Here is a 72089-nt window from a genome sequence, read left to right on the forward strand (position 1 = left end):
CAGAAGAGGGTGCTTTCCATTCATGGAATTGAAGTTTTTCTCCATTTCCTCCTGGACCCTCAGAGTGTCAAAATAGATGATTCGAAGAAGAGGAAATTAAGCAAAGCATTAAAGCATTTCTGTTAGTTTAATTAAGAAGATGTGAAATTCATATTCTTGGGGTTATGTTCTCCTCTTCCCTGAAATGGTGCGATAGAGAGAAGGATCTGGCCATTAGTATGAAGGGACAGTATTATCCCTACCCATTAGTTCCTTTGGAAGCAATAAGTCTCTGTAGCCTTCACATTGACATAAATTGATGCACGACATCTTTATCCCTTGCAGATAGAGCTAGAGTCAAATTTTAATAATAAATCCAGCATTTTGATTTCCCTCAATTTTAACAGCAGGAGCTAATTTTAGGTTTTCTTTGTGGGATTGGTGAATACACACAGATTTTACAGCCCAAGGTAAATCACATCTATTTTAAATACAGGTCAGAAATGCAGAGGTTAGACAATATAATTCTGCCAGATTAGAACTGGAAACAGTCAGCTAGACTAAGCCAGGACAGATGAGCTAAGACTGAATCTACCTCAAAGTAATGCACTTGTATCCAGACAATAGCACTGAAGATACAGATCTCTTCAAAGGATAAACCACAACACAGGTTTCCACGCAAAAAACAAATCTTGCTCTTTCTTACTGTTTCTGCTCCCCCTCCCACCCCTCTGCTGCATTTTGCCAAAAGTTCTGAATTCTTTTTGGCCACTCTCAATACATCCCCCAAACACATTTGTAAACTACTAAAATCTTGCAGCTTTCTAGTGGCTACTTTATTACGGTTGAGTCATCCTCTCCTCCACTCTATCAAAAATTACTTCTGGGAGCCTTGATATTTACTGTCTGTGAACAGGCACAAATGACTGCAAAGCAAATTTTATACTACAGCTTTTTCACGTGTTGCGTCAGGAAGCGGAAGTGATACCATCTGACTGCAATAGTAGTGCTAGCAATTCAGCCATGGCCTATTTGAGAAGTGTTTTCTTTTTAATCTAGCAGACCAGGGCATAATGAGAACCAACTTATGAAATCTAAAATTGCATCTATCAGACCAGAAATAGGGGACAGTTTTTTCATAATAGAGACAGTAAACCCCAATGTCTAAGCAATTGTAATCTTCCATGCCTATTCCATAGGGAAAAATGGAGGGTAAAATAATGCTTATTTTGTTTAACTAAATTTTCAAAGCAAGTAGTAGCTTTTGAGGTTTACCACATTTCAGTTTTGTTTGTAGATGAATACCTGTAAATAGAATCTATATTGTGTTTCATGCTGTTTCTTTTGCATTGTTTTGGGGGCTTTTCCTATTCTTTTTCTGTGGAGAAAAGTCACTATATTTCCACTTCAGAATGAGATTCAGGTGAGCAAAGAGCAGTTCGTTATCTTTTGGCAGATAAATGGCTGCACTTTTTTTGAATGCTGAAACCGCAACCATGACTTTACTAACTAAAGCAACAATTTCAAAGCAAAGTTTTCCCAAATTGTGTCTTTATAATTTGTAGTTATTCTGAAATTGCACCTTATAGCGATAATCTTTCATTTGAGGTAGCAATCTTTTCTGGTTTTGTAGGCTCGTGAGTTGCAAGCATTTTTGCTGAAATAATGACAGATGGCAAACAAATGAGGGATAAACTAACCTGCTAAATAATATGACATGAAATTTAGCATTTAAATTCCCATCTGGAATGCCTCTACACTCAAATAGTCTTCCGGGGTTTGGGTATGGATTTACTCAAACTGCTGCATGTTTCTGAGTCTGTAATGTAATTTGCAGTCCTTGGCAATAGGCTGAGGCACACATGACTGCTCAACTGATATCAAAACCTCAGGGACCACAGAAGGTAGCAATTACATATCCTCACAGGGTGCTCATTGCTTGGGGGGTTTAGACATTATTATTGCAGAAAGCTGCACAGCACACTGCTTAATAGCTATTTCCTGAAAGCTATCAGCACTGACATTGTTATATTCTGATTTCAGCTCTCCCTGAAATTTCATGACTTATGATTCCCTTTTCCTTTCCTGTTAGCACTTTAGATGCACTTTAAAATAACACAAATCCTAGTTACTTTTCTCATAAAAATATTATCCTTTATGCCAGTCTAATCAACCTGTATATTGACATATGCACTCTACTTGAAATGGCAAAATGGAAATAAATACTTGACACATCAACAGCTGAGTTTTTCTGGAATATACCAATGCTAACACACACACAAAAATAGATCCCAATTTTTGAGTGAAATACAAAATACTTTTAATTATATTATTAAATCCAAGGCTTTGTTTCTGTAGATTTTAAAATTTTAAATACTATTTTATATTTCAAAATTATATTCATAGTGTGCATGACTTTTCTGTTGGGTAATGTAGTGTATGTTCAAACTTCTTCCTCCTATTTTTTTGTAACTAACTGGTGGCACTCCCTAAGCAATATGATGGCATCAAGACCTGACTATTTGGAAAAAGATCGCAGTACACTGTATTGTTCACACATGTGCACACACAAACACACACACAGAGCATATCTTGCTAACACTTGGCTTGGTCAGGTGCCTTTGTATTGAAAAAACACAGCAGACTAAAATCCTGCTTAGGAAAATGTGTTTAAATACTTGTATTAATTAGTTGGACTTCACAGTGTGTTTACATTTCAGATTTACTGTGGCACATTAGAACAATGCTCAGGAGGTTCATATTATCAAGTTTTGTACTAAAAAAAGTCAAATTTATTTTGTTAAGTCTGTTAGGAACATTGTGCCTACACTAAATTATAAGCCCACAAGGTTCTTCAGGGTCAATTTTTTAGTTTTTGAAATGTAATACAGCAGATGGCTTACTTCCTAAAATTTTACCACTAGTATCACATGATCAGCATTATATGTAGATAGAAAAATGATACTCTATCATGTGCTTTTGATATGGTTATACAAAATACCTAAATAAAGGTATATGTCTATTTCATCATATCTGGAAATTCTTGAAGGTGTGTAGGACTGCCCAGGTGCCAGGCTCTCAGTGTTCCTGCAGCTGTTACTCATGAGAATATTTTCACTTGAGTCATTGATTTGCTAAGGAAAGACTAGGAGCTCATATCTGAGAGCCTGAGTCCAGACTCACACCTTCTCTGTTTTAATGTAGACAATCATGCCTGAAGTGTCAGTGATTTACATAGATACATCCCCTTCTTAATACCAGGACTAAGAAAGGCAGCTCTTGGTTCTGATAACCCTAAACTAGTTAAAAAAAAAAAAAAAGCTATCTGAAATTATTCTGTTTATATTTTTTTCCCCCCCTCATATTTTGCCTTTTTTCCCAACTCCTCTCCCTGAGATGCAGATTCCCACACAGCAGCTGGTGCAGGATACAGCTGTATTGTCTTTAGGACAACAGAGAATTCCCTTGGGCCAAAGCTATCCCATGTTGACCACTGAAGCAAAGACTGGTCTAGGTTTGCTATAAGAGATCTAATTTGTAGATAAATAAACAAGCAGAATATACTGTTTCTGTCTGTAGGAGGCTATTTTATTAAAGAATAAATAAAAGTAAGATGATAGAGACAGCATGCTTGGGGAATATGGAAGACTTGTTCATACTACAGAGCCCAAACAGCAGAGGAACATAACTCCTGCATTGTGAGGGGTCATGGCCATGTGTTGAGCATAAGACTAATGGTCAGCCACCACTGGTAGTTCTGCTGGGGTTCTCACACTAGTCAACCGAGATGCCTTGGACAGACCAGTCAACATGTCTGTGACTCAGTTTTCAGAGCTGTGAAATGGAAATGTAATACTTGGTCATCTACCTCGCAGGGAAACTAGGAACTCCTCAGTTTCTAAGAGTGCTTTAAGATATAGGGACCAGTACAAAGTATTGGTTTTTATAAGTGGGAATTAATACAATTATTACTTTCTACAGTCAGCTCCACTCACTACTGCCTATCTGGTATTTGCTGGTGCAAAACAACCTGCTAAATGGCCACTCTTGGTTATCTCAGACCAGCCTCTGCCATAAGGTTTTTCAGAGCTCCTGTGAGAAATGACTTTGAGTCAGTTCATTTCAGGGTTCAATAGTGTGCTTGAATCCACTCTAAACACACTACATAAAGCCTGCTGAGTCTTGAGAGCCCTTGTTTATTCCCATGAGGGATAATTGTGATTTTTATATCCATTTCAAGAGCTTAATTTGTGAATATCAAAGCAGTGCTAACTACTGTGATTTAGCTTCTCCTCTAGTTAAATCCACTGACTTCAAGGAAATTGTGTCAAGTTACAGCAGATGAACACTGTGCCCTGTTTAATCAGAGACTTTCTGAGAAACTGTTCTTTAAAGGCAAACATCTCTGTATGCAGAGAGACAGTAAAAAGCCTATCCTTAAGTTAAGTTTACTTGGACACTGAATGTCCAAGCACCGAATTTCTCTCTTGCACCTAGGACCTGAATATCTCCTCTTGGTCTCTCTCCCTTTTTGAAGGGGAGGACTATTTTCCTCCTAGAAAAAACGCTGAACAGTAGAAGCAGGGCACTGACATTGACTTGTCACTGAGGTATTTAACAAGTCCCTTCAACTACCTGTTTTGTTTCCTTTCCATTACTGTAACAGGAGAGAATGTGAAGCACAATTAGTTAATCCACAGAGAGTGTCTAGAGACTTCTGACTACAGGATGAATATTGCAAACAGCTACTTAAAATCAATATTATCTAGATTCAAGCAGAAGATAACTCTTGCTGTACTATGAAGACCAAATGAAATGCTATCTGTTTATGTAATGCTGCATTCTGCTCTTTCAGTGGATTTCAGAAGCACTGTTAAAATAAGTCACATTTCCATTTAAATCGCAGATCTAACAAGTCCACCACAGGAATAAAGTTTATATGAATTTACAGTCAGAGGCTTAATGGCTGGTTTCATTATAGGTGCAACTGAAGTCCCATTTACTGTATAAGCAGTGAGGCTGCAAGCCAACATGACCCCCAAAATATGTAAATGAAAATGGAAAGTTAACACTTCCAGAATGGTAGTGTTTCCATCCACTGATTGTCAACAAGATAAAGTGCTTTTTTTTGCCCCCAGAACAACCATGCCTGAAATGGGGTGGGGGACAAATGGAAAGGGACGGGCTTAGCAGTGAGCTCAGTAGGACCAGGGAACTGCTACCTAGCCTAGCGGCAAGAGTCCCCCAGTCAGCCAAGGGAAACAGTGCTTCCCATGAGAGGTGGTGGCTCCAGGCTCTGTGTTCACAGGCCAGCTATAAACACTCTCAGAGCAGAGAAGAATGCAGATGTTCTTCCTTTTCTGGAACCATTTATGTTTTTTGATCTGTAAGTTGCGCTACCAAGGCATTTCAAAGCAACAAAAAGGCGCTCTTTTTGCTGGCATTTAAATGTCTCATGCTAGTTTCCTTGGTTGCCCTCTGCTTGAAGATGATTATTTGTTCTCTCAGTTTATCTTCAACACCATCTGTGATTTTATGGGTGTGCTTCCTCCCAGTTCTCTTTTTTCCAAGATTTTTTTCAAGTTCTAGGCTGTATGGCTCTTCCTTACATGGAAGGCAAACCACATTTTTGTTGATCCCTGTCACCCTTTATGTTATATGTTGCTGGCTGCATTAACAGCAGCAGCAGCAGGACTTCCATGGGCAAACTAGGTTCAGTTTAAATCACTTGAGCTTAGCTCAAGCTAGATAGGTGCATATGGCAAGAATCAGATTAAGGTCTAAAACTAAGTATACCTTGAGCAGCAAGGACAAGGTGTGCAAGACCTTTAAAAGCTGCTTGCTTACAGTGTCCCTTATGTTTCCTTGAGAAACCAACCAGATTAATCCAGCTGTAGTCTACGGAGCAAGCCAGAATATTACAGGAGGAAGCAATCTCATACGATGTGCCATTGGTGCATCTGTGCTGCTGCTAGCAAAGAGCAAAGGGCAGTCCCACCATGCACTGTTACAGGCCATATAAGAACCACCGCTGAAGTGGTTCCTCTTATAGTTTCAGTCCTGACAACAAGCATGACAACATACATTATGGCAATAAGAATGACAAATGCAGCATTAAAGACCTTTCATATCCCCATTCTTCACCCAACAGCCTCAAGAAGCAATCACTTTGAAATAAGCCATATTGGTACCTCAACTTCTTGTCTGTTTAAGGACTAAAATCAATTTAGCCTGGAACTTAAAAGCCTCAAGACTTACGAATTAACTACCTTGCAAGCAGGAGAGGCTTTTATTCCTTGGCCATCAGATCCTTCAGCCTGCATGATGTGTGAAAACAAAGCCTTTCCAGTGTCCCTATAGCTGCTAGCTACTCAGCTCCTGGTAATCCAGTCTTCAGCAAATCTCTTCTGGGCAGGAGCTCTGTGTCTCTCCCCTGTGGTCTTTCACCTTCCTGAAACCTGGTGAGGGTTTTACAGCCTAAATTCCTTCCAGAAAACCTACTCCCTTGCAGTCCAAAGCTTCACTGATTAGCTCCACACATCTGCGTTTGTGCTTATTCCTTCACCTTTTCTTGCTGATGCAGCAGTCTGTAACCACAAGTTAGCTGCCTTGATCTATATATCACTTTGTTATGAGATACTTATTAGAAATGGATCTTAACATGCAGAATGAAATCCCAGCCTGGCCATGGATTTCTGGGAAGTGCTGGGCTAGGAGACATCAGAGGATCTCAGCAATGAGCTGCAGCATGATCTGCACTGAGCTTTCGCTGCCTGCCTTGAGCAATAATAGCACTATTTTCCGCTTCCTGCTTCTGCTTTCAGTACTACAGAAGAATAAATCTCCTCTTCCTCCCTTTTCCACATGGGGTGGAAGGGACAGGCCAGGCATTCTTCCCTAAAGCTCCTCTGACTGCAAGCAGGGAGGTTTCAGTCCTGTTGTAACAATGTTTACTACATTAAAGAAAGATAACACGGTCATTTCTTTAAAAGAGCAATGGTGTTTGAGGCATGTACAGAAGCTATGACATCGAACAGTAAATGAGCATAATTAAAGGATTCTTTCATACATTACTTACAGGTTTACTGCATAACCGTAGTGTGCTTTTAGCCCACAGAAGAGCAATGCTGGATGATGAAGCTTGGGTTGCTTTGTGTCAATGACTGGAAGCAGCATGTGGTATCTGAAGTGCACGTGGTATCAAGCAAGATAACACAATATAAAAATAATAATGCTTTTTCTTCTGTCCCTTCATAAGTTTCTCACTGAAGACTTAAGACCCACTGGTCCATTTTCTTTTTCTTCATTCTCCTTCTATACACAGCTAAGACCTACAGCAACACTTTTTTTTTAATCTTCACTGCACGCAATTTTTAATTGATGACATGTGCAATAGTCTCTAAGGGGCTAATATCCAAAGACATCACCACTCAGGAATGAAAAAGCTGTTAAAGCAGCCAAACCTGTGCTCCTAAGGCACGCTTAATTCCCCATCTCACAGGGCACTGAGAAAGCCATGTCAATGCTCCCAGCAGCATTAACATGGTACCTGCGGGCTGCTTGGGGAAAGTGCATTGCTCACTGCATGTCAGGAGCTGGCCAGGAGCAAACAAACAAACAAAAAAACCAAACAGAAAATCCCCCACACAGCTAAGATGCAGACAGAAACAGCAGGACCTATTCTCCAGACATCAGAGCACAGCAGAGAGCTGTCTTCTGAGGCAGCTCCATTGCTGAGTGGCTTGTTCCTGCCCTGCTCTGCACCAGCCCCAGCCCTCGCTGCTCAGAGGAGCCCCGCAGCACTGTGCTCTGCTGTGCTCGGAGGAGATGCACCCACCGCTGCTCACGCCCCCCCCCCCCCCCCATTTGGGTAGCTTTAGTTGCTTTTTGGACAACATCATTTTCCCCTGCCTAGCTCAGCTGAGGGCCAATTAACAAAGCGCCTTACAAACTGACCCAGACAACAGGGTAATAACCCAGGCTAGCCAGATTTTGCATTTAGTCTCCTGTAGCTGGTATCAGAGTTGAGGATTTCAGGAAGAAAGAGTTCCTTAATTTCTTTCCACAGAAAAGGCATTCTTCATCAGGGTTAAATATTTTTCCTCTCTTTCTTCCCTGCCCCCAAATTGGCGCATCCATCACTTGAATCAATATGAATGCAAAGATTTTGGTGGATTTGTTGTCATGGAAACCACTTCTCTGCTCTGGTATCCCTTACAAGCTTTCCAGACCTTTTCTTGCCTTTAAATTACCATTCTGTCCTACATTCTGAGCACACCGTATTTTAATTCCACATTGTGAACTTCATTTGAAAACAAAATATGCACAATTACAGCAAAACCAACAGCCAAAAGATAAACAGTGCCTGCTGGAAGACAGCAGCAGCTCCGAGTGAATACCAGCCCACAGTCCCAAAATGGCTGCATAGGGAAGCAGGGCGAAAAGCCCGCTCCCTCGGAGGGCTGTCAGTGCGCGAGTTATTACTCCTGCGAGATAGACTTTGCTTCTCTTTCTCTCTGGAGCTGCTTTGTTGTCCAGAGAAAGGCCCATTTTGTGATTAAGGCAGTAGGGCATGAAATTAGGATCCAGACCAGTTAGAGTTACTCACATAAATAAAGTTTGCAGGATGCAATCTCTAGAGTCCCTTATCCTATTTCCAGTTGCACCAAACTGCTAGTCAAGTCACTTAGCTTTTTGCTAGCTAGCTTAACTTGACTTTACAGAATAGGTAGTTAATTAAGTTATGTATGTATCAGATATGCTGAGGGACCAAGATACTGCTGAGGAAACAAAGATCAGATTAAAAGCTCTATATAAATATCAACCTGTCATTACTTGTAGTGCATTCATAAACAGCTGTTGTGTTCCAGTTCCAAGCTAACTGCATGTTTCGTTGGGAGATAATATAAACCCTTTTACATTTTTGTGCCAGTTTAGAAGTTATGCTGTAGGAAATTTTCCTAAAATGCCCAAGAAATTTAGGGACACAGTTCCTGTTTAAGATGAATGCAGTCTGTATTCTTAACTTCTTAGATACTTACAAAAGACATCTAATCTATAGGGAACCGTAGTCTAGAGCAAAGTAATGTAAGAGAGCAAGAAAGAAACAGAAGGCCAGAAGGCCATTTTATAGCAGTAGGGAGAGTCCAGGAGGTGGCAGGAAGACAGTGTGATAGTGGGGGAGAGTTTGATTTTCTATTTCCCTTTTTTTGTTCCTCCCCCTGCTGCCATGCTAAACTATTACTTTGACTCAGTGAAACTTGCTGTTTGCTAGTAGTAGTTTACATCACCAATACTTGTAGTAGGGTCAGGGCTATAAAAAGCATTAACAATGTGAAGGGCTCTTACCTGCTTACAGAGCCTGCAAGTCATTTCAGGGCCACATCCCTGCACTGCTCAGCAAAGGAGGTCTGCTTGGGGTCAAATTAGTTTTGTTAGATCTGGGCAGTCATTTTGTTTGTTCTTTAAGCACCAAATTAAAAATCCAGGTGAAACTTCCAATTGAAATCTTTTGAAGTGAAAAGATCAAAAACAGACATTATGACTTTTCCAGAATTCACTTCCTCTAATCTTTTATCTGTGGTAGGGCTGGGAAAATTAACGATATAATTTTCAAGTAGCTTTAGAACAAGCAAAACCCCAACAAGCAGATCATCCATTTAAAAGACATTACCTCTCAATAGTTCTTGTTCTCTGCCAGATGTGGCCAGGTCACAATAGAGCAGAAGCGCTCCTAGCAGTGAGGAGGAGCTCGGGGAGAGGCAAGTATAACTGTTCCAGACAACACCATCTGCCTAAGAGGTCTGTAGCCGCCAGTGCTCCGGGAGAGCTCAGCAGTCGAGTTCCCCGCACTGCTCTGCTGGGAGCTATCTAAACTGCTGACCTGAGCTTGGCCCCTTCTGACACCATCCCAAACTTGCTTTGTAAAGGAAGTTCTCCTCCTTGCCCCAAACACTCATAATTGCATGATACTACTTGACTGGCAGGTGGCTGAAAGCAGATGTGTTCTGCTAAGGGTTGTGCCTGAAAGACCCTGGTTTGCATTTGTGTTTATTGAGTCCTAAAGTAGCCATTATGCCCCTGAAAATAAAAAACCCTGGACCTTGTTTTGGGTTTGGGTTTATTGGCAATTACCATATTGAACAATATGTGACTTTGGAGGATGCTTTGACACCAGCTCATTATCTTTTAAATAATCTATATCAGAAGTCTAACTAGCTTGTTAATCCCCTGAATTAATCCTTTGGGAGAAAAGAACAAGCTGCAATTAGCAAGTCAGCAAGCTGCAGACATTTCTTTTTATATATTTATAAAAACATGGGTTTAACACATCTTAAGTCAGGAATCCCCTTTTTTATATGAAAGTCATGAGGCATTAGCTTCAAGCACTGTGTTTTCTGCTGGAAACATTACACTATTCATGTCCTCCTGTTTAGTACTTGTTGGCCCTTGTTCAGTGCTTCTAAACTTAGTTGTTTGGTCAGTGCTATTTGGTCCATCTAAGCATCACTGAGAGTGGTTTTGTGTCTTTCACTCTGTAGCAAATATAAACAGGAAAAAATTGCCACTGAAATAGGTAAATAAAGAGAGACATCTGAGCCACATTAACTACCCTGCTTACACTTCTCCTCAGAAATTTGTAGATAAAAACCAAAGAGATGGCCAGAAGCGTTTGTCTACTGATAACCTGCGAAAGCACGGAACATTTTGAAGTGCTTGTGAGAAAATAAAATTCCAAGGGGGGAATGGGTAGAGATAGCAGCAAATGCAAAGGGATAATTCTCCAAATAGAAGACAAAGTCTGTTCCAGTTATTTTTGTAAAGGGTTGATTGCAATTTGCATCCTGCTCAACCAGCATCTGCCATAGGCAGTGCTCAGTAGTCCTTTTCTTCACTTTGTATTTTGCCTATGAATGTTGTTTGATGACATTTTCTTCCCCAAACCTTCCACTGTGATCCACTGTGCTTCTCCTTAGTCCTGAAGGCACCTTGCTACAAGCTAAAAGGTGATTTGCAGCTTTTATTCCAACAATCACACAGTTACGGCCTCACCAGAGGCATCGTGCTGACCCCTCAGAGTGTGCTTGCATGGAATACTTTTGTAGGTTGTATTCCCTAGGGAATGTATTCGGGATGTGCACGCTCTGTGATCCATGATAGCATCCTGCATTATCTACTCTGTGCCAAAATAAAGACAGCAGATTGAGAGTAGAGGAAAAAATTCCTTTGAACCACACTCTTCCCTTCTCCACATTGCATACTGTGTTTACAGAGACATCTGGAGTTCGCAGAGAACGAAGCATTGTTGTAGGACAGCCTGCCAAAAATACCCTCAAATCCTACATGAAGAGGATGTTGTTAAATGGAAACTGCAATAAGTCACCAATACAATCAAAGAAATATACAGTTTGAGCAAAAGTGAAGTTTGCATTTTCCATTCACCATTGACAAGTAATATCATTCCCACAGTGACTTAAGTTGCCAAAAAACTCTTTGCAGGGCAGACAGGGACAGAAAATCATCATCCTGCCAATAGCTCTGCTGTTCCTATGCAGCATTTTGGGTTTCTTGTTTTTGTTTTTTAAACTCCTCTTGCTTTCATAGAGTAATTAGATACAGATGTTGTTTGTTTTTATCCATTTGCCTTTTAGTCTTGCTGAATGTGTTTTCATGAACTTCCATTTGTCAGTCATTTTATCAGCTGTTAATCATCAATTTCAAAGTCAACCTGTAATTTCCCCACATATATGAGGAGCGATAGAGAAAGCTCTTTTGTCCACCTCCACTTTCTCAAAGGCTAAAGAATTCTAGGTAGAGAATAACATTTGAGAACCTCTGCAGATTTATCTTGAGAAGTGCATTCCTGGATATGTATACCACCTTCACGAATTGCTGGCAAGAAAAGAAAACCCTTAACTCTGCTTGGGGTACAATGTGATAAACTTCTGAACTCTATTTATCTGACAGCCTCAGTTTTACTATAATGCCATGGTTTTGAAATAACCTTTAAAGGCATACACCAACATCAGTCTATCTGTCCTAGCAAGTTACTGTTTGGCTTATCTTAGGTTTTTTCACTGTTCAAGAAGGGCAAAGAAATCACAAAGCTTCACTAAACTAGCAACTGAACAATAACAATAGCTGAGCTAAAGCATCACCTTTGCTCTGGAGCAAGGGATATGTCAGTAGAAGGCATGTCATGGAAGAAAGAGGGCAAACAAAAAATCCACCCTCATTTTCCCCAGATAGCACACTAATTCCTTGGTCACTGTTTAAAAAGTTTATGATATGCAGCAACTTTGAGACTATGGATAGAGCCAGATGCTAACCTTAGGAATCCTGGGATCTGGGCCTCTTAGGAGAAGTTCAGCAAACACAAGAGCTTAAGCCTGACTCCACATAGTCAGTATAAATCAACAGGTGCCAGTTCCAACATTGGCCTCTAAATTATAGAGGTGGAGTTGAATTTAGGCAAATACTGCTCACAGGTGGTTATCCAAGGAGCCTTGCTGTGGAATGACTGCTGCACTCTGACTAAAGGCAGTGAGGAAAAGTTAGTGATAACCAGAACATAGTGTAGAACTAATTGCAATCATTTACAGTTAGGTAATAGCTTGACTGTTTTTATTTACTTTAAATGGTAACTGAAAGTGTTAATAATCCAGATATCATACACATTTAAATGAAGTTTGTTGGTGGGAAAACATTGCTACATTTGGAAGAAAGAGTAGGAGATAAAAGAGGGGAAAATATGCAATATTAAAAAGAATGGCTGGTGGTATGACAGCAGGGTTTTTGCTAATGTAAGCAGCATATTGTGTCAAGAGAAGATAGCAGAAATCTGCATGCAAACTTGCAATTCAGCTAGCTACCAGCATATGTAGTCACAAATTCAATTTAACTATGACTAGTAAGCTACTAAGCTTCAGGGAGCTGGTTTTTGGAATGCTAAGTAGCAAAGCAAAGTTTATGGACAGGAAGATTCAAAAGGACAGAACAAATTGCAGCTTGATGGGAAAGGACACTATGGTGTAAATTTTCCATTAGCATTAATGGGACTCACATGTCTAATTCTGCACACACTGAGCCAGTACAGCTGAAGAAAGAAATAGTATTTGTAATTGGGTTTTTCCACTAGGAATAAAAATGCTGAAGTAAAACAAAAGTCAAAAAAGGCAAAGATAGTGTTTAACTTCCCCACAACATAGAAGCAATGTTTATCCAAAGGGACAGAAGACAAAAATGCAGGAAAAATACACACTTCTGGGTTGAAATAAAGAAAAGTCATTATCCCAAACAGTCAGATCTATGGGAAGTCTAGTATACAAAGCAACTCTAGCAGGAGGTGTTCTAAGAGAATTTTAAACTGCATTTCAGGTCAGTTATGTACCAAGAGTATGTACTACTTGTCAACTCTCACATAAACTCAGTTGCAAAGAGGAGTGGAAGAGAAATAGTGGTAAAAGAACTGGCATTCTGCCCTGAGCAAAGGCTTACATGTGCCCTAGAGCAGAGGCACGCATAGGAACTGGAGTAGTCACTAGGTAACACAGCTAACCAACGCTTCCTTGCTGTTCTGGCTGCAGTCGAGGGAAGCACAGAAACGATAGGAGCAAGTCTTGCAGATTTCCTACAAGCCCTAATTCTGGCACAGTTGTATATCAGGGATGGAGACATGCTTGGTTGGCATGTGTTTTTTAGACCTCCTGGAAGTTATATATGCATGTAGAGTCAAACTGATACTATTATTCACAGTATATCTGACTTGCTCTCCTTCACAGAGATGAAAGCCTGAAATTTTGTCTCTACATGTTCCTGTTGGGGAGTGTCCAAGCTAACCTATGTAACCCCACCATGCTTCGTCTGATGGTTCAGACACAAGTATTTAAGGCGTGAATAAGGGGTGAATGTGCCAGTTGGTGTTCCCTTTAGTGTCAGTCATTATTATATGTGACTTTAACTAGCGTTAGCAGCTTAATATGGTTTAGGTTAATGAGCCATTCAGTGAGAGCCAGCTTTCCAGCTTGTTGGGTTGATGAATTAATCACCCCTACTTAAAGCTCCTTGTTTGCATTGGAAAACTGCCTACTCCCAGTGCAGGATCTGGAGAGATAGCTGTAATATGTGTCATCATGGCTTTAAAACATACCCCAGGAGTAGGTATATGTGAATTACTGATACACACCAGCTCGTATCTATCAAACACACAAAATGATGCTTGCCAATCAAGCTAGCTTTCATTCTAGAAAATTTCCCAAATCGCATATAGCAGCACAGTTTCAATTACAATCCAGTACAGTCCTCTTCTCAGTGGCTTTTCCATCTTGTCCCCTGCTTCATGATCTCCATCCCTTTTTCATTTCTTTTCCAGGGGAAACAAACAAAAAATTCTCAAATAATTGAAATAGATCTGATTTTGTTCTCATTTCATATAAGCTTTGAGAAATTAAATACTGGAAGAGTGTAAGGGATGTCACAATGCAGAAATCCCACAGAGGTTAATATGAGCCTGCCACATTAAAGGGAAGGGGAAAGTAGAAAACCATCATGTGTAATCAAGCTTTTGGCAAACAGCTATTGAGTTTGCAGTAAACTGAAAGATGGGAAAAGTTTGAGCTGGACAGAGGAATCTAAGGAGTCAGTAGTAGACACAACTGAAATTGGATTTCATCCTTCCCAGCAGACTTCCATTCTCCCTCCCTCACACTCCCACTTTCTACCAGTCAGTAACCTCCTACACTGATGATCTTCCAGACAGCAAAATGGACCTAGGCACAACCAGTCAGTATACACACACTCAGTAGACTTACGTCGAATGCTTTTGCCAGGAGTGCTTTGGGGAGATCAGCAAATAGCCTGTGCATCCTTGTGCTGCAAAAAGGCTAGAGAGCTGCCTCCCTTCAAGCAGGGCTGCTGAACAGCTCTTCCTTCAAGGCCAAGGATCTCACGCTCTGCAAACTCAGAGGGACAGTAAGCTCTAACTGTGCACAGTTGAATACCTCCACCACACTTCCTTGTCATTGAGAGAAACCTTTTTTCAGTAATCCTGTGTTTTTATACATGATCAAATGTATTCAAGTGCTGAGATTTGCCCCTTTAGACCTGGCCTAAAACAAAAGCACACAGAGCCTGATCAAAGGCTTCTCCTCAGTACTCTCAAGCTGGCCTGGACACACTAGAGGTATCTGCAATGGCAACATTGCTCAGAAGAGTTGCTGCGGTTTATACTGTTGTGGAAAACACCACTATCTCTAAGAGATAGAGAGCCATGAACTAAAAAGTAACAATTTATACTTGTGGCTTCCAATGACATATGCACTAAGCTGAAACTACCTGACCTTTACTAGAAAGATAGAAGTTAACTGTACAGTTCTTACCTGTCTCTTTCCATTATTATAGAAAACACTCAATGTTCAGAGTACCAGGGCACAGCAAGGGCCAGCTGCTCCCTGGGGGACAGGGAGCTGAGGGCAATGACTGGCAGGGCAGGGGCCTCACAGTCCAGGGCCCAGCCCCACAGTACCCAAGCCAGGTGAGCAGGGCAGACCTAGAGATGGCAGCCAGGTTCAACCAAGAGTCCAGATCATCAGGAAAGTTCATGGTGAGGAGGCAGATCTGAAGTCAACCCGCAGGTAGAGATCAACAGGCTCCATAGCCTAGTACAGCTATAACTGAGCTGGAGATTGGTACTCCCACAACACAGGTTTGGCAGAGACTGACTGAAGGCCCAGGGTTAAGTTTAAATGGGGCTCCTTGGCCCAGGGGCAGGAGTGTGGGTGGAGGCCTCAGGTGAGGCTGGTCAGGGGCCATTAAGGCCTATGGGTGCATTCAGGCACCAGACACCGAGAACAGGATTTCTCTTCTTTCTCTGCATGGCTTATGAAAAACTATAATAAATATAAATTCAGATAAAAATCTAAATGTTACTTTATGTTAATGTAGGATGTAATTCCAAGAAAACTTTCTAGTTTGGGAACATTATGTTTGACCATTACAGTATATTTACTTAGGGATAGGCAATAAAAAATGCTATTTTCTGTGGGAGATGAAGGAGGATACAGGATACAAAAGTTCCATCAGAGAATCAGCTAAAGGAAAATGGATGCTTTAAAATTTGTACGTGAAATTGGTGCTTATACCCTAAAGACCCTTAAGGACTGTTAAGCTGTGAAAGGATGGGACCTATTTTTTATTTTATGGTACATTGTTCAGGTTGCTACAAGATGAACTTTAACTGAACTGCTAGAGAGTGTAGAGTGTTTTAAGTTTGAGATACTGTAATATATGCTGAACTTGGGATGGGGTCAGAGATAATAGAGTGGATGCCAACCAGGGCAAGGCTGTTTCTCACGACATGAAACAATCATTCTTATGGTTCCTAGTTTTCAGTACAATTTTCAGCTCTTCCGTAAAAGGCTCTCATGAATAAATTCAGACTCTGATGAACTATCCCATGAAATGCAGAGATAGAGGGCAGGATTTTGGATTGAGTAAGTGATTTTTGTTCTGTGAGAGCAGGCTGCACATTTACTGGAAAAAGCCACAGGAATTGCGTAGGCAATTTCATCAGTCACCATACTAAAGGTGTTAGGTTATTATTGTCATGGCTTTGAGGCTTAGTAGTGTTTTAAGGTTGTTTTTTTTTTCATGTGCTCTGGGTACCATAGAAATCACAGGAAATAGATGAAAGAATTGACCCTGGGAGAAACAATGTATCCATTGTGGAAGCTCAGTTTTGACTTCATCCAGACCAAAGACATTTTTCATTCATATATGTGGCAAAGAGACTGGGAGATGCTACATTATCTTCCAAGGGCTATTTATACAAATGATGGGATTGATCTGACTAAATGTAGGTATCTCCATATGAACTAGTTATCTAGGATCCCTTTATAGTCAGTGGAAATTTAGTCTAAATAATCAACAGAATCTAGGAGGCAATTCATGTCATTCTGATTCATGTCTAAAATAGGTAAGATGAAAACATGCCCTGAAAAAGGCCATTTATTCCCTGCGAAGAAAGCCTGGGTGACTAACTCATATAGAAACATTTATGTTGGAGAATTAAGTGAGATGCATCTTACCCAAACAGTCTAGCTGAGAGAATCGACTAGTGAATTTCTTTCAGTAAATGAAAAGGGTCTAATGTGATTTGACCTAATGGCACAGCTGGTGCCAAGTCAAACTGTACTGGCAATAGGTATCAATACTAGCTGCAGAAGCAACAGTGAGACCAGTATCATAAGACAGAAGTCTTTTGCTGCTAAAAAGGGAAGTACTATGAATCGCATGAGATGAATTTTCAGGTCTTTAACACAGCATGTGTAGGTGTGGAAACAAAAGTGACAGGATTAGAAGATCTGAGTTCACAATCTCTGAGACAGAGTCACATGGGGCAGAGGAGGAGAATCATAATTGTTCAGTTAGGTAAGTCTTGAAGCAAATTCTCTCAATTTTCTTGTTGAGGGAAAAAGTAGATAATGGGGCATTTGTCTTACAGCAGCTCTTCCCTGAAATGAAATAAGCCATGACTATATGGCTATAAGCAACTGCAAGAGGTGCTGCATCTAAATGCTGAAGATTTTTCTGTGGTGGTAAAATATCAGATTTTAGTTGGCTTAAATGCTCTATGAAACAAAAGCTCCTGGACTATTACAGTACTTACAAGTCTAATAAACATTTTAAAATATTTACACTGTGAAAGACAATACTTCCTTCAGAAATCAAAGGCATATTGACTGTAATCTTAGATAGTAAGATGCAAACAGGAGAAAGTGGGGAAGAATGTCTTAAAAGTTCTTCAGGACTGATGATGATCTATCTGGACGTTTCATGTTTTCCAGGTGAATAACAGGCCGTCAGGGAAGAAACATGTTTTTAGTGAAGGAGAAAGTATATATATAAAGTATTACAGTTTTCCTCAGAAAATGCATTTTGGACCATATTAACAAACAGAATACTTATTAGAAGCATACAAATATCCCTAAATACAACCTTTGAATATCATCATTGTTAATCATGTATTTTTCTGTTCCCTATATTTCCCTCCTATCTTCGGATAATTTGTAAAAGCTTTTTGTGTGTAGAACGACTGTATCTAGAAATGACCATCATGACTTAATGTTCCTTGCAGAGAACATGTTTAATTCTGGGAGAACCCTATTGTTACTGGTCTTAACTGGGAATGAACAGTTTGCTCTGCTCCACTATCCAAGGAGATGCTTGAAATCAATGTACAGCATCAAAGTGTGATTAGAGTGATCAAGTTTACAAAGTAGTAGCAATATAACCCCCAAATCCCTGTGGCATTAACTGTAAACAAAATAAGGATGTGAAGACATTCAGTTACATGCAGTACTGAAGGATGGGACATGAAATAAAAGGAACTGCATTTTGTTCAATAAACCTTCCATACACTTGGTTATATTTTTGCTTTGGCATTGTGAAGCTTCAGCACACTGAGAACTCAATATAGAAAAATGATGCTCCCCACACTCTCCAGCTGCCCACAGAAATCTTCACTCATTCTCAGAAGAAGACTTCACAAAGCCCATGAAGGATGCTATTGCATGTCAAAATGCTCAATCTAGAACAAATGTAGGGGAAAATGTTCTAACTTGGAGGAGTGCTGTCAAGCTGTGGGACACAGATAAATCAGCTGCCAAACACAGCAAACATTTCTTAGTGGAGAGCAATCCCACAACCCTTTTAAACAATATCAGTGGCTTCAGAGAGCTGCTCGCTTTGTTCTTTTAACACAGTGCAAGGAAAGATATTTGCATGCTCTGTTGTTGATGTTAGCAAGTTCCACAAGATGTTTGTAGATTTTTTTTTAACTATATATGCATATATGTGCACGCACACACATGTGCGCACACACATATGCACACACAATCTGTGTTTTACACACATGCCCAGATGTTGTCACACACACAGACACAGACACAAACACGGGTCTAGCCAGGAGCTGCTCTTTCTGCTACTATTACTGTAGCTCAAGGGCCTAAATTAGCACTGAGCCGGAATGGGCTATAACTGCTTCTGGCAGCAAGAATGAGACAGATCTTGAAAGCTCAAGGCACAAGTATAACTCTTCTTTTTGAGACACTTTATGTCAGTCAGTGCAAAAATCACTGTAAATTATGGGAGAAATAAAAAGATTCCTCTGTGCCTATTATTTTCTCAGGATTACTTGTGTTTAACACACAGTTTGTGCCACATAATGATGGGAAGATATGTTTCTTGCTTATTTTTCTATCTTTTCTCCTTATTTGTTTAGCCAAAGGCAAAACAAAAACAGAGCTCAAGATATCATCCTGAGGGCTGTCTCTACCCCCGTGGAGTGCCCTACCGAAGCGCCTGTCTAAGTGAGACTCTCTGTGCTACCCTGAGTTATTGCCTGTTTCTGATCCCTTTGAGTTTGTTTACCTTATTGTTTCCGTGCAGAACCACTACCTTATATATTTCACTCTGCTCTCATATGACCCATACATACTGGCATGAGGATGTAGGAATTCAGATGGCAAAAAAACTCCAAAACTCTTTAAATGGAGAAAAAACTGAATTCCCTTTTCCTTCAGTTTCAATATCTGAGTAATTCACCATGGTTTTGAAGTGGAACTAAAACCAAAATCCTCACTATGTCTAGGACCCACTTCTTTAAAGGGTTGTATATGAATAGATCCCTACACATTTTTTGTAGGGATGGATGCAGCACCACTCTAACTGAAGCAGGGGGTAGTGTCCCGGGCTATTTATCTTGATCCAAGGAGCAGTATTAGTCCATTCCTGCCCTTTAGCCTCTGTCTTCTACTTCCTTTCACAGTGCTGACACCACTCAAAACTCACTGCAGCACCGCAGCTTCTCTGAGCAGTCAGAGACAAGCCATAACACCTTGCCACCATAACACCTCTGAAGCTCCGAATGTCTTGTTGTCATATAGAAGAGAGCGGATTTCAGGAGGAAGGGAGGCATCTTATGTGCCCCTTCTCTAAGGCACAGTGTACCTGCACAAGCCAACGACTGAAGTACAGGGGCTTTGAGCTACTTGCATGAAGGATGCTGTGGCAATCATTTATTCTGTTCACATCACAAATTAAATCAGAGGTCATTTTAGTTATTTAGAATATAAACACACAAAATCTGATTGGAATGTAGTTTTTTTAAGTCTTGTTTAAAGAACAGAGAGATTTTAATATTCTTCCCATGGCTGAGAGACAAAATCTTATTTATAAAGCAGAATTTTCCAGTCAGAAAATATGTGTGTTTACATGCGGATGCACACATGCCTGCACACATTTTTATATATTTATACATACATATGCATACACATTCATGCAAACATTTGCTAGAAGCGTCAAAAATGGATTTAATCATGCAAAATTCTGAACATCCACTAGAATTATTGAGTGCCTGTAACTTCCGTTGTCTTCAAGAGGGGAATAAAGATATTCAGCAGCTGCATGTAGGATGCAGCCTACTGTCACTACTGCATAAAGCAGTAAAGAAATGCGCCGATATACAGCTCTCTCAGTTTCTGCTTAAAGTGGTGAGAAAATCAAATCTAGACCGAAAGGGCTAGAGGCAAAAGGATGAGATGAAATGCGACTGACAGAGAGACAGTGTCCACTAATGCTCAGTCAAGTGAAAAGGCAAGAGAACACAGGTATAGTAAAACCTATCCATTTTTGTTTTAATTGGGAGGGGACATAGCAGGCAGTTGTGGTGCTCTAGGCAGCCCCTGCAAGGCAAAGCCTATAAATGTTAACTCTGTTCTATTCTGAACCAAAACATGCAAAACATATACAGGGCTCTTTGTAGCTAACACTGTGCCACAGAAAATTGGACTGTGATTTCCAGTGACATTAGGATGAAATGAGGTTGTCAAATCAAATCAAAATGAAGCAGCAGGGAAATATTCTCCTGCTCTCTGGTGCTGAGGTAGTTTTTTTAGTCAAAATCTGGTGCCTTTGCTTCTCATTGCTGTTTTCTCTGTTGCCCCATTGTTTGTGGTCTTTAGTATTACAAATACCAACTATTTCTAAAAGTGTGGCAGGCAAGGCTCTCTCCCTTTTTCTGCTTTATGCTCTGAAAAGGGATGAAAGTCCCAGAAAGGAGCTTGAACCTAAGATACTGTTGTTATAATCTCAACTGTACAGCTTGCCTTCCTTCAGCACTGCTTCCGTTTGCCCATCCATGAAACACATTATCTGTGGCATTCCCTGAGGGCCTTTAAGAGACCGGAGGATTTGAATGCACACTAATGTATTTGGCTGAAATAACTCCATAATTATAAACTATTATTACTGCAAGAATCAAAGTTGAAGCATTTAAAAATCATGTGAGATGAAATGGGAGATCCCTTTTTTGTAGCTTTTTTTCTTCTCCAGTGATTTCCTCAGAAGTGACTGAGGAAAAGGAGCAGGTGACAAAGACCTAATTAGTGCTGGAAAATGTCAGGCTGAAGAAGGAGACAAATACTGCCCCACCCTTCATGGTAGAAAAATCTTCTCTTCTTGAGGCACTGTACCACAGTAATCCTACACACCCTGACCTCTGACAACTGTAGTCAAAATATTTGGGGTTTTAATTTTTTCTGTTCTTTGGGGGTTTGGATCACATTTGGATGCAGATACTTCAGAGGCAGCGTGTGAAATGGTGAGAGGTGAACCTCTCATTCATTTCTGACAGCAATGCCTTTGGCTCATGCTCTTTTAATGGGAGTGCCTGCTCTTTAAGATCCCCAAGCTCCGAGGCAGCTTCACTCCCATACAGACCAGTGCTGCAGGGAAGGCCGGAATAACAGAGGAGAGAAGGAGGAAAGCTTAAGTTTTACAGATGCAAGATGGAGAGAGCTGGAAGCAAAGCCAGCACAACTCAGAAAAAGGCAGGCAGCAGAAGAAATAGCTTTGAAAGCAAATCCTGTTAACTTTTACAGTAGGAGCAGTGGCCCTTTGCATAGCAAAGGAAGTGCTTTCTAGGGGTTGCTTTCTACAGAAATTGTCTTGTGACTTGGTTAGTTTGGTGTTCTGAGCATCACCTGATGAGGCCTTCACCAACATGCATGCCTTTCAAACCATGAATAGGTTAGCCTAACAGGCAGTCAGCAATTTAGGGAACTCCCCCAAAATGAGAAGATTTAAAGTTTTGCACAACAGACCTAATTTCTGTGTAACTTATAGTCAGCCAAACAGTTCCATTCTCCATGACTGGGTTGCACAGTCTGCACTAGCAGGACAATCTCGCCGGATGTGAAGACCTGATGCTGAAGGCAGTCGGGTATTTTGGGTACTGACAAGGTGCTGTGCTCACCTCAGGCCAGAGCAGAGCCAAGTTAACTAGAGGCTGGCATTGCCAGCGATACCAGTGCTGCCCACCATGACACGGCCATCTATCAGTTATATGGCCACTGGTTGGCCTTAGCCGATTTTACAGCTCTCCTTGTTTGTGTGGTTACTCTCCTATAAACAGTTTACTCAGCTGTAACAAGGTGGAGGAGCTAGATGAAGCCAAGTAAGCTCCCAAAGGTCCTTCCCCAAAAGAAAAATACTTCCCCAAATCACAGTTACACCTACAGCCCCTGCCGGGCACCAGAAGCTGCATGGTTCCTTGGTAATGGCTATTGCAAACTCTGAGTCAGACACTTGTAACTATAGCAATTCTGCCTCTGGGCAAACCAAAAATAGCAAAGGCAGGTGTGCATGAGAGAAGGGAGAGAAGGGGCAGTGTCTCCATTTCAGGCAGGCTGCTTGCTAAAAGGCCAATGGTGCTTAGTCCGAATGAGAACGCTTCATGCCTCCGGAAGATCCATTTTCCTTTAGGTAAGCTGGAAGAATAATCAGAGAGTTTTCTGTGCTGCCTTGTGCTCTGGAAAGCAGTTGCTCCTTCCCTGTAAGCAAATTAGGCAGAGGAAAGCTCCTTCACCCTTTCCTGCTTGGGCCTATCATCTAAGGACATAGTCTGACTTAAAAAAAGAAAAAAGAAAAAGAGGATGCTATTGTATAATAATGGAAATAGAGTAACTTGTGGGAAGCACCAAAGCTAGCATCTCATGCCCAGTTTGAGGGGTAAGACAGGAGTGCAGAACAGGCCGGTCCTTACCGGGCTGGGGCAGTCCTCGCTGCCTTTGCCCCGGCTCACACTGCTGTGTTCTGTGGCGCTTGGCCCCAGACTTGTGTGCGTGGCCATCGTGGAAGCATGGAAGCATGGGAGAGGTTGGCAGTGCCAGGGCAAACATTTGCTGTTTATTTATAGCCTGAAACATTAGGGCATTTAAAGGAAATCCAGAAAACCTTTTCTTCATCAATAACTAAGGATAAGTGAAGTTGAAATTTGGAAGGAAATGAGTTAACATAGATGTAGCAAGGTGCCCTTAGAAACTTTATAGTGGCACTTTTTCCAGGACAGGAAGCATTAGCCTCAGGCTCTGAGTCAGTCCTTGACCATCCCTGCCTTCTTCACCTGTCTGTGCCTACCTAATTTTCACCTGCCACCTCAGCCGGATGGGGTAAATGTTACTGTTTGTTCTGAAAAGTTCATCTCTAAGATGTCTGTATGAATGGAGCTATGCAAATATAAGTTACTATTCTCCAACCATTTGTCCCTACAGCGTTAAGGAGAAAGCCACTGCTGGGGTGCAGTTCGATGAGATGTTACTAGAGTAGTGGGTGAAACATAAGTGTGAATGCAGTGGGGTTTGTGCCAAGGAGTTCACTTTGTAGAAAAAGAGTACAAATGTGGGGCTGTCCGAACTGAACCAATAGTCAGACTAAAAACTGCTCTTCAGTGATGAAAGTCTTATTAAACAGCCATGTTTTCAAATATGCTTGCTGTGGAGAATAGGATCCTGCTCCCTGTTCTGCAGTGACAGGGTTTCATCGTCACAGAGAAAAGGGACGGGGTGAACAAAGCCATGGTATGGCTATGAAAGACAGGCTGGGGTAGGAGGATAAATTAGAATATTATACCACTTTTTAAAGCAGCAGCCTGTCACTTCATTTAATGCAGAATGAGGTGAAAAGTACAGTAATATGAAAAAGTCAAAGAGTAACCCTAGTAGAAAAATACAGGATTTGATTGACAAGCTTGCTTCTATACAATTGCTGTACCGTTTTGACATCAAACTTTCCGAGCTCCATCAAACCATGAGCAACCTGGGTAACTGCATATACGCAGTCATTTTGACACAGCTCACCTGCACCACCTAGCGCTCCCATACCCCCCCCAGCCCTGGTGGAAACTGCGACGGGCAGCCCTGCCTGGGGACATGCAGGGGGCTTCGGTGATGCCAGCTCTGCTGTGATGTCTGGGATCTGGTGCCGTCCTGGGACTGGTGCTGTCTTATCTGCCAGTATCGCCTGCCTTATCTGCCTCGCTCTGATATGTAACACCTATTTTCTCATAACTTCCTAAGGGCTTAAAGCAGCCTGAGCAAGGATATATGTTCCGTCTCCTTTTCAGAGATAGAAAGCTATTAACAAGCTAACTGCTCTTTCCAGCCAGGGCCAGACGAGGCCTTTGGGTGCCCTGTCCCATACAGCCTCTTGGAGCCTTCTAAAGATTTTTTTTAAGGGCGATTATGATTTTAGCCATGAATTGTCACAGTTCTCCAGCACCTGTAGAACGGGTATTGGTCTGAGGAAAGGAACAGATGTGGGGCAAGAAACCCAGCTGGATAATGAGCCAGTACTGGTAATAAAAAGGGAGATGCTCTGGCCCTCTTCTTCAGGGTCACAGTATCACCATCTATCATGTGGTACTACTGTCTGGGATGTAGCTTAGGATCTGGGCCAAATGACACCTGTACCCTTGAATCCTTTGACTGCAGTGGAGTCACAAGTGCAGCGGTGCTCCTGCCTCCTACCCTGCGAGCTGCAGTGCCTCCCTTGCTCTCCCTTTCCATGGGCCACCAAATACATTTCCAGATTGGTCTCACCTGAAGAGAGTGGTGTGGGGATGTCCATGTTTAACTCTGCTTCCCACAGAGCGACGCTGAGTAAGCTCACGGTGGAGACGGTGACAGTCACTGTGAGGCATGGAAAAGAGGAGAAGTTACCCCTCCTGGGTGGCTGACTGCTCTCCCTCCAGGAGAAATGTCTGTAGTGGTGGGTCTGCATGGGGCACAGGCAGCTCTAGCCTCAACAGGGAGAAATGTCTGAAAAAGAAAACAAACAGACAATAACACTGGATAAAAATGCAACTGACACCACATGAAGCTAATCACCCTCTGCAGCTGTTGTGGCTTGGAAGGCAACCAAATAAAGGGTTCTTAAGAGGTTTTTATTGTTGTCATTTTCCTCCTCTAACGCTAACCTGCTTCTGAAAGGAGGCCCCCACTTTCTGTCAATCACAAGGGAAAAATTAGGTCTGTGAGTGTATGTGCAAAGCAGGTACCTAATTTACATGCAAAATAGTATAATCACAAATGCAAATTGAATCATTGCTGCTGGAGATGGCTGAATTTAGCCCTATGTATACATACATACATATGTGTGATTTGGGCAAAATCAATAGAGCGTCAATGTCCAGTTTGACCTCGTGAATATATTAAGACACTCCCTGTCCTGACTATCCTTTTACTCCATGAATGGCCACGCATGGCAGACCTTCATGTATACCCAGTACACACCCTGAATATCCTTATGTACTTGGCTATCCAGGATCAGATCAAAGATTCCTCTAATCAAGTGGATATTTAAGACAGCTACCTGAAATCAGTTTAGGTATATCTTTAACGGGAGGTAGCATGAACCAAGTTTGTTTAATGGTAACTCAGCAACTTTTCGCTATGAATTTGTCTAGTCCTTTGGTGTACACATAAGATGTCCTGCCCAGCCTGCTCAGCCTCCCACACCAGCAAACTCCACTGCAGAGCTGCGTGTTACATGAAACAGTTCCTTGGGTTTCTGTAAACCAGCTGCTCAGTATTTCTACGGGGTGCCTCTCCAAATGCTTGGTTTTGGGAACATTAAGTAGCCATTCTCCATTTACTTTCCCCATGCTGTTCATGACATGAAGATCTCCAAAATATCCTCCCTCACTCATTGATCTAACTGCTTTTTCTCCCTGTTTTTTAAGCAGTTATTGATCTAAGGGAAGGGATTATCCTATGAGGGATTAGGTTTAAGATATTCAGGCGGGAGACTTTAGGGAAATCCAGTGTCAGATTGACTGTCCTGGTCTACATACTTGTTTGGTATTTTAAAGTACTTTGATAGATTTGTAAGGCATGATTTCATCCTATAAAAGCCTTTTCCTGTTATACTGTTTCTCCACATATTTACTGATTCTAATCTTCATTACGGTATCTACTAATTTGCCTGCTACAAATGTCAGATTTTTGTTTATCCCTTAGGATTTTTTAGAAAGGGGGGGACTCCCCTCTTTTATGTCCTAGTTGCTGCTTCCAAGTCTTCTGATTTAAGCAATAGTTTAAACATCATAGTTACTCAGCTAGATCTGTGGTCAAGAAGGAGAAGGAAAATAAGCATAAATCTCTGAAAAATAAGGACATTTCCTAATCATTTTCATTTAAAAAGTATGATTCATTGCTATGCAAATAACTTGTTTGATAAAAAAAAAAGAAATACAATAATTCAGAGCTCATGAATTTATTTATTTTGGACTATATGTTTTGGAATATATTTCTTTAATAGTATTTTGCAAAAGTTATGGAAGGCTTTCATTTTTCAGGTTACCTGCATAGTCTCTTGAGTTAAACACTCGTTAGTATGAAAACTATCCAGAAAACATTAAACAATGCTTCTGAATACAAATTATTTCATGAATATGTAAATCATGTCTCAATGTGACACTTGGCTTGTCTGGGAAACACTGATAGACTGAAAAAATTAAACTCCATCAAGGTTGAGGACAATTTAATTTAAAACTTCTCTAGTTTTGAAAATGAAAGCCTGAATTCTAAAGGCTGTATAAAATGCTTCGGTGCTTAGTTAAAACAAAATATCCATAATTTGCTAGAAACATGGACATGGGTGAATATTGGCAAAAAACAAAAAAAAGAAAAAGAAGACGATCAAGCTGAGGAGCAGATCTGAATGAGCTTGGCACGTCTGCTTCCTCTAGTTACAAATAAACCAGTTGTGCCTTGTGTCTCAGGCAGCTCTGCCAAGGACTTTGATGCTGAGCTCTGCCTAGCGGTTTCTGGGGACACAGTGATTCCCTGTGAGTCAGCCCCCGCTGGAGCTCTGCTCTCCCAAACTGCTTCTGCCGAGCCGGTCGGAAGTGCCTCCGCTGGTGTGTCTACGCTGCCAGTTGTGGGGAGAGACACCAACACGCTGCGGGCACACAGAGCCGCAGGACGAGAGAAGCAGCTCAGCTCCAAGAGCTGTGCAATCGCATTAACGCAGCACAGGGCTGCAGCTAATAAGCCCAAGACTTGGCAAGTATCATGAGCTTGGATCCATGCCACGCTAACAGCAGCCGCTCAGATTCCTTAACGGCCATCTAGACGTGTCGTGCTGTCGAGCTGTGCCCTAGGTGGTCCAGCGAAGACCTGCTCTTTCAGCTGCTTCGGATTATTATAAATATTCTATGCCAGAGCTTGTAGGAATTTGTAATCAGTACTCTGTCCACTCTTTCAGTCCCTTCACACCTATCTCTGCCTATTATCTTAAAACAATTTGCAAAGTATAGGGTAGCAGTAAAGTTGTCATCACACATACACAAATATCCAATGCCACAGTCCAGAGGAAGGAGGAAGACCATCGCATGTGGTAGGTGGGCCACCAGTGCTTCAGACTAGGAGTATCGGTTTGGTCTGTCCATTTGGCAAGAATGAGGAAAACAGATTTGTTTTCCTGAAGCTGGATATGGGCATTGTTTCAGAGTGCTGAACAAATGTATTCTCCCAGGATGAACTGCCAGAACACAGGTGTAGGCAGGGTTTGCCCAACGGATCATGGCCTGACTCTGAGGCAAACTGACTTGAGAGAAAAAAAAAACATTTGAACTGCATTTATATTTATTTTTCAATAATGAATGGACCACAACCAAGTGTGGGCAGACATTCCTCAGGCACAGCATCTCTCTCACTTATACCCACTTTATTTTCCAACATGCTCCCACAGAAACAATTTCCAGGGCTTTCACATCCACAGAATCACTTTGGAGGAATCAAAAATGACATTTTCCTAGACAAAACTTGTTGAACTCCAAGTCAAATTCCTAACTTGGTCCTGGTGGATTATTTCTGCCCCCAAAGGCATTTGTATCTTTCTCAGTTTACTGCTAGCTACATAATTTTCCAATTCTCTTCATTCCTTCTTGGGAAACACTACTGAGACCCAGTAAGATATAGATACAATTGCAAGAATTGACAGGAAGGAAGGTCAGAGAAGCAAAGAAATCTGCCTCTTAGCTCCAAAACACAGCTGAAGCCTGCTCTACATAGAAGAACATTCACTCAGAAGATATATATTTAAATCAAATTATTCTCATGCCTAAAGTAAGATAAAGCAAATTCAGATTATTTTTGTTCCAAATGAGAGTGCCCACAGAAGGTTTTGTGTAATCACTGTGGAGCTCAGATACAGGCCGAAGACCACTGAGCAACATTAAGCAACCAGGTTTATTTTCCTAGTCAGTGGCTACTATGAGGTGAAAAAACAACTTAGCTTCAGGTTTTCTCACTGAGGTTTCATATAGCTACATCTGCAAGCTCTGCACGGTTGTGAGAATCAGGGACTAAAAATGACTTGATTTTCTATTTCTTGGCATTTTCTGTAGCTGTTTATCGCTGAACAACACTGGCATCACATTATCATCTTGATCTGGACTTGTACCAGTGCCAATGCCTGCAAAAGGCATAGCACAACACAGAAACAGGCCCAGTAAGGTACATACAGCTGGTGCTGGGTTATTACTGGTACACAACTTGCAAACAAACAGTCTTTCCAAAGACCTCCTGAAACACGATAGGGGCTGCTAATGGGAAAGGGTGATAGACAATTTTCCTCATCATTGATTTTCCACATTGGTGTTTGGCAAATAGAAAGTAGAAATTCAATATACCAATCAAATCTTTGTGCTGCACATGTCCATTTAATCTAGAGCAACACTTTTGTGAATGAAATCAGTGCCCATAACTGCCTTTTTGCACTCGATATTTTCAGCTTGAATTTCAGACAAAGTCAGTGCTCTTTTCCTTGATGCTGTGTGAAGGAGGTTTGGCGTTAAACTGAAAGCACACAGATATTCATGTTTCTCTACCAGCCCCTTTGGTTTGTTGTCATTACAAATGCTTTTTGATGTCTGTTACATTAAGTTAACTGTTGTACAAAGGACAAATCTTATGCTTATGCTCTAAGCAAAAGATACAAAAGGTACCAGTGCTGGTCTCCTTCTCTAAAACACAACATGCTTATATTTAAGCAAGCATTTTAGCAGCAAACAGCTGGAACATGGAACTGAGTATTATCTATCACAGTATGGGATTTGCATTCAAGTGTAATCAAGTAAGCTCTCTGTGCCATCAGAGCATATAAACCACACACCATCTTTGCTTAGACGGGAGTGAATCCCAGTGTTTAGGGGGTGAAATAAAGTCAGCGTAATATCTGGGCCGGAAGACTCCTAGCTAGAAATGGGAGCAGCCTCCTGATGCCTTCCGTGTGGGAACACTGTCTCACCTCTTGCTCTCAGAGTTCAGGGAATGTGAGAGGTGAGAAATCCCACTGCAGTCAGGTGCTTTGCTGGACATGGGCAATGTGTAAAGGCTCAAAGCCAGGCCAGATAAGCATAGGCCAGTATACAACATGTCTGTGATGAAATTACTATGTATGTGTGATGTGAAAGAATGGGAATATATCTGCTCTTTGGCCTCAGTACCTGGATACTTTCCTCACAAAACACCATTTAACAGTGTTGTGTCCCATTACGCATCTCATTCATCCCATGAGATATCCAGTGGCATTTCTTTTCTTTCTGTCTTTCCTAAAATCTCAGCACAGATGCGACATTGAAAATTAGTACAAAAGCAAACACTTATCCTCAGTAGGCCTCCATCATATGCTAATTTTCCTTTTAGAAAAAGATGCTACAGTAGAGCCTTAAAAGCAAAATAAAATTGGAGATTTTTCCTGTTGATAAGTTACAGATTTTTCTTTTGCATTCATTGTAATGTAAGTGGAAAAAGACTTCATATACGTTGTTCTCAGTCTTGACGACTGGAAAGCTTACACAAACAAAAGCTTATTGCATTAAAATTACATTGCAGATATGTCTGATATTAGTATGTTTTATTCAATATACTTTCTGTTGATTTAGTCTAGACTTTATCCTAATTTTGACCTTATAAATGTTGTGTCTTGAAAAGAAGAGAGCTCCTCATTTCCTCTCTAAATTTTACAGTGGTGAAGAACTTTGTTCTTTTTTTTTTTTTTTTTTTTTTTTTTTTTGCCAAAGGCCATATCAGCCTATAAAAAATATGGAGGTCACAAACATACACCATGGAGTTTCCTAATAACAATATGAATGCAATTAGGTGACTGTGGACCATATGAAAAAAGATTCCCATCGTGTATAGAGACAAAAGCCATCCTTATTTGTGGAAGTTATTGCTGAAGCAGCTGAGATAGAAGTTAATCTTCATAGGTTGTAGCAATGTATAATAAATTAGTACAGCAAGAGTTATTTTTCTGGAGCTATTAGCCGAGGGAACATGACTTGTTTGATTGTGGTAAGAGCCACAAAATAAAGATACAGCGTGCAATTGCTCAAGCCATTATTTGAATGAAAAACATACTGATTACACTTGTGAGCAAACTCTTCCCTCAAAGCATCAATCCCTACAGCAGTAGAGACAGATGAACTAAAAGCAGAAAAAAAATGCAAAATTTCTGGAAGAAAAATTGCTGAAGCATAATGATAGCCAAAAGAAAACTCGCTCTCTGAGCTGAACCTCATGTCTTTCAAAGCTAGTTAACTCAGGAGATTTTGCTCAATTATCTACAACAGACTGTCATCTAGAAAAACACATGCTAAATCCTCTGTAATGGAGAAGAAAACTAACCCTGCTGTTTGGAGAAGACTGAGACACCAAGCACAGAACAATGCTTAACAGCTTGAATGAGCCAAGATGCTCATGCAGTGATACCATCTTTTTTGACCTAGTACCAAATACAGAATTGCTTCTGGACAAAATTGCTGAGAAGTAGCTTCATTCATCCTCAGATCACATTTACTTAGAAAGAAGTATATCAAACTGATAGTCAGGGGATTTGAGCACTAGTGGAGTGGGGCACCGAAAAGGCACTGCTGGAATGAACCAGGGAACATTTCAGTGCTCATCAGATGCATGCCGGACTTGACCAAAGCACTTTGCTCTGCATATCTCTTAAGACAAGACTTCCAAGTTTTCTTAGCTTTTCTTTTATAATTTTATCTATTTAAAATGGACAAGGCTGGACAAGGTTCTGATCTCTTTACAGCAGTGTAAATCACTTTAATTGGGTTCCTTGGCTTTACACAAGTGTAGTATCAAAGTAAAGCTATAGCTTATGGTATTGAGTGTGTTACTATTCTAAAACAAGATCCTACAGGTACATATATATATATGAGTATATGTGTATATATATATGAACAGGTGCAATACCAAACCTATTCAAGATGTTTTGCTACAGCATTTCACAGTGAGCTGGTAGGTAATTTAAAGAATGACATCTGGTAGCTCAAATTATACAAGATGACTAAAAAAGATCTCTACAAAAGGTGCAGAACTTATTCAAACACTAGATGATAAGTTTGTCTAAACTGAAGTACACCTTTCTCGTTTGTCCGTGCTTACATTGCACTAAGACAAAAAAGAAAAGCCTGTCGCTTACAGAGCATCTACAGGTGTATTTACAGTGCCTGCTCCAGCAATTTATTTCTCACATGTAGTTCCTGGTAACTGCATAAGGATTCTGAAATACTGGAGATAGAGAGAGCTCTGTTTTTGTTTGTTTGCTTGTTTTTAAACACATTGCGGTTTATTGAGGAAGAATGAGACCTGTTTCAGATCAGTCCAGGTGATGGAGAAAAAAAACAAACCAATGAAATACAGAAATCACTTTGCAAATGACCCACACAAGCTAAAACCACTGAGACTGCGTTTTTATTGCCTTAGAAGACTGATGATAGAGTGGAAAGTGCGCAGTTTGTGGGTTGGACATGCACCTGAGGGAGGACAGGGGAAGGACAGAAAACATGCACTTTTTCCCTTTAAAATCTAAAAACATTTCAAATGGGTTATCTGCACAGGCTGGAAAATGCTTAGAAAGAACCTTGACTTTCTCAAATCCGAAGTCTTAAAGAAATAGTTAAATAAAATAGTCTATAAAGATGGCCAGAGATGATAGCTTGGCACTTTCTTAGGGATATTTTTAGAATGTAATGTCAAGGCATTTTAGAGAGACAGCTCTCAGAGAGAATTTTGTTTCATTTGTAGTCATGCTGGGTTGTTACCTTACTACAGCCAGTGCCTCATGTGTTTAGCTTAGCTGTTCTCATAATAAAACTGAAAATTAGAGACCTGAAGGCCACCACAGCAGAAGTTTTAATTTCATTATCAGATACAAATCCAAGTGCATTAGTAATTTCTTTTGATAGGGTTGTTTCATAATTAAACAAATATAAAACCAGGATGGCCTACTAAAATGTTTTAATCATGAGGCAAATCGTGAAAAGAAGAATGGAGAGCAGATTTTGGGAAGTGCTGTGAAAAGGAGGGTAGGAGATATGTGCCCTCCACAAAACTATCAAAGCAAAAAGGAGCCACTGTTTTGCCACTTTTGAAAGCTCTGAAAGAGTATGGACCACAGGACAAAAATGAGAAACAGCATTTTAAGTGACTACTCTATGGAACTGGTGAACAATTACAAAACTTTAAAGTCTCTGTAAAATTAAGATAAACTGCAAAGTCTCTTCAGAAGATAATATATCAAGAAAAGCAAACAAAAACAAAGAAAGGCAAAATCTGTAATGCTGGATCAGAATACAATATTGTGAAGTCCAGTGTCCTCACTCTTTCTGACCAGTTGACAGGAAATTTGCCTCCAAATGTCCCAGTAATACCCCTATCCTCCCTCCCTGAGCTCTGTGCCAGTCAGCTCACACGTCAGGCAGGAGTGCTGCCGCACACGCACCGCACAGGTGGTTACACCACCTGCATGTGGACATTAGCGCTGGCCCTGCAACGGGCTCTGATGCCGTCCAGTGTGGAGGAAATCCCTGGGCTGCTGCAGGCAGAGCTCTCCGCCAGGAGCCCTGCACTTCTCACAGCAGAGTTGAGACGCTATAAAAATGGTGGCTTAGTCAGTTTAAATGTGAAGAACAGAAAATGGATGGGAAAGTAGCTGGAGATGACAGTAGAGTGTAGGGTGGGTTGAATGTGCACATTGACACATGTATGTGACACAGGGCATGCTCAAAATGGGTGAGAAGTTTGGGAGTGAGTGATTGTCAGTGAGGGAACAGTCAGACTTATTTGTCAAGATATTGGCCGGCTAGCAAAGTAAAAGGGAGGCTAAGAGACATAGGTGAGAGACTGAGCAGTTTTCATCCTGTTTTCTGAATCGAATCTGGGTCCGTGATGAGCTAGTGCTGGGACCAACCTAATTCCATACTGGCAAGCCTGAAATCAGAGCTCTAGCTCCCAGCAGGCCAACACATACATCCTAAGCACTAAGAAACGCACAAGTGGCCACAGCATGGAACAGGGACTAGGACTGAACAAACTGCAGAGGAGAATGAAGCTAAATCCAGTAAGCGACAAACTGATAAATAAATAGAGAGTGCAAAGATCTGCACACCTCTCCAGGCAGTACTTTTACTGGCATCTGCTATGTACCTTACCAGAATACTTTCTGGGCCAGAGCATCTGGCTCCAGAAAGGTTGCCCTAGTTTCCACTTCATGAACATAGTTTCAATTTCTTGATATATATATATAATTGGACTTACATTAATGTTTCAGAAAATTACAGTCTTGGAAAAGTAAACAAAACAGTTTTAAGAGGTACTCAGTGAGTACTTCTGCTACTTCTCATGGATTCAGGGAAAGATAGCAAGAACTATTTTTCTTTCAGTTACCACCTATCTGCTCCATACTGCTCTGTATAGATCCTCCACTCCAAAATACTGAAAGACATTCCCTTTTTAATAAGTCTGAGAGTGCACCCACAACTCCCTGCAAATCTATTCATGTCACCTTCAGATGCTGAATTGCCAGTGGTACTGTACCTAGTTTTACTAACATCATGTAGATAATTAGCCTCCAGGTTAGGAAAGGGCCTACATTTATTTCACTCAGGCTCTTTTGAGCATAATCTACCAGAATATATTTAAACCTGCAGTATATTAACTCCTACACACCCCACAATCAATTTGGTGAATTCTACCTGTCTTCTGGGGGATGATGTATCCCATTCAGAATACAAAGTGATATCCTTCATTTGCCATGGATAACAAGCTTTTGGAATGACAATTAATTTGCACATTTAACATAAATCTGGCGATGATCAAGCACGCTGCAAAAATTGCGTAAGAAATTTTCTCTGTGCCAATCTCCTCTCAGCTTTGCGAAGTCTCACACCAGTGAATTCAATGGGAGTTTAACCAAGGCTTTCAGCTGTATTGATCAATCACTCCTTATACCGGTATGTCCCTTTTCAAGTTATTAACCTGAATAGACAGAGGGAACTGACCCCATAGGTTTCTGATGGCATCTGCTCTGCCTGAGAAGAATCTTTTCTGATGATACCTAGCCCAGAATAATTTAGACTCAAGGACTGTGTTTGACTTGTGCTGAAAGCTCAATGTGCAAATGGTAAAAAAAGCAATTGCGTTTGATTGCTCACATCTAGTAACTGTTCAGGAGTGCACAGAACTCTTTCAGACACAAATCTTTCTCAGGATGGAGGAAACTTTTCCTCTTTTTGACTCAAAGGAGGAGAAGCACATAAGCATAGAAACAAACCAAAAAAGACACAGCTCTAGATAGACAAGAGTCAAAGAAGACCTGTGCTCTAAACTGTGTGATTCGAAGTCAACTGGAGTACTCAGCAGCCCCTTTTTTTGTGGGGGAGCATCTCTTTCATTTCAGGACCAAACAGCTTCTCTTTCATCTGTATATGGAATAAAAAGAAGTCTTTGCATCTTTGGGTTTCTTTTCCCCATGAAATGTAATTCTTAATTTCTAGTCAGCTTGTTGAAAGTGATACAAAAGAGACACCTGTATGAGTCATGTTTTTCTTTAGGAGGAAGGTTGATTTTTCTTTTGACCTCTGATCTTTCCCATAATTTCCATCCTAAAAACCTGGTCTTGCATCTGTGAAATGAAAGCAAGGTTTTGTAGCTTGAAATAAGGCTAAGTCTGGATTCAGGAAACCTTTATTCTCTTCCTTGAATTTTATGTTTTAGCCAATGTCCTTAGGATGGAGGAAGAGAGAATGCAGAAGTATGTTTTATGCACCATAGGTAGATATTTTTTCCCATTTGCAAGTTATATTGCGTGATATTTTTAGCTATAAAATTATTATAAACATGAAATACTCCTGCTTTCAGAGTTTCCTTAATTTCCCTCCTACACTGACATGTGGGGCAGGCAACAAGGGCTCACCACATTTTGCAGGTAAATTCTTCAGAAGGCAACAACTCGGCGAAGTGGCTAGCATGTGAGCTCCTAAAACCTGAGTGAAGTTAGAGCCGTAAGGAGTCTAAATATTTTGCACAACCACTCTGAAAAACCACATGCACAAGCCATGTTCTTCTTCTCTAAATATCAATGCACTGGAGGAGCGACAAGCCTGACCTGGGAATGAGTGCAGTTTCCCTCTATCGATGATCCAGCATGACTGGAGATGACATTGCTGATGACTAGGGTGCAGTGTTGAAGACCAGAGCAATGTGTAGACCCATACACTTCTATCCTTCTGCTTTAGTGCATGAACTATGTTGTATAGCACAGTCACTTTTTAACAACTTAAACAACATTAAGAAATGGTGCTTACATACTTGCTTTCTCAATGGATATTTTGGAAGGTCCTAGAAACTATTACCTTCTCAAATAAAATGTGCGTTACAGATATTGATGTTTAGTATTTAGGTAGCAGACGTAGTATGTTCTTTCTACTAGCCTGGAAATCTTGGACTGTGATTCTGAATTAGAAGTTATTCAAATAAACACTGTAAACAGATAAGAAGTCAAATCAGTGGCCTTCACACAGCATATGTTCAAACCTTGTTTGAAGTCACTAGCACAGTTCTTATTTATCCACAAAAATGGTCCCTACTTCATCTCAGTGTAGGAACAACAGCAAAGAGACTTCATTCCGGCTCTGTATCTGGGCATGTAAAATGATTATATTACTAGAGAATGGTGTGTCAAGACATAAAGCACTTAGGGACTGTTTATATGGTGAAATGAACATAAGGTCCATTGTCCTTTCTTTCTATCTTTAGCTCATACATTTGAATTATTTCTCTGATATTTTGCTGCACTCTGCAAAATCCTTTGAAAGGAATAACATTGTTGGAATATGGCAGATAATAATAGAATCACAAGCAACAGTCAGTGAAGGGGATGCGGGTGGGCAGGAATAGAAAAATCCCATTGTCTAATTATTAAAGCTATTCACCAGACTTGGGAAGATGTCAGAATACTTAAACAACCTTCATTCCAACCGCAGTGCTATAATTAGGGAGTTGCTATAAGAATTGGAGAGAGAGGCAGATAAAGCGAAACACAGATGTCCCTTTCCCCACTGTTCCCCAACAGGGCTTCACGACTGCCTAGATGGGAGCAGTTGCAGAACTGCCAGAAAGGACTAGAAGAGATAGAGAGACGTCAGAGACAAAAACATTTCAGAGAACTTAATCAGATGGAGCTGAACCCGTTTCAAAGAGAAGGAGAGTGTCAGTAGGAGGCAGAGCATTGCATTCGCTGTCACGTAAGCAGAAGTCATTCCTCAGATATCAGTGAAGTTTCCCCTGCCCTCTGCCCTCCCTTTGGGTGAGCAAAGAGATAAACTATGATAAGATCAAGCAATAGCAATCAGTTTATCAATGATCACTTAGATTAATTCCCAAGTCTTAACAAGCTTCAAGGTATATCATGACTCTTGCACTTATGGTAGGTTTCTTAAAGCCCAGCTACTGGAGCTAAGTGATTACATTGGAACCTCAGCTTTCATTAAAGACTTGAAATGAATTTCTAACCATGATAATTGCAATTAAAAAAGTTTGAAAGTGTGATCTCTAAAGGTTGCGTCCCCAACAAGTCAAATAGAATTTCTAAGATTATTAGAATCTAATTATGGAGATGTGCACATTGGGGAGTGGCTAGCTGATGATTTTGAAGTTCAAATACTGATACTCTTCTGCTGGATCACCCCTTCTGAGGTGATCTGTCGTCATTCTATGTCTAAAGTTAATTTAAATTACACAATAGCATTTATTGAATCTCTTTTCATTTTGAAAACAGTTTTGTGTTTATAAGTCTATTCATGATATTTATGAAATTTTAAGTTAAAGCTAAATATAAATCAAAGAGCCTTTTTATAAGTATATAGATTGCTGTGATCCCTTATGTAAAATGTTACAGAGCGGCTGGATAGGCTGTATTAGAATTTTTTTCCCCTTACACAGTGTGCCTGGTACACAAAAGAGTGTCCTAATGCAAAGACATATGAGCTTTGGAGGACTTACTCAGAAGACTGATTTTTGATGCCCAGGTCTGCCAGATTGCTTGTGTAACCTTGGACAAGCTTCTTAAACTCCTTCCTTAGTTTGAAAGTGAAGATCATTTTGTCTCTTGCCTATCATTTGTTTTTTAGTCATTATGTTGCATATTCTCAGGGAAAGGTACTGTCTTGTGTTCATGTATGGCAACTAACACAGAGCATTTAGTCCTTAGATATAGCTGTCATACAAAAGATAAAGAGATGCTTTTATGGACATTTGTACAACTGTTATATTCTTGGATACAGAATCTGAATTCATATTCACACATAATTTTGCCAGAAAGAAAAAAAGAATCCGGGGGGAGAGCAGATAATGACTTGAGAGGACATTCCTTGAATATTAAACATGATTTTGAATAATGTTTTTGTAGTCTTCCAGAACTTTGTTTGCTATTCCTTAGAGCAAATATTTACAGAAATAATAGTAAGATCTGCTGGGAACAGCACAAAATAGTCTCAGCATGATATTGCAAGAGCAGTAGGAACTTCCTTAAAGCATTTTTGTATGTACCTCCAGCTAAAGACAGATTGTTTACACTGGAAACTGCCTCATTTAGTATTTCAAAGAAAATTCATCATAGACATGGCAATGCAGAAGAAATACTCACTTGAGCAAGCAAATAAGCAAGCAAATGTCTCTATTTCTGTACATTTAGGAGAGAATCCTGTGCTGTATCATTCAGAAGGGCAGCACCCGATTCATAACCCCCCCGGAGGGTGGGGGGGTTATATACATGGCAACCTGTGCTCTCACTTAGAGACAGATAGCAACACCGTGTATACAGAAGGTGCAGAATTTCCACGTTCCTGGTGCCCATGAGTAGAGGACCCCGTGCACCTCAGGTTCTCAGGGATGACAACAAAGGGCAGAAAAAGAAGTGTTGAAAGAAGAATCAAATGCCACCTGCCAAAGCACCCATTCCTGGACAGTGATCTGCTGAGCATGGGAAAAGTTTCAGTGCAGTTTTGCTGGTGAAGTATTGCAACATGGGACTGCAGTGTTTGGGATTCTTGCTGTGGTCTCTTAACCTGCTTCAATGGTTGGGATGCATCTCAGCTCACATTTCCAAACTGCACATAGGTCACATTTCAAAGCCCTGTGGCCCTCAGGAGGTACAGGAAAGCTGGTTTTGGTGACAGAGGGCTCACCTCTTAAGGTCCATTACAGTTCGTGCAATGTCCAAGACCTACGCTCCAAACAGGGCTCTTACAGTTCTAAAGACACTTTTCCTTAGTGGTACTATCAACATCATACCACTTTTAAGGCCAAAATGCAAAGATGTAGATGTTTTGAAATTTGGTAATTCATTCAGTCTACCTGTTTCTATTCCTACTTCACCTATCAGTTATTACAGTTAAGAAAATAATCCTTTGTCTCTTTTTCTTGTGTGCTCCAAATGAGTTAGACCCTCGCGTTGTTTGAAGTAATCAGGCTGAAAGTACTCTGTAAGCCTCTACAGCAGTGAGCTACTGAATCTAACACTACGTTCAGCAGAACACGTGGTTCAGTGCTTTAAGGATGGCATTTTAGTGAAAAGGCTTAAGAGAGCAAGCAAAACTGTGCAAATACTAAGTATAAGCCTTTTGATATGGCAACCAGCAAATAACTGAATTCCTATGCATCTCCCTCAAAGTGGCAAAGAACATAGGGCCAGTGATTATGATAATTTATTGGGCTGAGGTTTTTTTAAGACAATGATTACTATGAGGTTGACAGTTTCTAACTACATTAGAAGTCACAGCTGCTGCTATCATTATTCTGATTAGTTACCTTGAATTGCTTTGCAAAAGACAATTATCATTACAGCTTCTCTATCACAAGGAGGAAGTGGCTCCTCATGGCAGAACTGAATTAGAAAACAAACTAGAGCATGAAATAAGGGGAAGAGAGTGAGTATGTCAGATACTAGAGGGAAGCTGATCACACCTTCCTGGACTCAAGTATTTTAAATAGAGGCTATCACTGAAAGACCGGAAACAGTAAAGCAGCTGGTGCAAGTAACCGTTAATAAATGCTAATGCTAATCAAGTCAAATGATCCTGTAGCTGGTGAGAAGAGTTTATTTCTGATAAATTACCCTGTCTGCTTTTCAAATCCCCCAGGCTGCAGGTGTCTGTGGGGCTGCAGTACCACAAGGCAGTGATGTATGGGATCCCTGCACATTCTGCCCAGTTTGGAGCTTGGGTATTATCCATGTTTATAAGCTGATGCCTTTTCACTTGAGACATCAGGCAAGGAAACAGGAGATGCATGGCAAGAAGGGGCAAGCAATCTGTGAGGCAGGGGGTCTCATCCATCAGTAGCTCATCCATCACATGTGGAGTTTGTTTGCTCCTTGCATTGTCCTTCTTATGCCCCTTCCACTTCACCAAATCTGCCTGCCTGGACTCTCTCCTCCATGCATCTCTTCTTCCCGCTTCCAGTATTTGACTTAGAGGCAAAAAGGGAAGAAGAAGGTGTTTGGTTTGCTGATGCTAGCATCTGGAATAGCAAAAACGATGAGTTAATTTGGTGGGAGTTGGGACACAAAGAGGAGCTGGACCATCTAGAGTGTCAAGGCTCTTAATTATCAGTGGCAGAGGCCTGTTGGCAGTATGAAGGATTCAGTAATGCATGTCTGGCCTATGGCAAGAAAGCTTCCCTGGATTATAAATTCCCCTAGGTGGGGACAAAACAGCATACCCAATTCTATGCCTCTGGTCTTTCGCCTAGACAATTCCTTGCTAGTGGTAGGACCAGAGCTCAAGTCTGCTTTTGCAGTTTGTGGCCACCACAGTGACTGGTGACAGCTGTGGATATCAGAATATGAATTACAGTGCCTCTGTTTCCTTTCACAAACTGTGCAGGACCATAAGCAGCCACAAAACAGGAGTGTAGAAGTGGCACAAAGCCATTTATTTCATCACTTCCTTCCCATTTTGGTGTGCAAGACATCTAGGCCTGGATGGAAATTTTGACTGAAGTGAGAGCATGAGGACAGAGATTCTGTGGGTGAACATGAAAAAGATGGCACTGTGGCTTGGGCGGTCACTGTGTATTGTAATTTTACTGGACATACTTTTAAAACACTCCTGTCTTCTTTTTCAGATACTGGTAATGGTATATGAAGGATGTAGGAATGGAGGTTATAGCGATTAGGGTGACATGAGGCTGTAACACTGGACAGCATTCTGAACACTGGGAAAGAAAGAATTGGCTGTATTTTAGACAAGGTAGAGAACGGGGAGAAAAGTTGGACATGGCACAAATACATGGAGAAGGAGGCAAAAATAACAAAAATGATCCATCCTCTTTGGTGAGATTTAGTAAACTGGCAGGATTAACAAGTGTGACTGAGGACAGGAATAACTGGAAAAGTTTAGGAAGTTCTTCTCTAGGCTAGAGATTTGTAGGCTAGAGGTACCTCTAACAGCATGCTACAAAGACTGAGCACCTGTGTAGTAAAAGAACAGTATAAAGGGAGCCAGTAGCGATGTCGTTCATTCCACAGTTACTTATTCCATGGTTAATTTAAAGTAAGAGGCCTGCAAACCAGGAAGTTTTTGGTGTGGAGCATGCCACCACACTGTGGTCATTCCACATGAACTGCACATCAGAAAAGCCCATCTGTCCAATCCAACAAACACAACCCAGGAAACTGTCACAGCACATCATGAAATGCTGTAAATACCAACATCACAAGCTGCTGCTTCACATCCAAGAGCAGTCACAGAGAGAAATAGAGCTCTAGTTGCTGTGCTTTGGTCAGTAAGTGCTCTCTATCTGGTCTCTCTTCCCCCAAAGGAGAGAGATGAGAAGAACACAAACAACCAGTGACTTACCTTTTCTGTTTTAGGCTTCTGACTCCCAAAATGTTCAGCAAACAGCATAAACCTGTTGGTGAAAAATAGCCGGAGGATCTACCAGAGAGGTATTAGCAGCAAATGATATACATCCAAAAGCCAAGTCCCTTCTACAACTTATCTTTTCTTTTATTATTTCTCTTATCATTTCTAAGGCTTTAAATTTCTTTTTGAAATGGTCCTATTCCAGCACTGTTATCCTTCTTCAGCTAACAAGTTTGAACATCCATTTTCCAAAAGCTGAAAACACTTTCCCGTCGAAGCACCTTTTCAATCTGTCTGGTTTCGGCCTTTCCAGCCCCATGCTGAGTCTGTAGTTTTTGCCATGCACATCATCTTTTCACTGATCAGCTTTGATCTTGTCTTCCGCATTGCTTATGATTTCTCCAGCTACTTCCTTTCAGACCAGTCATTCAATTTTAACTTGAAGGAGTCAATTTAATTTTTATCCAACACTTTTTTCTGTTCCTCTAATTGATACCAAGCTGATCAAATGCTACTACTTGAAACTCGCCGGTAGCTTTCTGATATCATTAAAACGTCTGGTCTGAAAACTTTACATTTTGTGCCTCTGCCTGTATTATTTGGGAATAGATGCATTCCAGTATTTCCAGCAGGCTCCTCAGCTCAGTGATACCTGTCTCAACCTGACTTTTTTTCTATCTTGCTTCTGTAATATTGCTGCCTCTCTGTTTAATATACACAATTTCTTTTTTGCATTGGGTTTCCAAGGCACTGAACAAACACACAGTATGAAACAGTCCCTGTCCTCAGGAGCTCATAATTAAAAATCAGATGAGGAGCAAGCATGAAAGGTATCACAGCAGAGCAATACCAGAGCTGGAAGCAGAGCATGTCTGACCTGGTAGCATTTTGGATGGGGGCTGACCCCACTGATCCTATCTTCTTTTTGCCCTTGCCTGTCTCCCTATCCAGACTCCTGCCTTCTCAATCCCTACCTTCTTCTGACCTGAGACTCTTTACACCTCCCAGTGCTACCTCCTCCTCTCCCTTGGGCCCTTGGCGTTGCCTCCTCGCAGTCCCTGTCGTGATATACAGTTCACAGTAATAGAGAAAGCTCAGCAGCTTTTGCTTCCCTTCCCTACTCCGCCTTTAATAGTTGTGTGTCTTGTTAGTGAGGAATACCTCACCAGCTAGGAATTGTGACCACAGACCATTCTGCATCTCAATGTTCCGTGGATATTATAAATTAAAAAATGACATTACAAATGGTTTTTAGGTTGCAAAGTCAAGCACTAAACAAATAGGAAGTGCTAGAATTAAACATGCCTGCACAACCTTAATTTGGCCCCTTTGTGCATAAGTATTGTGATATAGTCTTTAATTACATGAACACAAACTATTTTTTCCACATCTAAATGCATAGATGTGCAAATTCTCAAGCAGTTGACTTGATTACAAGTAGGCATAATATAAAAGTTCAATAGTCTATTGATATTTAGGCAGATTGCAGAAATTCCAGATATTCATTGCCGCAGCTGACTATATTAGGATACTATGCCAAGAGCTGAACAAATGAAATCAGATTACTCCAAATGACAAGGAACAAATAGGCAGAAAAAAATAGTAGGGTCACAGGAAAAAACAGCATGGTGAATACTAGACAAACACATTTGGTTCAGCTGAAACAGGGCAAGAATTCTGAAAAAGCCCAGAAATAATGTTTAATCTTTCTTCTAGTCCAGTAAAACAGACTAATCAGCACAGTGGCTACTTTCTATTTGATAACCCCAAAGACTAAACCATGAAAACGAGGTCAAAGTATGTGTTTGAAATACACAGAAAAAATCAGAGGCGACATCTTGGCCTGTAGGTCTTCTTTGGGCTGCAGAAAAAAATAGAAAAAGGTTAATTTCAAGGTTAGAACTAACCTTTTTCTAATTTTTTTCCCCAGCGCCCAAAGCAGGGCTCATGGCCAACATGTCGCCTCTAATATTCTTTGCTCTCTCAACTGTGGGCTTTGTATTAACCTTTTCTCTTAAATTTTGCAGTCGGAATGATAATGCACTGTGGATTTTGCTGCAGTGTTAAGAAGCTTGGCTTCATCTTCTTTTAATCACTGGTTAACTAGTCACAGAGGCTGGCAAATGTTGATGACTGTTACCACTCCTTTGCACTCCACAGGAAATAAAACAGGGTAAGAAGAAGTCAGGGCTGAGCTGCACTGATAAGCCACCTCTGGACAGTAACAAAAGCAGAAAATGGCTTTATTACTCATTGATGGTTTTTTTTCTGAAGAAAACACTTGGAGATACAGGAACATTTTCTGTTACTATCCCATAAATGGGGAGAGATGTCTTCTGCTAGATGCTAGATATTATATCTGTAAATTGTTTGATGGTTAATGCAGAAGTCTGGCCTTCTCTCAGAGGTTGCTGGAGGAAAGTTAGAGATCTCAAGACTTGGCCTGGCAAATTCCATAGAGTGTATATATTATAGAGATTATAGAATAAGACTGATTAAATCTTCAGTTCAGTTTGAAGCAAAGTAGCTTTTCCTTTCATATATTCCCTTCCTCATACTTCTTTTGTGATTCTAATTCCTTAATTTATTCTCTCTGGCTTCTCTTGTTCACCCTACTTCCAAAAGCAATCCCATTGCTAAGAGTAGTCTTTTGGAAAAGCACTCTGCATGCCTGAGAAATCATGGTGTACCAACTCCCCAGGCATCTGCCTGTCGTTTTTATATCTTCACCTAATTCTAAGTGTGTCTGTGTGTATCTAAGTGTGTATCTGAAGTGATAAGGTGCTCTGGTGTATATGGCTTGTTATGGAGAGCAGAGCGGCACCAGCTCAGCTGGTTGTGGAGGGGAGAAAGGGCTCTACTTTGTAATTTTATAGGCTAAATAAAGTGTGCAGTAGATTCTGCCTGCACTGTAATGTGGGACATGGGCAAAGGCGAAGAACAAAGAGATTTCAGTTTGGGTAGGGAACAAATTAGAAATACTGTATAGGAGTGAGAAGAATATTGCAGGTTAAAATTCTCCATGTGTTATATGAATGTAGTTTAAAAAATAAACTCTGGCCCATGAAACTCATCTGCCCCTAGACACATATTGAGACAAATTCTTTTTATTCAATTTTTACTCAGTTCATAAAATGGTAAAACCTTCACTGAAGTCAGTAGGTGAGATGACCTCAGTTATCCTTCTGCTGCTCCAGGAGAGCTTCAAGCACTTGGAGAAAATGAAATGTATGTGTGGTCTTTCTTTCCATTTCATACACTGAACACTGAGGAGGGTGTCACATTTGAAGAGGATAGTGCCACTGAGCCTTTTCCATTGGCAAGACTGTCTCTATCATTTGCCATAGCATTTTACAGCATGTCACACTGTCCTGCAGGATCACTTCAGCCAGCGCCACTCGTCTCTCGTGACACTATGCTGAGCTGCATGTGCGAAATACAGTTTAGCATGCAGGTCTGAAACGGTCCGTTTGCTGTTTGGGCCACTGCCTGCCTGACTTCTTGCAGCATGGCATGGGATACCCAGTCTTGATTCCAAATTACTGAACCGAGTCTTTTGCTAATTTTTCTGCTACATGAGAGAGTTGAGGAGAATTTCATGTTGCAAATACTTCTCATGGCTCAAAGACTAGAGTGTACAAATGTAGTCCACAGAAAAAAATCCTACAGAGCAAAGCTGTCAAAAGCAGTGTCACTGCCCTGTCGGGAGCAGAGCCATGTATGCAAATGCCAAGAGTGTAGCTGGGCCTGTGCGCTACTATAGGATTTTATCTGGTACAGTTCAAGCCAGGAAGAAAAATGATGAAGGTCAAGAAAAGAACATTAAATCTTGCTACCTAGCAATGTTCCTGTCTTTTACAGAAAGATTTCATGGCTGTCCTTATGAAGCCTTACAGCTATGTGCTATTTTGGAATGTGATGTGTGGGGAAGAGCAGCATAAATCAGCTAACAGTAATCCACCAACAAATGGATTTTTCTTTATATGGTGGCAAAGCAAAAGTAGTTCTGGGAATCGCAGATATTAAACTGTGTAAGAGAAGAATCAGGTCCAGAACATTGACTCAGAGCTAGATCTGATCCATCAACTGTCCATCAGACTTGGATCTTTGGGCTTGTCCATGGATCCAAGATTTAATCATGCATATCCAAGGGTTGACATATGACCTTTTCTATATATTACAGCAGAAAACCTATTTTATTACTGTTCTAAGACAACAGTTCACACATTTTTTAACCACCTGAGAATGACATTTGTACAGGATTAACAGGTGCAATGAAACACAGCCCCAGCTCCAACACTCAGTTAAGAGTGTACCATAAATGAGCTGTGAAAAAATAAAATGTGAGAAATTAAAAAGATGAAGGAAGAGGGCTATTAATTAACTTAGCTTCAACCTCATCCCTCCTTAGTTCCCTTAAATACTGACAGCAGTATGTTCCTCTTGCGTAAATGGCCGTGGGCTGCAGCCATTACGTCGCCTGCAGTCTATGCTGCATGCGACCAGCCCAAGTCGCTGCAGTCCAGAACTAGATCAGACAGTTTGGCCATCACCTGGCAGGGGCTATCTGGAATACCCTCCTCCAAGAAGCACGCATTTGGCTGCAAGTACACAGCTTCTACTGTTTCTATTTGTACATCAGTCTGTTGGCAAGAAGGGCACAGTGATTAATTATTTTCCTCCATGGAAATAATTTTTGAAACATTTATTTTTGAGAGCAGGAAACAAAGTGGCCTTGGTTTCAGTCTCATTTGGATGAGGACAAGTCAAGGGCTACGCGCTGATTAGCTCTTCTGTCAAATGATACTAGCTGTGCACTTGCAAAGAATTAGTTGTGTTTCTTTTCAACCCGTGTATTAAGCTGCAGTATATATGGCATCAGTCCCCTGTCACTCTACCACAAAACTCCAAGCAATGTTCTCAGTATTATTTTTTCTAAAGAAAGCAGTAACTGATTTCTATCCCGATCGTACCACGGTGCAAGTGCCTTAAAGCTGATGTGAAGAGTTGCCTAGCAACAGCACTAAGCCTGCTGGGATCATCCTGCTACTGATTTTTGTGGTGATATTTTGGGTCCCAAGGATGCTTTGTAACAGCGACTGACACTTTCTTGATCCTGTTTTCTTACCTCAGAATTTAATTAGTGCTTTTACTGCTATGAGAGTCTCTTCCTTCCAAAATGTCTAACTATTTTGTCAGCTCTCTCAGGGGATTTGCGAGCAACACTTAGCAATGGGATCATGAAAATAACCATGAGTTTCAAACAAACAGTGTTGGGGATATTCCTGCTCATAAATCCACACGAAAGTGACTTTTTCCAATGAGACTGTTGCCGAGTGTGACTTCTGAGTTTGCAGAACAAGAACAATTGCACGCAGTCTCTGCTGGTGACTTCTAGAAAGGCTGTGTAGCAACCACTGCACGTAATAGCTGTGTTCTGCATTTACTGGTTAAAGGGAAAGCTGTTAAAGAATTATCCTGATTCACAGTATACAAAAAAACAAGCAAACAAACAAATTGAACTAATCAGACAGTAAACAATACAATTATTTGAAAGAGGAAGAGCGACACATTAGTAAGCATTTCAGACTCAGGCATTTGCTCCAGCGACAACTGAATTCAATTATAATGGTTTTATCAGTACTGCTACACAGTGACAATAGTGTTACAATGGGCATAAGGCCTATGAACTGCATATTCACATACAAATGGATTTACCTTAAATCTAGACTGAAGGCAAGGACAGAAATAATTTGTCTCTTATAAGAAAGTAGAATATTATGGCTGATACGCCAGAGGGCTGTGCTGCCATTCAGAGAGACTTGGACAGGCTGGAGAGGTGGGCGGAGAGGAACCTCCTGAAGTTCAACAAAGGGAAGTGCAGGGTCCTGCACCTGGGGAGGAATAACCCCATGCACCAGTACAGGCTGGGGGTTGACCTGCTGGAAAGCAGCTCTGCGGAGAAGGACCTGGGAGTGCTGGTGGACACCAAGTTAAGCATGAGGCAGCAATGTGCCCTTGTGGACAAGAAGGCCAATGGTATCCTGGGGTGCATCAGGAAGAGTGTTGCCAGCAGGTCGAGGGAGGTGATTCTCCCCCTCTACTCAGCCCTGGTGAGGCCACATCTGGAGTACTGTGTCCAGTTCTGGGCTCCCCAGTACAAGAGGGATGTGGCACTACTGGAGCAAGTCCAGCGAAGGGCCACAAAGATGATTAGGGGACTGGAGCATCTCTCTTATGAGGAAAGACTGAGAGAGCTGGGCCTGTTTAGCTTGGAGAAGAGAAGGCTGAGAGGAGATCTTATCAACGTGTACAAGTATCTAAAGGGAGGGTGTCGAGAGGATGGGACCAGACTCTTTTCAGTGGTGCCGAGTGACAGGACGCGAGGCAACGGGCACAAACTGAAACACAGACGCTTCCATCTGAACATGAGGAAAAACTTTTTCACTGTGAGGGTGACAGAGCACTGGAACAGGTTGCCCAGAGAGGTTGTGGAGTCTCCTTCTCTGGAGATATTCAAAACGCGCCTGGATGCAATCCTGTGCAATGTGCTCTAGGTGACCCTGCTTGAGCAGGGGGGTTGGACTAGATGATCTCCAGAGGTCCCTTCCAACCTCAGCGATTCTGTGATTCTGTGATTATTCTTGGGCTAAGAAGTTGCGTACTCATATCCCATCCTGCCCCAGCCCTAATGCAATGCTGTCTCAAAGATACTGGTACCCTATTGAAAAGCCATCACTGAGCTGAGATGAGGAGTGGACTTTATTCCTCTTTCTTTCTGGTGGACTGAATACAAAAGTCATAGCTGTTGAGCCAATAAACATTTTTCTGTTATTAATACTTCAGTGCAAAACATGGACAAAAATTTTGGTGCTCTCAGCTCCCAAGGCCAACACAATAAGGGGACACAGTCCAACAAAATCAAAGGGACACAGGCAGGAACAGAGTGCAAGTAATCAATAAGATGTGCAATAGATCCTGGTTCTGTGTCTTATTTTGTGCTTGAGCAAGGTTTTAGGCCATCCATACTGCTGCATCCTTTAGTGACTGTCCACATGAGAGGCAGCCTCATTTCAAAAGTCAAGAGGCTTGAGTTTTTTGGGGGGTGAGGGTTAAGGATCTGTCAGTGTGCATCTCTTCCATCGACTGGGCTTTTTAAGCCCTTGTAACTGCCAGCAGGTACTTGAATATGTGCACAGGCAGGGCTGAGAGCTTGGCATGGTGTCTGAGAAGAGCAGCAGTGACAGGATTCAAGATTCTTGCTTGAACTTCAGCACAGCGGGCCAAATGTGAAGTTCGTTTCACATTACTTTGTGCCAGAGGCCAGAGGTTACCTGGATGGCTACCAGGCTCCTGACCCAAGACTGTGGCTAGGGAGAAATGGTTGCCAGGATGTCCTTCTATAAGCTGCTGTCAGACTGTATAATTTAAAGTGTATTCCAACCCCAAAAGCCCAAAAGATCTAGTCCAGATCTGCTTTGCGGTAGCAGTGCTGTAAGTACTGTTTGATGGGAAATGCAGTGAGATTCTCCACTAATCCCACTTGGGAACCAAGCACTTCCCACAGAAAATGACTGTCATCCATGGCTGTAAACCTTACAGACACTTTGAGACGTCTTTGGGATCTCCACAGCTCTCCACAGACCTTCCAGGCTCGCTCCCCTCAAATCCTGAAATTCACGGCGGGTTTTACTTTCTGTATTCAAATGTGGCTTGTACACACACAATTACGGAAGCGTATACCTAGCTTTAATGAAGGCAGGCATCTCCCAGGTTGCAACCTGCAGCCCAAATGAATTGACTGGCGCCATTCCCTCTATTTTTATAACAGAGGAAGCTCTTTTTAACAAATCAATTCCTCACAGAACAAGCTGTTTGACAATTATGACTTTGAACAAATATTTCCAGCCACGCGCAAAACACCGTGGCAAAAAAAGCAAACTTTCAATAAACAGAAAATAGATGATTGTTCCAAAATGACAGCTTTCATGCTGTTTATCCCAAAGGATCCTTAGAGCTTATGTAGTATGAAATAAATTTGCCACTGGTTAAAAATGTAAATTCTTTAAATACATAAAAGACTAATGAAAAGGCTTCTAACATTTCCCTTTTCCTGATTCCCACTTTTCTCTTTTTTCTTCCCAGAAGAAGACATTGATTATAATTACAGTGGAGACTAAAATGTATGCTTGATTTTTTGTTAAAAAAAATTATTTGGAAAGTAAAATGGGCTCTAGTGTGGGTCTGTGTGAGTGTGCATGTGTGTTTGTGTGCTTCTACACTTGCATGCATGTGATATGAATTGTTTTATAGCGTTTACAGAATTTTCTTTTAATGCACCAAGTGCATTTGATGTTTAAATGCGTCTAATTTGTAGAAAGCACACAAAAGTAAGAGGCTGCCTGTGGAGATGAGAGAAAGGCTGCTCTGAGAGTCCATCACCTCTCAATGCTTTCAAGATGCGTAGTAATGTAAAACACAGGGACTGACTCAGCCTTCCTGGTGAAGCGGTGAGGACTGCGGAATCAGTGCCACAGGCTGTCCCTTTCTGCTGGTGATTAGCAAGAGCTTGTTCCTGTCACTGCAGGGTCAGCTGGTGTCAGGGCAGAGTCTGCTGCGACTAGTGCTCAGGCTCCTCTGCCCTTGGGCACAGCGTGCAAGCTCAGGTCTGAGGGAACGCCGCGTAGCACAAAGCTCAGCCTTGCTCTGGGGGCAAGTATTTGCTAGCTAAACAGTCTGATTTCAGAGACTGTGTTCGTTTTAGTAGGATGTCCAATTTAGCGGGAGTGAGAAACTAATAGTGCTGGTGTAGACAACAGTTCATCTGAGTGGGAGCTGGATGAAAAGAAAATACAGCTCTGGTTTCTCACCTGTCTGTCCTATACATCTAAAACTAAACAAGACCAACTCCCCACTTCACAAAGTGTCTACTCCTGCACAAAGTGAGCATACAGGTGTGGATTTTCCGAGTAACAGACTAGGTTTAAAAGCACTCTGTGCTCTGTCCATAACAATTACTCTTTTCTTTCCATAGAAGTGTCCTCAGCACGGTTGCTCTGAGCAGGCTGCCCAGCTCCCTGGACAGGGAGCTACTGCACACGTGCAAAGCAAGCGTGCAACACACAAGCAGTGAGACCACCAGCACACTCACTGATGGAGTAGTAGGTGCAGTGTGCTGGGCTTACTGCCCACATGCCACAGAGTCGGACACACACAGCAAGTCCAGCAGCGCCAGAATGCAGCCACCTGTGCTGGATTTAGGCAGAAGTCTGGCACAACTAGCACACATCAGCCTCACTTATAGGCAGGGAACATGCACATAGCTCTACCTGGGATCCTGTCCACCACGGCAAAGCCCATGTTCTAGTGATATGATAGACTTGGCCAGGTACCCACCAAGATTATGCCTGCATTACCACAACAAGTTATGCTCTTTAGATGTGTGACTGCTAGAAATCCACTGCATTGGTCATTGGATTGGAAAGCAGAGGATCTAAGAAGATCCGGTCCCTATTCCCATCATTCCCATTCACTTGCTGTACTGCCGTGTGAATAGCAGTTCACATCTCATTCTTCCTTGAGAAAATAAAAACATCCTTCTTGCATACCAAGCTTCTCTTCTCATGATTAATCAGGTCACAGTCTCTTGGAATGAACCTCAGCAAAGTCGCTAAAACAACTGCTAGTCTTTTTTGATTTTCAGGTCGCAGTGGCTGAAATAATGGTGACAGCTGTGCTGCTGCCTGGTGAAATGATGTTTTTTAGCCTAACGCTGTGGGTATATTGTGCAACTGGGGTGCCATGCAGCAGTCTGAAGACTTTTGGGTATTGGATCATTTGAGGTAAAGCACAGCAAAGAGGGTGAGCTGTGTCCAAACTCTGTCTGGAGTAGCTTTAGGACAGAACTCTCCTATGGCCTGTGCCCGCGTCTCCTTTCAGGTGACACTACTTAGTTCATAACAGATAGGACCCCAGGAATAAACTAGCAAGCATGTAGTATTGACAATGAGAACTGGGGGCTAGGGCAAGACCTTGTTCTTGAAACTTTGTTTTCTACTTGGAAGCAGCCTGCTAAATGTGGTCATTAGGTAAGTGTGGAGAATTAGGAGGAGAGGTTTCCTTTGGGATTCTGACAATGAAAAAATTCCACTTTATGAAGTTGTAGGTACAGACAACGACTAGTTACACTGGTCTATAGTGCAGTAGCTGTAGTCACACTGAACTCACAGTGTAAATACAGAGCCCTCCCATGTTCTTGTTCCCACCCTTTTTCATATTATTCCCTAATCATATAAACAAAGGCTAATGATGGGAGAAAGCTGGTTATTATCCTTTTCATTTCATAATTAATGCTTTCAACTATCCTTATCAGTAGGTGTCTATAGTGAGATTTCTTATACCTTGTTTTGCCCATGAGCAGAAAGAAGATATCAAATTAGATAAATTACTATTCTGCTCCAGTATGGACAGCCCTGCAGTTATAGATATGGTTAGTCTGAATGCACAGCCAGTAGCTGAATCATATGTCAGAAATTTTCAGTTCATTTTGGATGCCCATCTGTGCAGATACCATAAACTGCTGTCTTCTCAGGAAGCTGGAAAGAGAGCCGGAGTCCAGAGATACCTTTATTACAGAGGGATTCAGGTTTGCCTTTAAGGTTAGCAGTTTAGGTCCTTCTCTACCTTTTAATGAAATCAGCCTAATGAGAACATTATAGTTTTTCGTAATGATATATCTTGCAAAGATTTTTTGTCTTTCTTTATCCTTTTCTAAACTATTACTAGTTTTTTGTTGTCAACCTTCCATTAGTGTTGACTGAGAGCAAAGTATGAAAGGAACTCAAACATTCAAATTGGTTTTAATTCAAGTTTGATGTGTGCTTTATATTAACATTAGAAATTCTTCACCTCTTATCACTTCTTCATGTGTGGACTTTGACTTACTTGGTTGTATAAATGTCTCTGAGCATGCTGTTCACACTGAATCTGTGAGGCCGTAAATCTACCAAGTAAACTAACGCCTCAGTCACTTACTGCCCAAGGAGTCCACTAGGGAATAAACAAAATGCTTGCAAATCCAAAACAAGTCACATTTCATTACTTGATATGACTGAATTAATGATGAGGGGATTTGAAAAAAGAGTAAATTAATTTTGAACAAAACTAGACCAGTTTCCCTGTCCACCTTCATATATACATATATATATATGCACGCGCACACACACACGCGCACACACACCCCTCTTCTGTATTAGAGCCAAATTGCAGACATTGAGGACCAATTTTTTTTTTTTAATTTATGTAAAGAACAAGAACGAAAGGTTATTCAGTGGGACAGATATCCCCATTCTCCTACTGCTAATAGTATTATGTAGATTACATGGATTGAAACAGCTGGTAAATTGGATCTGTCGTGAAGATAATGACAATTCTAGTGATATTATTTCCAAGGAGTTTATATTTGATGGTTGTATTGTCTGATGCCATAAAAAGATTCAAGAGTTTCCCATGACTGGAAATTTTTTAATTCCTTTCTTCCATGTGTGTTTTCTTATGTCATATAAGGTGACAGTGTAGCTTTTTTCTCTGTGAGAAAATAGATTAAATTCCATAAATACAGAATCATTAATAGGGTTGTTGTTCTTCACCTGGCAACTTATTGTCAGGAACCTTATAGGAATCAAATCTGCTTGAACTTATCTGAGTACAGAGGTTACTGAGGACATGAAGAGAACACAAGTTTAGTAACCTTGTAAGATACATTTCCTTAGGAACCTAAGATGAAAATAAGTTGTCTAACATTTTTCGATGAACCCCTGGCTGGGGAACTTTGGAAGCTACAACTTTGCAGGCTTGGCTCTGGGCTCTACTGGGAGCAGCTGATGCAATATTTCTCACGCTCTTTCTCCTCTTCCCACATCTCATTGTTTCTGTGCCAAAATAAAAGAACCAGAAGTCTATTTATATAGTAGGTTGTTCTAGCTAACTACATCCATCATCTTCTGAAGATATGATATGTGGGTGAACCTTTCCTCTTCTTTCCAAACCAGGCTGTATTTTGCAAATACAATTTGCAATTCTGTTGAGCAGAGAACAAAAAAAAACTGGCTGTATTCATCAGTATGCTACCATCGGCTGCACACAAAATACTTAAAAGGTTATAAATTGCCTGACTTGCCCCTCCTGTTTTTAGTGCAGATTCACACAAGAGATGAAGAAGGAAGTCTGTAGCCTACCATTGTTTGGAAGTCTCTGCACGATAGATTTGTCCAAATTATTTCTGTTGAAAGCATCTATAAATAGCTTGCATAACTACTCAAGTGTGTTACAGAATTATTGGAAGTCTTGCCTGATTAGAAGAAATAAGAAGCAAAGTCTCTGAGCAAGGAGCTCAGGATTTTGCATAGTAATAAAGAGCAGTAATTGAAGGCTATGGACCTATTCATGTGCTTAAAATTAAGCATATACTCAAGTGTTTTGCTCAGCTGGAAACAGTTCATCTCTGAAATAATGTTGGTCCTTATTTCCCAGTATGAAAATGGTCACAAAATGTTTCATCTCACACAATGTGTGATGTTAGACCAGAACTTTTTGTTTCTCTCAAATAATTTATTCACCAGTATTCTAATAAAAGACTAGTTTATTCAGTGCATTTGGATTCCCTTCCTTTCTTTTCATAGCCAAGATCTGGAAGCAATTTCTTAGTAGTTATCTGGAGAAAAAAGAAAAGGCAATTGTATGCTAGAGAATGGGCTGCAGCATCCTTAGAGCAAGAGATTCATCAAATTTTACCTTGCAGGTTTTGTACACTTCCATGCCTGATGTCTGAATGAGCGTATCAGGGTTTCATATAGCACTACAGGGACAGCTACTCCTGTTCAGCCATCAAATAAAAGATGCAACTAAACATCAGTTGGTATTGTTTTTTGAAGGGCAAGGGGATAGTGGTGGGGAGCATCCCTCTTGTCAAAGGTAAATATAGATCCTTTATAACTGTTGCAAGTCAGAATGAATGACAGCTTCATTGGAAATGATTTTCACATTCAGGTTGAAGGCTGAGGAATGCTCTAAGTTTCTTTTGGAGCATGGAAATCGAAGCAGTTGCTTTGCTCAAGTGAGCCATGTCCATCCTCACAATGCTCTCTCATATGGGTTCATTTTGAAAATATATTTGCATCTTTTCTCTCTCAGGTAGCTCCTTGGCTCTCCTTGGGGCAGTTTGATTCAGACTATATTGTATACCGAAGTAACTACAGGCTGGATGTAAAGCCCAGGGAGAACATTCCCCTTAATCTGATTTCAATGCACTTCACTTCAGGCCTTGAGAATCTAAGCGTATGCACTTGGGTGACTTACAGGTGAGGCAAGAAGGATATATAGTTCACACCTGTTTGCTTACTGTGACAGTAGATGTGTTTGCTCTTATTAATCCTCTAGTTTAGCACAGCAAAGCCCTTTATATCACATACACATCATCAACCTGGTGAGATGCTGGCTGAAATATTTCACTGAACTGTGATAAATAGCTGAATCTACTCTGAAAGAAATGAGAGTGTACTGTTCTGTTAATTTTCACTGTACATGATATTTAGAATTTGAGCATTTGTTTTCATGGGCTTTACAATAGGGCAACAGGTCTGCAAAGCTCAGATATCTGCTTTCTTCTGAATAAGAGCCCTTGTAGCTGGCTGATTGGTCATTTGGTGTGCATATACTTAGACATGGACTCATGGCAGGGTTTCAAAACCCTCCTACAATTTCTTTTCAACCAACACAAAATTTATAGCCCCTTGCATTCCTCTTTGTCATATAACAGCTGTGCCTGCTTCAGTCATCCGGGTGGTGTTGCAGGATGAGATTTCAAACACCAGTCTAAGATAAAAGGATTATATGAATCTTACTTCTTTTCACAACCCCCCCCCCTTTTTTTTTTAATTCTCTTTTGCTGCTATGTCAGTGTGATAGTAGAAGCATTTATCATCTTGGATAGTGAGCTGCTTTTCTTTTTGTAAATTATACTTTTTTAGTAAGGTGGCTAGCTACTTAAATAGCTTCAGTAATTACAACTTTGTATTCATATACTGTAAAAACTATAAGAAATTTTCTTGGTTGAAAAAGTTTCTGGGAAAATTCACAGACTGTCATCACCTCTGTGAATGAAGCCCCACAGAAGAGCCAGTGTGATGCCCACTGAAGTCAGTGAAGGGTACCTGCGGCCTTGGATTTGATAAGACCAGCAATGGCAGAGCTTTGGCTGCAAAGGTGGGGAAATGCCGGCTCCAATACACTGATGCAGGAAGGTGCCATACTGTCATGTGCTATAGACGACGGTGGGCGAAAGAAGGCTTTCTTTTTTCATATGGCCAAAGATGTTCCAAACAATAGAGTTAATCTAAGCTAATCAAGACCATACACTGAAGAGAATCAATGACTGTCCATTGTTTAGCTATGACCAAGGCAAATTCTTTCAAAGAAATTTGACCAGCTTGACTCATCCATCAAGGAAGAGCTCTCACCCTTTGCCTGTCTCAAGGCCAGAGCTCAAGAGCTGAAGGGCTTGCGAGCATCGAAGGGCTCACCTTCTCAGCCTCCAGAAGTTAGCACTCCAGACAGCTTCACCTGGCATCTAACACTTGCCCATGGAGAATGCTCCAGCAGCTTATGTGCACAAAGACCAACATCCCATGCAGAAGAAATGCTTCCCCCCCGTTCCCAAACACCGTGTCTGGCAGGTGTGGCTGCTTAGTTTCAATCTGAATAATATGTGATGTTATTCAGTATCTTAAACAGCACATATGAAACATGCTATATTGATGTCTGTATGAAACATTTTATTTCCGAGCAGCAGGTTTTGGCTTTCCTCACTGGTAAGCCCTGTAGAATGGATGTTGGAGGATGCTGCACAGAAGTCAGCAATTTCCTTCAACCAAACAATCAAGCTGCTTCCAGTCACTTGAGAGCTGAATATCTGTTACTTAGCAACTGGGGAGGCAATTTGGGAGCGCATACCATACTTGCCACTCTCTTCTTGCAAACCTGTCACAGGCCCAGCTACTCTGTGCAAGTAATCCTTTCCACAAAGGCAGAAGACTAATGCAAGAAGATTATACATTTCCAGAAATAAACTTTACTTCAACTGTTCTTTAAACTATAGCTAGAGAATGTTTAGTATATAATTTTCTCAGCATCCTTTGGACATTTAATACCACAAAAGATCAGTCAAAGTCTGTTTCTAGGTCAGATACCCAGCTTGGGTAAAACATTTAAGTACAAGTGAATCCTTCTTTTGATCAAAAGTAAGGCTGCTTGCTTTTACATTTCTGATAGACCACATGTCTGCATGAGGGTTTTGCTCTGTTTGAGAAACAAACAATAATCTCAAAAGCATCAAGTTGTTCGTATATACACACATATATGTGCGTGTATATACATACACACACATTAAATAATATTATCTCCCTGTTAGAGACCAAGGGGTTTAGTTTAAGGATTGGCTTACTCTGCATCATTCTTGTCAGATACAACAGGTTGTGAGTAACTTGTGTTATTTGCTGTATTTAAACTTTTGGTGTTTGATTGCTGGTTTCCTTCATTCCGGGTCTTATATATTTCAAATTACACCCTCTCAGTCCTCCACTCATCATTTCCAGCAGTCACTTTCAAGTTGCAATTGAAGATCCTTTCAACATTATCATGACTTTGACTAACTGGTTTAGTTTTGTTCTTGCCAATAGGTCATCCGTTTTTACTTTGCTTTCAGTAATTTTGACCTGTTCTTATGGGAAGAGGCACCACAGATGTTAATAAATGATTCACACGTTCTTTTCAAATTATGATGTCAGCTATAAGGTTTGTTTTCTACTTTCCTCTTTTCTGGTTTCGTGACAATTATTGTGCCAAAAGCAAAATATACTTATTTTTCTTGGCATTTTTAGATGACACTTTTAAAGCTGTCCTAAAATTCAGATAGACAGAATGTTTTATACAGAGAAAGGATATTTAAACTTGTTGAACATGTTAACCAGATTAAGTGTGGGGTTTTTGTTTTTTTTGTTTATTTGTTTGTTTTGTTTTTAAACAAATGGCTTTGTCATCAATGGACAACTCAGTTTCAACTCAGTTTCTAGCAGTTCTATGATTCCTCATACTAACAGCTACCTCCTAAGAGGCTAACAGTTTGGCACATTCAGACTTTTTATTGTTGACTTGATAGGCCACATAATTCACAACATTTCTTTTCCAAGTAGGACAGCCAGGTTTAAGTGCTCGCTCCCTTCTACCTCCTATGTCATCATCTGCTTGGATAGAGAGAGATATTTCAGTTCTCTTTATACAGAGAAAAAAAGAGTAGTGAAATAAGCAGTGAAGGTAAGGAATAGGAAAAAAATCCAAAGCATCTGCTCAAATATTTCTTGACTATTAACAAAAGATTTAGTAATACATCCTAGTTCTAGAAAAGGTTGCCTAACCTTTGTGGAGAGTTTACAAACAAGTTTACTTTGCGGATAAGAACATACAGCATTCAGATATGGGTGTGTTACAAAAGTACTTCAGATCGGGGAATGGCCATGATTGCACAGAAGAGAATTCCTGCGTAGGCTGTCATCTGGTGAAGAGAAGAACTAGAGAAGTATGGAGCCAATCCCAGTGACTTACATGGTTTTATTTTTTTCCTGACTTCATTTCTAATCCTGTAAAACTATTGCAACTAGAACTTCAGTTACACAGACAGGAAAGTTCTTTTGCCTTATCATTAGTTGCTCATTTCCAGCCAAAAAAAGCTCTAGATTTAGTAGCATACCTAAGTAATGTGTGTATGAGACCATATTTACAGCTGCCCCCTGAAGACTGCTGCTGCTGTTTATATTTTGTGGTTTCAAGATTTGATGTATAGGTTACAGATGGAGATGGATCAATAAAACTATAGACTATGAAGAAAGAAGTACAGGATAAAAAGCAAATATTGTGTAAAAATGGCTTATTTTGTTACTTTAGTCTTTGGAAATGGATCCCTGGATTTTTTGAAAAAGGAATCTTTCCAGCTACAAACCCAGTGGTGACACTGAGCTGAAATGAGAGGAAATACAGGATTAGAAAATTAATTTCTCTTAGTTTTTCTGATGTCACCTTGCATCTTCCTGCATAAATCCTTAAAGCTTGTCTAGCATGTAAATGAAATGGATGGATGATAGTTCACCATCAGTAATGCTTTGAGTCTTCTAAACACATTATTAACAGTTAATGATTTCTAATTATGGTTTCTGCAGCAATTAAATTTTTGGCTTCTTTTCAAGTACTAAATCAGGATTTTTGCTACTCCTTTCCATGCAACCGACATGCATTTGCCACATGATGTAGCCTGAATATTGCAGTGGCAGTAACAGAGTCATTTATACATACAGAATGGCTCTTGGTGGATCCTGTAGTAGAGTTGGGATGTACTGATGAAATGAAAGTATTTGTTGCTGGAAAATGTTCAGTGTTAGCTTTCTCTAAGGCCTGCCAGGTCACTTAATATAAGGTCAATTGTAATTTGACAACTCAGTGATTTGAAGAAAAAAAAAATCTATATTGTAAATAGCAAAGAAATCACATTATTGGAAAATGACTTTGAAGTGCTATAAATGTTCTTTCCTATAATATAATTAGATTGTGAAATATAGCCACAATCGTATTACCTTACACTCTAAAGCTGCAACAGACTAATCAACTAAGGTAATTGGAATAGCTTAGCAAGGGAAGTCATAAATACATTATCATTTGGGACCTTTAAATTGGCCTGGCCATCTTTCTGAAATAAATGCACACTACGAGTTATTGGACTCATTGCAACAATCACTGTATGAAATACCTGGTTTGTGGCAGGCAGAGGTTGGGCTGGGTGATTGTAACAGTCTTTTTATGGGAAGCTACTAGAAGATTTACTACAAGACGGAAAGAAACCCCTCAAGTATTGCCAGTGAAGACCACGCAGGTGATTGCTTACACAGCAGAACAGTTCTGACGCTGTTCCAGGGTAACACACCAAAGGTTTCTGCAGGAAGCTGTATATTAAGCATCAGTATGAAGGAGAAGGTGTTAGAGACAGAACTGGTGGCCTTGTAGGTCAATATGCTGGCTGGTACCTACTCAAACTCCTCATTACTTGAGGCTGTAAGACAAATGAGCTCTCATTGAGCAAGTATCCTTTCACCTAAGCAAAACGTTCTCCCACGTATCATCTTGGGAAGGGGACTGGCTAAGCATCTTTCGGTATCAGTTTGTTTTCAACAGCCACCTAGTGTGCTGAGAGATGGAGACATCAAAACAGGCCAACATGAGAGCTTAGAGGCTTGATTCTCAGGTGGTATAAATAGTCTCAGGGAACTACTGCCTTCAGCAGCTTAAAGTTTATAGATTGGTCTAAACCCTGGGCTTCAGATGCGCCTTCAGGGCACCTTATCTGTCACAGGAAAGAAATTTCTACTGGGCAAATTGAAGCAGAAATAAGCTAAGAATCTAGATTTTACCATGATGAGTCGTATATTTACTATTCCCCCCCCCAAGTTCTCACAAAAGATTTTAGAAAAGCAAGAAGGGTGGTTACAATCTGCACCCTTATCAAGAGGAGCAGCTCTAATTTGAAATGAGGTAGAAATGTAGAAATGCTTTACCAAAAAAAAAAAAAAAAAAAAAAAAAAAAAAAAAAAGTATTTATACTCTGGAGGAGCACACACTGTGCTTATCTATGCTTGCCAACCTCTCACTGATAAGAGCTGTGTGAACTTTTTATCCAAAAATACAAATAACTGGGAACATGCAATAGAAGTTATGCTAAACACTTGCTCTCTGAACTGGTTTCAGGCATTCAGGACCAGATCCGCATGGAAGAACACACAGGCTCTTCCTAGCGCGCTGACCCTGGGATACTGCAGCGTGCACCGAGACGTGACTGGATGTAGAGCAGATGTTAACCCCAAATGGGAATCAGCAGTATCAAACCTTGATGAAACAGGTATTAACCTTTTATTTTATTTAAAAAAGAGAAGAAGAGAGATTTCAGTCCTGGCACCATTAAAGGGAAAGAAAACAAATGCATGGTAGGAAATGACTACATTTCTATCCAGCACATATATAAAATAGACATATATGTGGCCATATATCTTTTTATTTATTTACACACACACACACACACACATATATGCTCTCCTCTTGAACTAAAGATGCTGCAGTTTGCAGTCCCCAGCCTTTTCTAAAGCTCTGGTCCAAGCAATGAAAGTCCCCAAGCCCAATGCAAACCTAGCTCTCCGTGGAAAAGTTTCATTCTGTTTGTATAGCGTTATCCACGAAAGGCTCTTGGTCTATGGCTGTGACTGGACTCCTGACCTTATTACAATACAAAATGCAACACTAATCATAACCAACATCTCTGTCCACATGAAACTGAGTTTAAATTCTCACAAGAAATCGCTAACTTTAACTACGGTGGGCTGAGGCCAGCATTTGTAGTTTAACCTGCATTCAGGAGAGCTCTCACCTGTAAACATTTCACAATTCACTGCAGATACAAAATGATACTCAGCCCAGAAGCATGATCTCACCATTCTGCTTTAAGAATACTGCTAGATTAAGAAGGAAGATTTTCATGAAATCTCTTAAGTAGATTTTCATGAAGTCACAGGAATAAATTTATCCCAGAATCTTTCTTGACTGTTCATCACCCAAATTTCCTTTTAGGAGATTCGTTCATCAGGATTTATGAGAGTTATCCAAATGCATACATGTACAAGGACAGACACTGCTAGCACAGCAAGCAAATCCATCTCTTAAAGGACAAAGTATTCCCCCTCCCCCTGATAGAGACCATGGATCCTACACCTGGGTGCATTTGGACCCCCAACTTAGAGCAGGTTTACACATACTGGAAATAATGTAGATGGAGTTGAGGTGGCTTGCAAAGGCTCAAGAATCAGGTAAGGTTACAAAACCCGTACAAGAAGAAATCTTGGCTTGTGTCCTAAACACCCCAAACTCACAGCTGAGCTACCTTCCTCAAAAGAATATCAGTGACCACCACTGCCCAGTTGCATGAGGTCCTTTAAACAGGGCCTTCTAGAGTAAAGAGGATTAAAAAAAGACAAGAAAAATCTCGTAAACTAGCAAATACTGATTTAAGGAGTAAGTCAGGTTGGACTTTGGTGTAGACCTGATCTACTCTTCTACAGAATGAAGGTTGGGATGTGCACCAGAGAGGGGGCAGTTTTCCACTCTGACAGATGCAGCAAATTGGCCATCTGTCATGTGCATGGACTGGACCTGAGAAGACCAAACCTCAGGCAAGCAGTCTCTCACGTTTCTCCTGGGTCAAGACTTCATGCAGAGCTGTGTCCCACAGTGAACAACCCCTACCCCTTAAATTTTTGCATGGCAAGTATGATGCAACAGTGCAAACAATTGACCTGTTCTCTAGAAGGATTGCTAGTGAGAGCTTTCATTACTGCTTCAGGCAGATAACCTGGTAACAGCGTTATTCATGACCATTAGTTTGAGCCACCTGTGGTTTGTAACACTTGTGGTTAAATGCGCTGAACCATCAGCCAATATAATCAAGCTTCTAATCAAGAAAGTAACCAAAGTACCTTGAAACAGACCACAGCCACCTGCTACAAATTCTTTTCCGGTACAAAAATTCTTTTACTGTTTTAATCAAACTATGGTGAGATGCAGTGAAAGAAGGATAGAATCTTTTTAATCCCTATTGCCAGCAAGGTGAGGCAAGGTATTTCTAATAGATTTATGACTAAATGAGGCCAACTTTATTTACTGAATAAAACAGGACACCTCTGTGGTGTCTTGGTTTTCTAAGATAATAAAATACTGAGACAGACAAGGATCCACTGCAAAAAGGTATGCGTTGTGTCACCACTGCCTCACCAGAACTTGTGTTTATCACCACTGACATTTTTTCTTGCAAATAAATGTTCAGAAGAGAGTACCATAGCACCCTGAAAAAAGTGCCATTGACACTTGAACAAAAGGACAGTTACATATTGCTTTTCAATGCACTTTTCAGTGCACTGACAACTCACTCTGCAGGCTTATTTGCTCTAGATGAACAAAGAGCAAATTCTCCTCAGACAGCCACAGTCCTGAAGAAGCACCGTGGTGCTGTAAGAAAACAAGCAAACAGGGGGACTTTCAGACACTGGAAATGTCGCAAAGTTATCAGGCCATCACACAGAAAGGAGAAAAGGGGACTAGCTTGCACAAACTTTCCTTCTGACTATATACACTATGATGGGAAGCTGTTGTGCAGAGACCAGAGTGAAATCCGTGTCTCTAAATCAGCATACTCCTTGGGAGTGATGAAGGGAAGCTTATCAAGGCATGCCTTAATAGACAGTGTATCCACAGAAATGGGACGCTGTGGTGTCAGATGTGGCAAGGCTTGGCAGCTCTCTTGAGCAAACGATTGCAGAAATAGCAAAGGCTGTGCACTTCTGTATTCAGAGGGAAGGGAGGTGAAGCCTGTTTCTGTCAGAGGAGGAGTTTGCCAACAGCCTTTCATTCTTTCCAGGTTAAATTATTGTATTTCTCCCCACCTGAGACTGAAGGTAATGTCACATAACAGTTACAAGTCACAAAGCACATTTCTACTCTGGTTCACAAGAAGGCTACGTGCACATCTTGACTGTTCTCAGTGCAATTCCTTTCTTGCCACATTCACACCTAAACTCAAACCTCTGAGCCTAACATATTCAGTCCTCCTAAATGGGCGTAAATGGTGTTTTTGCAGAGACTACCACATGGATTCAGATACCTATTCTCAGGGGCATCTCATGGCCATGAACTGACAGGGTGTCAGTAATGAGAAATGATATTAAATCCCAGCTGAAATATTTCCAGAATAGCATGCAAGTCCCATCTTCGATGACAGCTTTTACCATGCAGTAAGGGAGAGATATGAGGTGGGGGATTTGCCTAGGTAGAGAGAGGATCTGTCTTTGTCTTTCATTTTGTATTAATGAGGTTTTAAAAGCCTAGAAATGCCTAAAGAGGACTCTATTTTTCTGCCCATATAAATGAATAATATAGAGTCATACGGGGAAAATGGAGTGCCCTTCCTGACACTTATTAAAAGGGCTCAGCTATTTATGTGTCACCAGGGAAACATTCATTGATTTCACAGACATGAGCTGGGTAATGGAATTCAGAGCTTTTCAGTCATAGCCACTAAGTCAACTGCAGGTCATTAATGGCATCACTCCCTCCCCCCCAAAACCCCTTCCAGGTGCTCTTTGACAGTACATGTGAAACAAGCTTACATTACTTAAGGATCACTAATACAACTCTTGCCATGACTTCATTTTTTAATCACTGCTTAAACAAACAACACACCCCCAACAACACACCCCCAACAACCAAAAAAAACCCCCCACCAGACTACGATTTCTATTTCTATTTCTAGGATGATCACTCTGAGATTTCTACCAAAAAAAAAAAAAAAAAGAAAAAAGTTCACAGGGAACAACAACCCAAATAAAGCTGTACCAGGACATAGCTTGCTACATGCCAAGACCATCTCCAGTAGGGCTCAAGTTAAAGGAGAAAAAGTTGTGTGACTTAGTCAATTATGTAGGTAAAATTTTGTACAGTGCCTTGACGTTCTGTTCTATGGTATGACGTGAAAATTATCCACCTTGCTATAGCTCATATTTCATTAGTACCTGCTGGATTTTTTTTTAAACTATCTCTGTATTCAGTACCAGATATATTTTAGGAGAAATTAGTGAGTAAGCCCCCATTTAAATTTTAAGGAATGGCTGCAGCCTCTGCAAACATTTCAGGACTCCTTTCTTCCATACTGAGTAAGAGGGTGGTGGAAGATGTCTCCCTTGCCTCTGCTGGGGTGAGGAGAGGTAGGGAGAACTAGTCGAGTCTTTGTGAAGGTGAGCGTGGTCAGTGTTTTGTGCAGGTTAGCCAGAATGAGAAGGCTGGTAGCATCAGAACAATTAGGTCAGCAGAGATCAACGTGTCACTGGGCCCCGAGGAGGGATAAACTGTACCTGGATCATTTCAAACAGATATTTAAGTTGTTCTTGCACTCTTTCAGTGATGGAGATTCTCTGCTGGTATGCTTTTGTGCTTCTCTGTCCCCTCTAAAAAGATGCTGCTTATCTATCTCTATTAATAACAATCAATCCCAATTTATAGTTTCTGCCGATTTGTGACTCAAGTTCTCCTCGCAGCAACTTAACTCCATTGCTTCTTGTTCTGTCCTCAGACAAGTCCCTCCTTCGCGGCAACATTTTATATTTGAAGCCCATCACTGCAGCTCTCTTCCCCGAGCTAAATTACCTTTTGGCAGATTACTTATCTACAATTTTCTGTTGCTCTTTCAAAACCAGAAAGTTGAGGAGAGGGTTAGCTCTTACTGACCTTTAGTGGGACTTGAACACTCAGCTTCCATGGACTCTGGTGAAATTCTCAGCCGAACAGGCACACACGTATGGACATGTGACAAAAATAGACAGAATGACATTTGCTTTGCTTCTTAGCCCCAAATAACCCATGCATTTTCACAAAGCAAAGGTCTAGAGTAATATCCTGACAAAGTCAAGATGATGGCTGCAGTGCTGATTTGGCATCCCTTTGGTTTCCTGCAAGGAAATGAAATCTAGTTGTCTTTTGCCAGATGTAACTCTGCAGAGGTCAATGGCTTCCTCATGGAACAGCCAATATTGCAATTTGCTTTGCTCTCCTTTTCCTAAGAGTCCAGAGTTTAATAGTATTTTAACTATATTTTGTCATTCAAGTGTGAAGATTTGTGCTGCTGAAATACTACTCTGAGCTTAGTTAGAGTGACATCCAGTGGCACATAAAGTTTTCTTGCTTGTGGCAGTATATGGCAGATAAATCTCAAAATTTGTGTGCTTTTAGCTTTAAAAAAAAAAATATTGCTTTTCGTGATCCTATAAGTAACTTAGCTAGGGATTAGAAGTAAATTCAGTAGCTGAAGTCTTTAAACTGGGATGCCTGAAGTGAGATACTTAAATTGATTTTTAAGTACCTATATAAATGGCCTTTGGGTGGTGAGAAGAGCAGAACACTGCATGTTGTGATGGAATTTGTGGACGTGTAAAACTTCTGAAGAATATGGATCTAGTGCCCAGATCTGAAAGTCCCAGATTATTTGTTTCAAAATCCACTTTGGGATAGTCATCTCACAAAATTTCTGAATGGCTGCATTTGTGAAAAAACACAACTGGACACTGCTGGAAACTACAAGAGCTCTAAGCAGACCTCTACACTGATCAGGCACATATTACTCCAGGCCCCCTAAATAATAACTATTTCACTTGGCACTTTTCCTCCTTTTGCCTTTGTAAGCATCACAGTGTAGAGTGGAAGCCTGTTTCCCATTAACTCGCACAAATTAACATATTACTAAATCAAAGGAGAAGGAAGTTTCTGCAGTGTAATTTTCTGTGAATGAAGGCTGATGGGTTGGTGGGAGTATGAACTGTAGCCATAAAAATATACAAGCTCTTTAATGTTACTGTTGTATTACCCAGAATGGGCTAAAATAGCTTTTCCATAGTCGTAACATAGAAAAGGTTAAGACATCAAATAATTCAAGCTCCATGCTGCATTCCTGTAGCGCACATCATCATCACATGGCACAATGCAGCCGCTAACTAGAGCCCCAGAAGCTGACAGCTTGCACAAATCATGCCATCCATTGCACAACCACAAGTCGAAAAGGCAAAACAGTTTGTCCTTCCTGGGTCCGGTTTCTTTCTTAGTTATAGCCTCTACTACTGCCTGCTCTTCTGCATGCTTGTATTTCTAAGATATATTCATTGTTTTATTTATGTAAATGGATTATAGGACAAACATTCCCAATCTCTCAGCATTAGCTTAACCTCTTTAATACACCAGGATAGCTCTGTCCAGCATACAGGTTTTATTGGGAACAAATATTACTTTGATATGGAGAACATCCATCTGAGTCCAGATCCTCAGCAGGGTAAACTGGTGGTCCACAGAACAGCATAAAGAGACATGAGACGATTTGACTCAGTATGTGAGACTGGCAGAAACAATCCCATGTTCTTACTTCATATGTTGCCAGTTTTTCTGATCTTTGTACTTAACATTTTCTACTGAGACGATAAGGAGAAAACTACTTTCTTCCTAAACTTACGGGGCCCATTTTTCCTCCTAGCTTGGTCTGCAATTGCTTTGAAAATGCGGGTGCCAAGCAGCTAGAGAAACCAAGACAAGTCCTAAACTTAGAACAAGGGCCCAACTTTAAGGTCATGATACAAAATGAGATGAAACAAATCCAATTGCACCTTGGCAGCAGCTGGAGACTCAGTCTACCATACCAGAGGACTGATACGTCTGCTGAACTGTGCAGTGCTCCTGAGTGCGAGGTCACCTAGGAGCTCATTCCTAATGCAATTTCTTTTGTGGGGGGAGGAGAGGAAAAGTGTGCGTATGAGGTGAGCCCTGGGCCAGGTGAGCATGCGTCAGGCAGCGCAGGAAGCTGCATGCGTTGAGCATCAACTTTTCCAAGGAAGAAACCACTGGAGTGGAAAGACAAAGCTTGTATCAGAACTGGTGGGAGAAGACCCTGAAAAGGAACTGCAAAATAGGCCAAGGTGCTCTCTTTTTGTCTCAAATTTAATTCATGTTTTAAGACTCCCAGCATAGGACCCATCAGTATGGGAGGGTTTTAAACACCTCACATTTACAGCGACTTGAGTGGGGTTGAGAGAAGAGAAAGAAGGTAGGATACAGGACTTATTCCAATTGTCCCATTGCATAATTGCCTCCTCTCCTATGTCTGCATTTCCTTTAATTCAATTAAACTGCAAAAACAGCAATACAGACCTGCTGAACATAGCTTCAGTTCTGTTGTGGGGGCAGGAGTATATCCTGTTTTGTTTGAGTGCTTCTCTCCCTCTCCCACACTGTTCTTGGCAAAATGGGGGTAAAATGCAGACTGGGTATTGGGGACGGATAAAACTAGCTCACATTAAGCTAAGGTCTCAAAGGCTGAAGCTTTGCAGAAGTGAACGAGAGCACACCACTCTTTCCTTCCTCCTGGTGAACACTGCTGACAGTGGAGAAGGGGGAAGGGAACCGAACAGCAAGAAGCTTGATTTTAAAGCTGTGCGCACTTGGATATGCAAATTGCTGTATATCTAGGAGGTACTTCCACTTGCTGTGGCTGCATATCAGGTATTTTCTAAACATTTGTCTATTGTCTAAACATTTCATTTATGTAAATATTCATGATAAGCATACACTCTTCAAGGCCTCTGCACATGGATTTTGAAGACAATCCACTAACCAAGCAATAGGGTGTCCAAATCCAAATGAAGTCCGAGACTTGGCTCCAGTCTAAAAAGCATATTTCAAGGCTAGTCTTTACAAAACAGGGTGCCTCAATGCGCTACTACCAAAATTTCCCTCTGAAATGTCCATGTTGTCCCAGTGAAAGGAAGAAGCCTTAACAAATGCAAGCAATAGTAGACATATTTACTGTTAAAAGAGAAAAGCTATATTTAAGTCATGGAAACAGAGAAAAGTCACTTTCTTCAACAACCAATACAGTATTCACGGTGTAGCCTGGATTTTAAGCCTTTAACCTCTATAGCCAGTAGAAAGACACCCACACCTTCCTAAATTTTCAGATTGCTCTCAGGAGGCACCTGCCTCTCCCCCTTGACTGTGGCAACTCAGTTTTTGGTCTGTCGTCAGCTTAAAAATTCCCCCCTCCTCTTCTCCTCTTCTCACCACTTTCCCTGATTTCAGGAGCAGTAATTAATTTCTGCAGCACCTCTTTGTGGGCAGCAGAAGCTGTAAAAATATTGCCTGTTACTTTCACAGCTGGTCAAATAAAGACATGGGCAGATTTACGCACCTAATACAGGGAAGCTGCCTTTTTAACCACGTATTAGTGCACTTAGAAGTTCCTGAATGATTCCTCCTTAGACAGGAGGTCAGACCATTGGTTCCTTCTGACCATAAAATTGATGCATTTAGAAAAAAAATCTGCTTGTTAACATGTTACTTACAGGCAGATTGGTTTCAATGCATAAGCTCATTGCTGATAGCTGCTCAGGTAACTTACTGTTCCTCACTTATTCCCAGAAGTGCCCACATCTTACCCTTCCTCCTGTGCAGCTGGTTCAGCTACATAACAATACTCATCTGTTGGGAGATCAGCAGCAAACAGACACTAGCCATGGACCAGAATCTTATCAAAAAGTCACAAATTCAATGCAAACCAAGCTTTTGTGCCGGGATGTGATCCGATGGGCAGATCCCTACTCCCTCATTGACTTCTGTGGAAAACACTGTGGCTTTCAGCACATCCACAAGTAGCACCACACATTCAGCATCCATGCTTGAGGCCCAAAAAAACCTTCTTATATGAATTAAAAGAGGCCTGAGTATATCCTAAATAAAGAACTGTGCAGTATCCAGCAGTTTCAGGATAGTTAGGGGGCTCTGTGCAAATTTTCTTACTGCAGCAGGAAGAACGCTGCTGTTCATATTGGGGTCATGCAGGGAATCTATAGCAGAAATGTTCTCCTTGTGTTTTGTGTATTACAGGCACAAAAATATAGACATGTTAGAGCCTTGGTTTTTAGTATATATTTTTGTCTCATATGAGTACAAGAGAATATACTTGTCTCTCTCCCTGTTTCTCTATATATTCTTGCATGCGTACAACCAACCCAGTCTATTTACAAGTGACAGCAGAACTTACGTTCAGCTTCCATCAATCTGCAGTAATGCTGTGTTGTGCAAGCAGAAAGAAAATATATCTGGTAAAACAGAGACAGGATAGAGTCATACAGCTGGTGCTTTATACACACTCCTTTGTCACCTGCTTTTCCTCTGCAAGTCAGCTTAATGGTGTTAGAGATTTGAATTTACAACATAAACATAGCTTAACGTAAAATACAAAATGTGCTTTAAAAGGCAAAAAGAATTGCTGCAGCAAATGGTGCTCAGACTTGGACAAATCTAGTTTTGACATAGGCCCCAAAAATAACCATGTCAGACTCAGAATTTACATCTACATAAAGAAGGTTAATGAACCAGGCAAATTGTACTGCACAGGAAACAAATGCCAAATATTGCTCTTAGCTCTTTCTTGTGAGTCAGTGGCTGCTGTAGGAATGGGGGTACCAAAATAAATAGTGCCACATACTTAGTGCAGTTGGAGCACTCCAAAATGCCATAAAGCTGTCAGTCTGCATGTCAGAGTCAATGTGCAAGCTTGTCAAGAGAAAGGCAGGGTAAATTTGGAGCTGTAAATAGTCACCATCTTTTACAGTTGTTTATTAGCAGTAATAGAAGGAAGGCCTCCCTATGATTGCAAATCAGGCTTTTTATTCAGAACTGCACTGTAATTACCTTTTCATGTGAAATTTGTAAGGAATACATGCTTATTTATGTCTGAAAGAGAAAAATCCTTGTCAGAGGTGACAAAAGAATTCAGATTATTTGAAGATGCTCCAATCCAAGATTACATTTGGAAACATTATCAAGGATGATTTTAGGGAGGGGGAAAGTTGAAGAGCAGTTTCAGCTGATACTGATAGAAACTTAAGTTACACAATGCAGCTAATCTGAGGAACCACAGAATCCTAAGGACAAAGCCCAGGCTCAGTATTTAACCAGCTGTTTCAAAGAGGACTCAGATAAATTAAAGTTGAAGGACCTTGGTAGGCAACCAAAGGTCTAGTTGCCTAGGTGCTTTAATGAGGGACCTTACGCTAACTTCTGCGGTCTTTCAGGTAGAGGCCCAACGTGAATTGCCCCTAGCTGTAAATTTGTTAGAGCAGTGCCCAGTGCAATTTCCGGTGGCTGTACTGATGGCTTTTATCTTTTCTTTTGGACAGCTACTTTACAGGTCTGTTTACAAAGAATACGTGGAGATACTGAAGGCTTTGCTTTATATACACACAGACACACACACACAGTTAAATACATGCACATACCCTGTCCCCATTTTTCTTTGACTACTGCTTATCCAGTACATCTCATATTTTTACATTTTTATACAAAGCTGTGTTAATAGGTACTAATTATTACCCTGATTAATCAAGTAGGAGGTTCTAGAGGTTTGCTTCAACTAGTAATTCTCTCCAAGTCCCAGATGCTCAATGAAGCACCTAGGAACCAAGTCATGGATGAGACTGGCTAACAGTGGAGACTTTTCACCTTTGTGCCTGGGAGCTTGTATCTTACAAGATATCCTTCAGGAGGATTTGCCAGGATTCAGACAGCACAAATAATGTGAAGATCAAAAGAAAAAAAACAAAACAAAACAAATTTGAATGTGACTTTCAAAGGTCAAGTAACTAGACCTGAGCAACAGATCCATACACAGCCTTTTTTTTTTTTTTAATATTGAAATATGGCTCACATCTGATCCACTGGTCCATAACAATTTTCTACAAGTCCTTCCAGAGGCCTGTAGCAACTCTAACTTATTTTGTTCCATTTAGGAATATGACAACTTGAGGAACATTCAAATGAAAAGACTGGCCACATTAAAAATATTTCTAGCTGCGTTTAATGGTGCTGAAGGCAGGACAAGAAGATAGTTCTCTTCCACCTTGCCTGGTACAGCATAAAATTGTCTTGTTTCAACTACTAACCAAAAAGCTGTGGTCCTGCAATGCCAGGGAACTGCTGTAGAGATCATCAATATGCATGAGGGCCCACATGGATACATGCAACCCTGAACCCAGAAGATGCTTTGAGGTAAAACCACATACACGTAGGATGCAATGAATTCCTTCTATTTTATATTGAGTACAAAGATGAGAATTTTTGAGGACTATAAATACTTGTGTCATCTCTACACATAGTAATTTGGACTATTTGGCAGCAAAGGTTTTGGGGAAGTGTGTGTGGGGGGGAACCTCTGCAGGAGCTAATGCTGGTTAACATTTCCAGCCAACATCTGCATTTTAGGTATGAACAGACATACAAGCTAGCAATCCTTGGCAGCATTCTTTGAAAGAGATGCCTTCAGTGAAGGCTAATAAAGAAGTACCAGTGCTTCCACAATAACAATTGCAGCTTTTTGCAATACCTGTCATATCACAAGCGGTTACAAATGCCTCCTCATTGATCTAGGACATGATACAACAACTGTGGCTTCAAAAGATAAATGATGACAGTTACTCATTGAAAACTAAGTTGGGGGTGAGCTTTAGTCTAATCTAGGCCATCTCTCAGACACAGATAAGAGCAGAAACACTTGAGCGTGATCATATTGGTAATATTTCCTCATATGAAAAAAATATTGCTGCCTTCAACTGAGTATTTTCTGCTTGATATTTGTCTGTTGGGTGCAGGGTATGACACACCTGTATTTTCTTTTCTTGCCTTCTTTATTTAGGGTAGAAATTACAATATTTTACTGCTCCAGAGAAATCCTGCTGAAAAAATCTTTCTGGAGAAAATTACAGCACCGGTTTAAGCGAAGGATTTGGACGTGGTAGTACTGCTTCTCTCAGGCACTGAC

The sequence above is a fragment of the Apteryx mantelli genome, chromosome 12, assembly GCF_036417845.1.
Source record: "Apteryx mantelli isolate bAptMan1 chromosome 12, bAptMan1.hap1, whole genome shotgun sequence".
In the NCBI taxonomy this organism is placed as follows: domain Eukaryota; kingdom Metazoa; phylum Chordata; class Aves; order Apterygiformes; family Apterygidae; genus Apteryx; species Apteryx mantelli.